We start from the raw sequence: 72,089 nt of genomic DNA, 5'->3' as shown, positions 1-72,089 counted from the left end.
ATTTTTAAATCGCTAAATTCTTTCTAGTCAGTTGACATGTTCAGGAAAAACTCCTGGCCATACCCATGAGACTAGAGTGTGACCCATTTTATGGTGATACTGACCTCATTACTGATACTGACCTGCCCTGACTTGGTAGGGTCAATGTTGCAGTCTGGGATGGTCTTTGAGAGCGTGACAATCCAGTTGTTGATCTTGTCCCTGCGTCTACGTTCAACTTGGAGACAAATTACACAATAACACATTTGAGTAGGCAAGCAGGGCAACATATGATTCTGAGCTCAACGTGACATGCAAACCCAACTAGCATTTAATAGACATTTCATATGAAGTATTGTATGAGTAATTTATGATGGCTATCTAGGTCTCACCCTCGTTGTGCTGGGCTCGCCTTTTGTCATCTCTAGAAGTGCGTGGGACCTCTGATTTTCTGCAAGACACAATCAGTATAGACATGAATAAACAGATATTACCATGTAAACCATTGTCATACACAGTATACATACCTATGTGCAGCTAAAACAGTAACAAGGCTAAGTAATTAAGACCCAACACAAAAAGAAACATGAATGTGCACGGGACAGTGTGACTAACTAGTATGGTAACTGTGATGATTCTCCTGGCTTCTGCAGTCCAGTACCCACTGTACTGATCAAAATGGCAGCTTACGTGTTATAAGGTTGTGTGCGAGGTGCAATGGACCGCTGGTTGGCTCCCGTCAGCACTTCCTGGGGGGACATCATCACATACAACTGCCCTGAAACAAAGAACAAAGAAGTCCCTTGCTTCCTTCAATCCAAATTGTCCATATAAATGTATCAATATCAAATGTCAATCAAAATGGAAAGCCAATTGGAAATAAATGCATAACCTGGTGGAGCATAGAAATGGGATCTATTCATTCTATGTGATTGAGTCTCCTTAATCTCCTCACCAGTGGGAGTGCTCTGACTTAGATGTGTATCAGATGCCTGCACCACGCTGGTTACCATGGTGCCTGGTGAAGTATCAGCGATGGTGGCAGGGTAGTAGGTGTAATGCGTCTCAGTGCCGTCCCCTTCCAACCCCTCGGACTGAGAGAACACAGCCTACAGTAAGAGGACACCTTTGTCAGTGTTGAATAACAATCAGAACTGTATACAGTAAGGAGTAGAAGTAGAGGAATAGAGTAGATCATCTGTATTATCCTAGATGAAAAACAATGCTGTTTGATTTACAGAATCTGATTGAATACTACTAGCCTGGTGGACAAAACTGGTTAAAATGTATGTAATTACAACCAGAAACAGGTTGAAATTACTAATTTTGGCATAATTTCAAACCAGTGTTTCCCGCTGGGAGAGCCCCAAGTCCTGCTCGTATAAATTCTCACCTGGGTCATAGGCTGTGTGGCTGCAGGGAATCCAGTGAGCACACTGACCGCTGTGGCTCCATCACTTTGAGCCTCCAACTGTCCATCAGACACCTGGATGACTCTGTATGTCACCTTCAGCAAAAGAAAACACACAGGTTTGCTGGGCGAAACATCAAATCGGTCATTAGTAATGACAGAAGACTGAGCCTCAGAAAACTGTGGATGGGCATTGGCTGGGCTCAGAGCTCTAGCTCAGAGGCTTCAGCTAGATCTAGTGAGCCCTGTAGAGTATGCTCTCCCTAACTGTACCTGCCCAGCGGGAGGGTAGTACAGCTCCCCTACCTGCCCCCCAGCTCCCTCCGTCTTGAATAGATACTTTATGGGATGCTCTGAGGAGAAGGTGGAGGCAGACTGAATGGTGGCGATGGCAGCTGATGGGTCATCAGCTGTAGCCACTGCACCTGAAAGAGCAAAAAAAAAACGCTATAATATAAGCAAGAAAATACCATGGGTGTCTTCTGATGTTTTGAGGGGCATTATTTCCTTTCCACATGACATTCGTTACCTTCTTCAATGACATGTGCACTTTCATCCGGGTCTGGACTTTTCTGTTGACTACATAACAAAATGAGAAGAACAATGATAATACACAGTAACACACCGCTCTTTCAACTTGTACTAGAATATGATCTTTACGTACATATTCTTTATCCCTTTACACTTGTGTGTATAAGGTAGTAGTTGTGGAATTGTTAGGTTAGATTACTCGTTGGTTACTACTGCATTGTCAGAACTAGAAGCACAAGCATTTCACTACACTCGCATTAACATCTGCTAACCATGTGTATGTGACAAATAAAATTGATTTGATCATCCAGCCCAACACTCAAATGTATTACAACAAATCATGTGGAAGTAGCTTTGGTTAAAAAATGATGATGGTTAAATAAATGTATTTTTAGCTCACCCCTTCATTTTCACAGTGTCAACTGGAAAGAGAATCTCCTTCATTCACCCGGGAGATAAACAGGCTTGAGGAAAATGGACAAGTTGGTTATTTTTTGGGGGAAACAAACTAGGCTACAGAAACCCAATCACAAACCTAAAACCTCTGACATCCAAACATTGATACAGGCTCTGTGTGTATTCAACTAGAATCTAGAAAGCCTTCAAGGAAATATACTGTGTGTTTAATTGAAGTGATAACAGTACTCTTTAGGCCCCTTCAGTAGTTAGTCAACGTTACACACTACAATGTAGCCGCGAGCGTAGTACCTCATTCAACAAATAACTAGCGAACATTACCCGGTAACTTTAGCAGATGCATTATATTGCTGAAGACGTCATGCAAACAGCTGCAACGAAATATACAAATTATAAATGCCGAATCTAGCTTTCTAAAGAAGTAAGTTAACTAACCAACACACATACCGATGTTTACTTGTATAAATGACGAATATGTAGCTAGCATTAGCATAAAGCTGCATTATTCCAGCGGTTCCTTCAAGCTGCGACGGGTCACAAAGCATCTTTGCTATAGCTAATGTTATGATTTAACGTAAGCTAGCTATTTAGCCAGTAATAAAGCCAAGCAAATGTCCAATATTTGGTTTTTGTACAACACTGCTTAAAACATCGAAGAAAATAGCTACATACAAGAACGGAAAATTGTAGCTACTTACCGTGCAATTGGCCCCTCCCCAGTTGTTTGTCAACATTACTGGCTGTCTGCGCCAATGACTGAATGGTCTGCGCATGTACCAACTTTTCGGTGCGCTTCATTTACACCGTCTGGCGCGCTCAATAGCAGATTAGGTCTGTGTATCATTCCACTGCTCCGCGAAATTGCGCCGGGTAAGAAATCAAGCGGATCTAGATTTGTGGCCATCTTTACCGGGCTTCATCAACTGTGCAGATCTAGGATTAGCAGTTTAACCACACCACTGGTATTTTATTTTTATTTTATTTCACCTTTATTTAACCAGGTAGGCAAGTTGAGAACAAGTTCTCATTTACAATTGCGACCTGGCCAAGATAAAGCAAAGCAGTTCGACACATACAACGACACAGAGTTACACATGGAGTAAAACAAACATACAGTCAATAATACAGTATAAACAAGTCTATATACGATGTGAGCAAATGAGGTGAGATAAGGGAGGTAAAGGCAAAAAAAAGGCCATGGTGGCAAAGTAAATACAATATAGCAAGTATAACACTGGAATGGTAGATTTGCAATGGAAGAATGTGCAAAGTAGAAATAAAAATAATGGGGTGCAAAGGAGCAAAATAAATAAATTAATAAAATACAGTAGGGAAAGAGGTAGTTGTTTGGGCTAAATTATAGGTGGGCTATGTACAGGTGCAGTAATCTGTGAGCTGCTCTGACAGTTGGTGCTTAAAGCTAGTGAGGGAGATAAGTGTTTCCAGTTTCAGAGATTTTTGTAGTTCGTTCCAGTCATTGGCAGCAGAGAACTGGAAGGAGAGGCGGCCAAAGAAAGAATTGGTTTTGGGGGTGACGAGAGAGATATACCTGCTGGAGCGTGTGCTACAGGTGGGAGACTTTATGGTGACCAGCGAGCTGAGATAAGGGGGGACTTTACCGAGCAGGGTCTTGTAATTGACATGGAGCCAGTGGGTTTGGCGACGAGTATGAAGCGAGGGCCAGCCAACGAGAGCATACAGGTTGCAATGGTGGGTAGTATATGGGGCTTTGGTGACAAAACGGATTGCACTGTGATAGACTGCATCCAATTTGTTGAGTAAGGTATTGGAGGCTATTTTGTAAATGACATCGCCAAAGTCGAGGATTGGTAGGATGGTCAGTTTTACAAGGGTATGTTTGGCAGCATGAGTGAAGGATGCTTTGTTGTGAAATAGGAAGCCAATTCTAGATTTAACTTTGGATTGGAGATGTTTGATATGGGTCTGGAAGGAGAGTTTACAGTCTAACCAGACACCTAAGTATTTGTAGTTGTCCACATATTCTAAGTCAGAGCCGTCCAGAGTAGTGATGTTGGACAGACGGGCAGGTGCAGGTAGCGATCGGTTGAAGAGCATGCATTTAGTTTTACTTGTATTTAAGAGCAATTGGAGGCCACGGAAGGAGAGTTGTATGGCATTGAAGCTTGCCTGGAGGGTTGTTAACACAGTGTCCAAAGAAGGGCCAGAAGTATACAGAATGGTGTCGTCTGCGTAGAGGTGGATCAGAGACTCACCAGCAGCAAGAGCGACCTCATTGATGTATACAGAGAAGAGAGTCGGTCCAAGAATTGAACCCTGTGGCACCCTCATAGAGACTTCCAGAGGTCTGGACAGCAGACCCTCCGATTTGACACACTGAACTCTATCAGAGAAGTAGTTGGTGAACCAGGCGAGGCAATCATTTGAGAAACCAAGGCTGTCGAGTCTGCCAATGAGGATGTGGTGATTGACAGAGTCGAAAGCCTTGGCCAGATCAATGAATACGGCTGCACAGTAATGTTTCTTATCAATGGCGGTTAAGATATCATTTAGGACCTTGAGCGTGGCTGAGGTGCACCCATGACCAGCTCTGAAACCAGATTGCATAGCAGAGAAGGTATGGTGAGATTCGAAATGGTCGGTAATCTGTTTGTTGACTTGGCTTTCGAAGACCTTAGAAGGGCATGGTAGGATAGATATAGGTCTATAGCAGTTTGGGTCAAGAGTGTCCCCCCCTTTGAAGAGGGGGATGAACGCAGCTGCTTTCCAATCTTTGGGAATCTCAGAAGACACGGAAGAGAGGTTGAACAGGCTAGTAATAGGGGTGGCAACAATTTCGGCAGATCATTTTAGAAAGAAAGGGTCCAGATTGTAGGGGTCCAGATTTTGAAGCTCTTTCAGAACATCAGCTGAACGGATTTGGGAGAAGGAGAAATGGGGAAGGCTTGGGCGAGTTGCTGTGGGGGGTGCAGTGCTGTTGACCGGGGTAGGAGTAGCCAGGTGGAAAGCATGGCCAGCCGTAGAAAAATGTTTATTGAAATCCTCATTTATGGTGGATTTATCAGTGGTGACAGTGTTTCCTATCTTCAGTGCAGTGGGCAGCTGGGAGGAGGTGTTCTTATTCTCAATGGACTTTACAGTGTCCCGGAACTTTTTTGAGTTAGTGTTGCAGGAAGCAAATTTCTGCTTGAAAAAGTTAGCCTTAGCTTTTCTAACTGCCTGTGTATAATGGTTTCTAGCTTCCCTGAACAGCTGCATATCACGGGGGCTGTTCGATGCTAATGCAGAACGCCATAGGATGTTTTTGTGTTGGTTAAGGGCAGTCAGGTCTGGGGAGAACCAAGGGCTATATCTGTTCCTGGTTCTAAATTTCTTGAATGGGGCATGTTTATTTAAGATGGTTAGGAAGGCATTTAAAAAAGATATCCAGGCATCCTCTACTGACGGGATGAGATCAATATCCTTCCAGGATAACCCGGCCAGGTCGATTAGAAAGGCCTGCTCGCTGAAGTGTTTCAGGGAGCGTTTGACAGTGATGAGTGGAGGTTGTTTGACCGCTGACCCATTACGGATGCAGGCAATGAGGCAGTGATCGCTGAGATCTTGGTTGAAGACAGCAGAGGTGTATTTAGAGGGCAAGTTGGTTAGGATGATATCTATGAGGGTGCCCGTGTTTAAGGCTTTGGGGAGGTACCTGGTAGGTTCATTGATAATTTGTGTGAGATTGAGGGCATCAAGTTTAGATTGTAGGATGGCTGCGGTGTTAAGCATGTTACAGTTTAGGTCGGCTAGCAGCACGAGCTCTGAAGATAGATGGGGGGCAATCAGTTCACATATGGTGTCCAGAGCACAGCTGGGGGCAGAGGGTGGTCTATAGCAGGCGGCAACGGTGAGCGACTTGTTTTTAGAGAGGTGGATTTTTAAAAGTAGAAGTTCAAATTGTTTGGGTACAGACCTGGATACTAGGACAGAACTCTGCAGGCTATCTTTGCAGTAGATTGCAACACCGTCCCCTTTGGCAGTTCTATCTTGTCTGAAAATGTTGTAGATTGGGATTAAAATTTCAGAATTTTTGGTGGTCTTCCTAAACCAGGATTCAGACACAGCTAGAACATCCAGGTTGGCAGAGTGTGCTAAAGCAGAGAATAGAACAAACTTAGGGAGGAGGCTTCTAATGTTAACATGCATGAAACCAAGGCTATTACGGTTACAGAAGTCGTCAAAAGAGAGCGCCTGGGGAATAGGAGTAGAGCTAGGCACTGCAGGGCCTGGATTCACCTCTACATCGCCAGAGGAACAGAGGAGGAGTAAAATAAGGGTACGGCTAAAAGCAATAAGAATTGGTTGTCTAGAACGTCTGGAACAGAGAGTAAAAGGATGTTTCTGGGGGCAATAAAATAGCATCAAGGTATAATGTACAGACAAAGGTATGGTAGGATGTGAATACAGTGGAGGTAAACCTAGGTATTGAGTGATGAAGAGAGAGATATTGTCTCTAGAAACATCATTGAAACCAGGAGATGTCACTGCATGTGTGGGTGGTGGAACTAATAGGTTGGATAAGGTATAGTGAGCAGGACTAGAGGCTCTACAGTGAAATAAGACAATAAACACTAACCAGAACAGCAATGGACAAGGCATATTGACATTAAGGAGAGGCATGCTTAGTCGAGTGATCAAAAGGGTCCAGTGAGTAGAAAGGTTGGTTGGGGGTCACCGCGATTTAGACAGCTAGCCAGGCCATCGGTAGCAAGCTAGCATAGGATGGAGGTCTGTTATTAGCCACCTCTTGCGTTCCATCAGTAGATTAGTGGGGTTCCGTGTGGTAGGGGGATTAATCCAAATCACACAACAACAAAAAAACAATAGATATAGTTATAGAGGCCCAAGAAGAAAAATAAAATAAAATAATAATATAAATAAATAAATAAATTGTCTATTCAGATAGCAGCCGATAAGACAGCTAACGGTTAGCGGGCCGCAGATGGGCGTTCAGGTAACGTCGCGACGGAGGAGCCAGCCGGATAACTCCTTCGGGTAGACAACGTCGGCAGTCCAGTTGTGAAGGCCCGTGGGGCTCCGTGTAGGCAGTAAAACGGGTCCAGATAGGTGATTGTAGCCCAGGAGTGATTATTGGAACTCTTCAGCTGGCTAGCTCCGGAATTGACGAAAGCCGATAGTCACACGGATAGCAGCTCGCTAGCTGTGAGATCCAGGTATGAATGTCCAGATTTTGCGGTTGAAATCCAGGGACATGGAGAGAAAAATTGGTCCGGTATGTTCCGTTCCGAGCCGCGCTGCCCCGTACAAAACTGGCGATAGATTTTCGAGCTAAAGGATAGCTGATGACCACAAACCGTGGTTAGCTGAATACTAACGATTAGCCAGTAAGGAAGCTAACTAGCTTCTGATTAGCTTCTGGATTAGCTTCTGGCTAGTTTCTGGCTAGCTTCTTGGAGGATTACAGATTTGAGGTAAATAATACTTTTTTTATAAATATAAATTGGTGAGGCGGGTTGCAGGAGAGTGTTTTGAAGATGAGTTTATGGAAAATTAAAAAATATATATAAAAAGGTATGTGAAAAAAGTTGTAAATATGTATATATATACTGGACACAACAAGACGAGGACAAAAGACGTCTGAACTGCTATGCCATCTTATAAATAAATCAAGAGATACAATATTTAACCGATCCTGAATCTGGGACCGTGGGCAAGTACATTAAAAGTTATTTTGGCCTGAAGGGGTTCACTGTTTCACTACTTTGTATGTCTATCAGGCAGAAAGTTACGTGAAAGTTAATCTAAATTCCCAAATGAATGATGCCTGCATGCACCATAACTCTGCCTTGTTTCGTTGTAGTCTCTATTTTCACGCTCAATACCCAACGAATTTCTACAGTGAGGAAAAAGTGACTGGCTGTACAACCCGACGTTCCAACCCATTTAGATAGTTATGGAAGATGGAACGCCTTTTTGGTCTTTACGTGTCAAACAAGATACACGTCAAATAACACTATTCTATAATAGAATGTCGTGTGTGATGAATTTGCATATGCAAGCCAAGCGCCACCACTACTATCAGTAGCACTGTCAAAGCTGTACAACAAAAGTCTGCAAACAAGCACACACTGGCCACGAACGATGTGTTTACAATACCGCATTAGTAATAAAGGCATTACTTGTTCGACCGCAACTTCTGGGGTAGCTAGCTTTAGCTTGGTGCTGTTGCATCCTGTGTTCTACATTATAGCCATTAGTATATATATGATTAAATATCATCTGATGTTGGTTGTGTGAGGTGTCTGCATTTTTGCACTGGAGCATCTTTATGAGATTAAACAACTGCTTGCTGCTTACCTGTTTGTGTGTGACAAGAACTGAGTAACATGGTGTGACCTGGATGTTGCAAAACTGTAGATAACAGCCCAGCAGATGCTTTGTCCTTGTGTTTGTATGTAACAATATTGAGCACATGGTGTGACTTGCTGTATCTTACAAAAGTTGTGATGGGGAGGGGTGGTCATCACGAGGTTTAACTGAGATGGAAAAATACTGAACAACACAATAGCAGGAACTGAGCAACTGTTCTAACTAGGCTGCGATACCAGAACAGTAAGGATCTATACATCGAGGAGGGAGAACTCCAAGAAGCGCCAAGAGGCGGGGACCCGCCTGAGCGCCTGCAATAGGCTGAGCAAGTTTAAACCACGCCCAGTCTCTACTGTGATAGGCCAACAGACATGTTGGAACTATGTCTATCACAGTATAAAGAATACTGTTTACATACATCCTGTCAGTTCTCTGTTCTGCCCTGCGTGGTATTACAGTGAGCCCGTATATACAAAAGTTGCATTTGCCATTTATTACTTAGCTAATAAAAAATACATAGTATACAATCAGTGACTCATTGTTATATTTATCCTGATACCAGATTTGAATTTACGCAACTCTAACATGGTGACCCCGACGTGATCTGGTAGAATGTCCGGCTGATTGGCCAGTACTGTCATCGGACCCTGACCGGTCAACTAAAAGAGGTAAGCAGACACCTGTTGTGAAAAACTAAAGTTCTGCACATCGGAGTTATCCACATTTAGTTTTGTGAGACACCTGTTTGATGTTAGTTACTAAATTTAAACTATTGTGACATGTGATATTGGAATATAGTTGAGAAAGTAATATCTTCATTGGCAACTGCAATTTTATTATTGATCAACAGTACTTAATGATGCATTGTGCATGGGATGTACTAGTATGCCTGGCCGGTAGGTGGTAACAGAGAACACTTACTACATGTATGAATGGTGGGTAACGGTGACCACCAAAATGTGAATGGATAGTCTGGGACTACATGTATGATTCATTCTAGCTGATTATAAAAGTGTGACTGGATAGTCTGGGACTACATGTATGAGTGGTGGGTAACGAGTGACCACCATAGTGTGACTGGATTGTCTGGGACTACATGTATGAGTGGTGGGTAACGAGTGACCACCAAAGTGCGAATGGAAAGCCATATGATGCGAATGTGATGTACTAGGCAGGGCCAAGTGTGAATGACGGATAATTAAATTGACTAATTGGACTTGAGACAGATTTAGCCCTATGGAGAGGGTTTCTCTAAGGTCCTAACAAAGCATAGGTGTGTGTGAAGTACATCGGGGAGTAAAGTCGTCGCACTGACTACCAAGTTTGAATGAGACATTAGGTTGTTCTAGAAACGTGATCCGGTCGACACGTTAGTCATATGGAGTGATTGTATTTTTTATTTTGTACATTTGGTATTGAAGTAAAGGTGATAATCCGGGGGACACTAGACTACTTAATACCCTAGGGACCCACAGTGCATAATTGAGTTCTTACTTTAGACCTAATTGGGGGCTGATTTTAGCCGTATGGAAAGGGTACCACTTGGGTTTGAGTAAAGGCATAGGTTGTTGACAGTATTGTAGTGTACATAAAATGTCGTTGGAAATAGAAAAGGTATTGAAAACGCTGAAGTCCACTCTAGAATTGAATGAAGGCAGAGAGGGTAAGGAGTGGAAGAGACGGGGGGAGAAGCTGTACAGAGAATGGACAGAAGGCGGGGCCATTGCGTCTCCCACTGGTCTGCTTGCTGGAGTGAATGAAGATTTGTGTGTGTATGGTGTAAGTTGAAGCTTACTGGCGTAAATGAAGATTTGTGAGACTCAAATCGTGTGCATGAAATACGCTTGATATTCAGTCGGGGACTAATATCGGTATGAATGAGGTCGGGGACCAAGTGAGTGTGGTACATTAGGTATTTCAGTTGGAGCTGGTACCGGTGAGAATGTTGAAAAAGTCGCAGGCTTGCTGATGTGATGTTTGCACAGAGTTATATCATAGAATATTGAGGGGGTGTGCATGACTGTTGGAAAAAGTGTTAAACCCTATTAACGTAAAATTCTGTGTGTAGATTTATATTATGAGGTTCGAACTATACTAATATTGTAGAATTACATAATCAACATCTGAACATACTTACGTTAAACATTAATTGAGCCACTGAGTAATAGATAAGATATACACTAGGTACGGGGCGACGGGTGTGGTCGATGAAAGACGGGAGTGGTGTTCTAACCAAGTGCTGAGAAATAAGGTAGATTTATTTTGTTCTTTTAATTAATTTACACAAGTACTTCCCGGTTATTGATTTTGGTTTGATTGTTCAGATAACACCATTGAAATTAAACAGGAGTTTAAGGTATACTAACATTAGAATCTGTTTTCATTATGGGGAACAATGAAAGGCCCGCAGATTGGATTGCAGGCTGAGTTTTTTATGTTAAAGGGACAGTATACGTTTATCACAGTTGGGTGTGTGTCTAATGGCTGGGTATTTAAGAAGTATTTTGGAGAGACAATTTGGAGAAACACGAATAAAACATGAAACATCGAGACAAATTATTTGAGTTTGAGGGGATTATCATAATTAGTAGGTTTTGTTTTTGTAGTAAACGTTTGGGTTAAGGGGATTTCCATGTTCCCAGAGACAAGATATCTTAAAGGGGTACACTCATATATGGATTATTTAGGAGTTTTAATTAGACAAGGGAATAACGTATTGGGAATAGAGTCGTAATTAAAATGCTAAGTCAAAGACGAGACAGTTATCTAAATCAAAATGAATTCTAAAAAATAACGAAGAGACAATTACGATTTATGCCCATCGAAATGTTTCATGAGCTTTTCCCCTGATACGTAGACATCTGTAACAGGGACAAGTTGTTTTTTTTTTTTTTGTTTTTTTTTCTCTTGAGGAACTAGCAGATGTAAACGTGATGGTCAATTTTGGGATTTGATTTAATTTAGGTAAACATTGTATTCTGGCGTGTTTAAGTAGGATTCTTTATTCCGGGACGGATGGAAGTTATCTAAAATAAGTAAGTTGAAGGAGCCATGGGAGAATGCGACTGCATTTTTATTAAATATCTGGGATTAAATTACGGATTTCTTACACTGAGAAATGTACGACATTTGCGGAAGAGGGAAAAAGTAATACATTGGATAATAATGTTATCGGGTTAATTGTATCTAAGGGAAGCATGTTCATTTAAGTAAACATATACGTAGACGATGTTTAAAACTTATGATTAATGATTTGAGTCAAAGGGGAATTATCATTAGGTTTAGTTATAGTTCACTTTTGAGTTTCTGAATCGAAGTAGCATAGTGAATGTTAGTTTGGCGTGTTGTGTCTCACTTTCAGAAATTTCCTGGGATTATAATCTTGGGGAGAATGGGGGAGATAGCGGCCATAAATGACCAAATTGAAAAAGGTCTGGAAGTCTTGATTATCCATTAAGTTTGCAAATATATACACATAAAACAATTGTTAGAACTATTTGTTTTAGTGCAAAGGTATTTTAAAGAGGCACGCTCACATATGGTACCTTATGAGTTTTTATTTTATGGGTTTTAATTACACAGGTGATTATTTTTATTTTAAGGATAAAGGGTTCTTTAATATGTCTAATATGGGATGGAACACGAATGTAAGGGGATGGTGTAACCTTTGACCTGCTTTCATGGCTCTCCTGGGTGGTCTGATCAGCCACAAGGGGGTGCCATTTGAATAATTAATTTGTGGTCATGGGTAATACTGTTTAAAAAAATACATTTAATTTATTTATTTTTTTAAGGTAAATTAATTATAGTGGAGTTTAATTAACCTATATAAGGACTTGTGCCACCATAGACATGTTTTTCAAAAAAAAATCCATGAGTTTAGATAAAGCCAAACAGTGAGACATTTAGTTCAAATTTGGAAACATGAGAAAAAGAGCTACAGACAAAAAGGGAGAAAAGGCAGACAGAACAGCCCTCCCCCGCACTGCAGAGACCTTGAAGGTTGGAGAGCAGAGAGGAGAAGTTTTAGAAGGGGCGCTCCTACATGATAATGTCAGAACAGAAGGATAATATACTAATCTTACCTAAGTCATTATTTAGAGTAGGTAAGGTTGTTACCTGGGCAGAGCCAGGTATCAAAAGGGGATGGGTAAATTGTGATATAGGATAGGATGGGGCCTATTGGATAAGAAACTAAAGATATAATCAGATAAAACATATGAGAAACTGTTTGTTAACCAAGCCTGTATGTCCAGGATTTTATGCATTACAGGTGAACTACAGGTGAAGTCACTCAATCCAGTCCCAGAGGCTTGTTGGGGGGACCATACCAAGGACTCCTGGTGACAGCTAGCTGAAAGAGCTACCCGGATTCATATCGCACGGCGGGAGGGTAAGACACAATGACACTGTCGAACAATAAACAGTGTTCGAGAGGAGAACTGTACTTAACATAATTCCGGGGGCCATCTCTCGAATGAAGAAAATCCTTCCTGTCTTCTCACCCCTGTTTTTGTTCACAGAAGTGAAGATGTGTCTGGCTCTTGCTAAGTGATGTGTTCTCGGGGAAATTGTGGGGCTTCACATGGAAGCTGTTCGTCTGAGCTGTCTTATCGTGGGTGACATTCCTGATACAGCACGTCCTACTTGAGTATGCAGAGAGTGGTAATTTGACCCAGGGTTTAGACGATGAGGATTTTGTTCCAAAAAGAGCATAAGAGATCCCTAGATCTGGGTAGACCGGAAGTTAGAGTAGAGGTTGGGAAGGATCTCTCAATGGAGTTTTATGTAGACCAAAATGGAGTCTCTAACTACATGGCAGTCTAGGACTCTGATCGGTGCAGGTTCGGTCCAGTCTAGGACTGGCATCGGTGCAGGTTCCCATATTGATCGTGGACACAGATCATAGCTCATTTGGAGAGAGATGGCTATATGAATCCACTCACCCAGTGTGGAAGAAGGTAGAGTAGAGTGAAGGTGGGAGTTTTTGATTGTAATCAGGAGAGAGGGATGCATTGCATAAAGATACGCCTAACCCTTTAAACAGAAATGAAGGAGAATCTAGGGTTGTGGTACGATGGATATGACCAGGTCTTGGTCGACAGCCTAGTACGGTTCTGAGTAGAGGAGTTTAGGCCGGTATGGTAAAGCTCTTCACGAAAGCAGGAATGCCAGATAATTACAGTTGCATTGACTTGCACGATTTATATCCACAGGTTCCTCCCTTTACAGTGACCTGAGGAGATTATTACCGTTTGGCCCGGTACAGTACACTTGAGAAATGATGTCAGGGCAAGGTTTTACCGACAGATTTGACAGGATTATGCTCCCTTGTACATTTGGGAATGCCTTTCACACTCATTCAACACCAAGACATGAAGTTTAGCCAAATGGGAGAAAAGAGCTATTCCATCCGGGTCTCTTATTGACAAAGTATACATTGATAACATTGGGGTTCCAGGGGGGTGCCAGATGAGTCAAAGCAAGAAATCAGATCCTAGCAGTATTAGAATTAAGCATGTCTGGGGGTCTACTCTCAATAAGAACGTGGACTGGATTAATTATATTTATGATAATCAACAGCGCTTTAACAAGTATACCAGAGATTATATTAAAGGTTTTGCAGAACAGACTGAATCAACCAGCCTGATGGCTTGGCAGAATATAATTGCATTAGATATGTTATTGGCTGAAAAGGGAGAAGTATGCGTGATTATCGGGACCATGTTTGTGCTTACATCCCAAATAACACAGCTCCGGACGAATCAGTGCCCGAAGTCTCAGCTGGTTTGACCACCCTGGCTCACGGGTTGACAGAAAACTCTGGGGTCGATACTTCTCTGACTATTATAATTTGATAGTATGTTGGGAAAATGGGGAAAAAATAATAATAATAATATTATGATCACTGTATTATGGGCTACATTCACCTGTGTGACAGTTTAGTTTTATGAGGCTGTTGTCTAATTCCCTGTGTATGAGGCCTTATTTCCAGGACTCTGGAGAAATCGATGGCAATAGATGGTGAGGTACCAGCGGATTCCAGGTTCTGACCCGTGGAGTGCTGAATGCATGTCTACAGAACAAGTGGACGAAAATTATAAATTAAATTATATTAAATTGAGAGGGTGTCCGTATGGGGATTACATGATAACCGACTTGGGACAGTTCTGGGATTGGAGAAGAGGGTATCCTTATAGCATAGGGGATCCCACAAAGGTGGATAGGTTTTCCATGATATGGGGAAAACCTGGGAGCACTGTTGAACTTTGTAAAGGTGATGAAATCCTACTAACCATCAAAACTATTAAAGCTCTCTGATGCAGGCACTTACACCCTCGGACTACAAAGGACCGGGACAGACACGATGGGTGTGTTTTCTATTAAGGTGCTGCCAAAACCAAAGGTCCCAGACAAACTCCTCTACCACCCCTGGACCGAACCTGCCACCTACCACCACTGTGTCAAATCTCATTCAGGTAATTAACGTTAGAGACTATTCAGTTATTGATCAATTAGGCACTGAGACTGGTTTTGATGGTAGGGACAATTTGTGGCTGTCTTATATGAGGTATACAGCTAAGACCCTGAAAAGAAAGGACTGCATGAGTTACATGAAAAATTGGTCATGCTAGACCTGTTCTGGCTACACACCCATTTGCTATAGGAGAAGGAGAGGGGTGGTTGTGTATTCTAAGAGGTTTTTACCAGGTTCAGCCCAATTCAACTCTCTGTTCCTCTTTGAGCCTTGTGTTTCCTACAGTACCTCCTCATCGGGCCCCTTGGGGTGTTAAGGCATATGGGGGCAATTACAGTTGCATCACGGGTACAGGTAATGGCATTGATTATGGGAGATTGCCTGAAGCTGATTGCAGTAGTAACATAACCATTAATGCCACTTGGCCAGTTACAGGCCTAAACCAAACTATTGGTCTGGCTGATGTGTGGTGGATCTGTGCACCCAAAAGAGTGCTGAGACCCATTCTTAGAGGAGACTGGCAAGGTACGTGTGCTCTGACCAGTTTGATAATTCCACTGACCATTGTTGATGTTACTGCTGAGCAGCTGTTGGGTTCTGTATCCAGGGGACCTGAAAACATTCCATCCCATGGGAGACATAGACGTAGTGCTCCATGGACAGAGGATGTAGTTGACATAGACACTAACCTGTTGGGAGTGCCAGTGGGGGTTCCTCATGAGTTTCAGGCCTTGGGTAGGAATGATGGACTCTGGCACTTACTACCTATTATGGGTCCAGCCATAGTGGATGCTAGACAGACTGCATGGATTGATTATATCTACTATAATCAACAGCGGTTTGTGAATTACTCCTGTGATGCACTCACTGGTATGTCTGAACAGCTTGAGGCCACATCTAGGGTTGCCAGACAGAATAGACTTGCTTTGGATATGCTTCTTGCCAGTCAGGAGGGTGTCTGCAAGATGTTCGGTGAACAATGTTGCACATATATTCCTAATAACACCAGTCCAGATGGTAGTATATCTACGGCCCTTAGTGGGCTTGGTGCACTATCTACTGAGATGAGGACCATGGCGGGGGTGGAGGAGTCTGGACTGTTCTCTTGGTTGGGAGCCTGTTTTGGTAAGTGCACTGGTATGGTGGTTACTGGATTTCTGACCCTAATTCTTGTATTTTTGTTATTGATGTGTTGTGCTGCTTGCATCATACCGTGTTTTAAGAAGTCTGTTACAGATGTGGTGAAGGCTTCAGGCATGATGATGCCTTTGCTTGATGCTCCAGTTGGAGATGCCTGGGCGGCAGGGTAGCCTAGTGGTTTGTATCTAAGTCAATTGTTTAGCCTAGAGCGATTTTCTAGGTTAGCTACATCGCAGCCACTACCAGCTAGCCTACTCCAGCAGTACTGTATCATTTCAATCATTTTAGTCTATAAGATTCTTGCTACGTAAGCTTAACTTTCTGAACATTCGAGACGTGTAGTCCACTTGTCATTCCAATCTCCTTTGCATTAGCGTAGCCTCTTCTGTACCCTGTCAACTATGTGTCTATCTATCCCTGTTCTCTCCTCTCTGCACAGACCATACAAACGCTCCACACCGCGTGGCCGCGGCCACCCTAATCTGGTGGTCCCAGCGCGCACGACCCACGTGGAGTTCCTGGTCTCCGGTAGCCTCTGGAACTGCCGATCTGCGGCCAACAAGGCAGAGTTCATCTCAGCCTATGCCTCCCTCCAGTCCCTCGACTTCCTGGCACTGACGGAAACATGGATCACCACAGATAACACTGCTACTCCTACTGCTCTCTCTTCGTCCGCCCACGTGTTCTCGCACACCCCGAGAGCTTCTGGTCAGCGGGGTGGTGGCACCGGGATCCTCATCTCTCCCAAGTGGTCATTCTCTCTCTCTCCCCTTACCCATCTATCCATCGCCTCCTTTGAATTCCATGCTGTCACAGTTACCAGCCCTTTCAAGCTTAACATCCTTATCATTTATCGCCCTCCAGGTTCCCTCGGAGAGTTCATCAATGAGCTTGATGCCTTGATAAGCTCCTTTCCTGAGGACGGCTCACCTCTCACAGTCCTGGGCGACTTTAACCTCCCCACGTCTACCTTTGACTCATTCCTCTCTGCCTCCTTCTTTCCACTCCTCTCCTCTTTTGACCTCACCCTCTCACCTTCCCCCTACTCACAAGGCAGGCAATACGCTCGACCTCATCTTTACTAGATGCTGTTCTTCCACTAACCTCATTGCAACTCCCCTCCAAGTCTCCGACCACTACCTTGTATCCTTTTCCCTCTCGCTCTCATCCAACACTTCCCACACTGCCCCTACTCGGATGGTATCGCGCCGTCCCAACCTTCGCTCTCTCTCCCCCGCTACTCTCTCCTCTTCCATCCTATCATCTCTTCCCTCTGCTCATACCTTCTCCAACCTTTCTCCTGAGTCTGCCTCCTCAACCCTCCTCTCTTCCCTTTCTGCATCCTTTGACTCTCTATGTCCCCTATCCTCCAGGCCGGCTCGGTCCTCCCCTCCCGCTCCGTGGCTCGATGACTCATTGCGAGCTCACAGAACAGAGCTCCGGGCAGCCGAGCGGAAATGGAGGAAAACTCGCCTCCCTGCGGACCTGGCATCCTTTCACTCCCTCCTCTCTACATTTTCCTCCTCTGTCTCTGCTGCTAAAGCCACTTTCTACCACTCTAAATTCCAAGCATCTGCCTCTAACCCTAGGAAGCTCTTTGCCACCTTCTCCTCCCTCCTGAATCCTCCTCCCCCTCCCCCCCTCCTCCCTCTCTGCAGATGACTTCGTCAACCATTTTGAAAAGAAGGTCGACGACATCCGATCCTCGTTTGCTAAGTCAAACGACACCGCTGGTTCTGCTCACACTGCCCTACCCTGTGCTCTGACCTCTTTCTCCCCTCTCTCTCCAGATGAAATCTCGCTTCTTGTGACGGCCGGCCGCCCAACAACCTGCCCGCTTGACCCTATGCCCTCCTCTCTTCTCCAGACCATTTCCGGGGACCTTCTCCCTTACCTCACCTCGCTCATCAACTCATCCCTGACCGCTGGCTACGTCCCTTCCGTCTTCAAGAGAGCGAGAGTTGCACCCCTTCTGAAAAAACCTACACTCGATCCCTCCGATGTCAACAACTACAGACCAGTATCCCTTCTTTCTTTTCTCTCCAAAACTCTTGAACGTGCCGTCCTTGGCCAGCTCTCCCACTATCTCTCTCAGAATGACCTTCTTGATCCAAATCAGTCAGGTTTCAAGACTAGTCATTCAACTGAGACTGCTCTTCTCTGTATCACGGAGGCGCTCCGCACTGCTAAAGCTAACTCTCTCTCCTCTGCTCTCATCCTTCTAGACCTATCGGCTGCCTTCGATACTGTGAACCATCAGATCCTCCTCTCCACCCTCTCCGAGTTGGGCATCTCCGGCGCGGCCCACGCTTGGATTGCGTCCTACCTGACAGGTCGCTCCTACCAGGTGGCGTGGCGAGAATCTGTCTCCTCGCCACGCGCTCTCACCACTGGTGTCCCCCAGGGCTCTGTTCTAGGCCCTCTCCTATTCTCGCTATACACCAAGTCACTTGGCTCTGTCATAACCTCACATGGTCTCTCCTATCATTGCTATGCAGACGACACACAATTAATCTTCTCCTTTCCCCCTTCTGATGACCAGGTGGCGAATCGCATCTCTGCATGTCTGGCAGACATATCAGTGTGGATGACGGATCACCACCTCAAGCTGAACCTCGGCAAGACGGAGCTGCTCTTCCTCCCGGGGAAGGACTGCCCGTTCCATGATCTCGCCATCACGGTTGACAACTCCATTGTGTCCTCCTCCCAGAGCGCTAAGAACCTTGGCGTGATCCTGGACAACACCCTGTCGTTCTCAACCAACATCATGGCGGTGGCCCGTTCCTGTAGGTTCATGCTCTACAACATCCGCAGAGTACGACCCTGCCTCACACAGGAAGCGGCGCAGGTCCTAATCCAGGCACTTGTCATCTCCCGTCTGGATTACTGCAACTCGCTGTTGGCTGGGCTCCCTGCCTGTGCCATTAAACCCCTACAACTCATCCAGAACGCCGCAGCCCGTCTGGTGTTCAACCTTCCCAAGTTCTCTCACGTCACCCCGCTCCTCCGCTCTCTCCACTGGCTTCCAGTTGAAGCTCGCATCCGCTACAAGACCATGGTGCTTGCCTACGGAGCTGTGAGGGGAACGGCACCGCAGTACCTCCAGGCTCTGATCAGGCCCTACACCCAAGCAAGGGCACTGCGTTCATCCACCTCTGGCCTGCTCGCCTCCCTACCATTGAGGAAGTACAGTTCCCGCTCAGCCCAGTCAAAACTGTTCGCTGCTCTGGCCCCCAATGGTGGAACAAACTCCCTCACGACGCCAGGACAGCGGAGTCAATCACCACCTTCCGGAGACACCTGAAACCCCACCTCTTCAAGGAATACCTAGGATAAGATAAGTAATCCTTCTCACCACCCCCACCCCCCTTAATGATTTAGATACACTATTGTAAAGTGGCTGTTCCACTGGATGTCAGAAGGTGAATTCACCAATTTGTAAGTCGCTCTGGATAAGAGCGTCTGCTAAATGACTTAAATGTAAATGTAATGTAAATGGTTAGAGCATTGGACTAGTACCGAAAGGTTGCAAGTTCAGATCCCCGAGCTGACAAGGTACAAAATCTGTCGTTCTGCCCCCGAACAGGCAGTTAACCCACTGTTCCTAGACTGTCATTGAAAATAAGAATTTGTTCTTAACTAACTTGCCTAGTAAAATAAAGCTAAAAAAATAAAAATAAAATACTGAAGCATGCTTTCAGGGGAGGATGAGACTGACTGAGGATGACCCATGGTATGCTGTGGGTGAGGTAGTAGAATAAATATTACACCACCACAGTTCCTTGTTTTGCTTTTTTTTATGATAGGTTTTCTTTCCAGTATGCTTGTTCTCCCTGTTGCGAAAGTTCGGAGTTCCTGGGTGGCATGGTGCCCACCTGGTGCAGGATAGGAGTAGCTGAGAGGACCAGATGGTTTATAATAATGCTTTACTCTGTTTTCCATGACCAAAGTTTTATCCTACATCTTACATGTCAATAAACAATAAAGTCTTATCCTGTTTTTGTCAAAAGGGGGAGACATAAGCATAGATCACTTGATTTTTATTTTTTGTTGGTTGATTTTTATTTTCAGTTTTTCTGTAAAAATAAAATAATAAAAATAATAATTATTATGTTTTATTAATAATAAACGTTTTGTTATTTTCATGAAATGCTATTAACACATTACTATGCTGGGACCGCTGAAATAAGGATAATGAGTGACACCCTGGCGGGTGTCAACAGGGGGATTGTTGGATCCTGTGTTTTACATTATAGCTATTAGTGTATATATATGATTAAATATCATCTGATGTTGGTTGTGTGAGGTGTCTGCATTTGTGCACTGGAGCATCATTATGAGATTAAACAACTGCTTGCTACTTGCCTGTTTGTGTGTGACAAGAACTGAGTAACATGGTGTGACCTGGATTTTGCAAAACTGTAGATAACAGCCCAGCAGATGCTTTGTCCTTGTGTTTGTATGTAACAATATTGAGCACATGGTGTGACTTGCTGTATCTTACAAAAGTTGTGATGGGGAGGGGTGGTCATCACGAGGTTTAACTGAGATGGAAAAATACTGAACAACACAATAGCAGGAACTGAACAACTGTTCTAACTAGGCTGCGATACCAGAACAGTAAGAATCTATACATCGAGGAGGGAGAACTCCAAGAAGCGCCAAGAGGCGGGGACCCGCCTGAGCGCCTGCAATAGGCTGAGCAAGTGTAAACCACGCCCAGTCTCTACTGTGATAGGCCAACAGACGTGTTGGAACTATGTCTATCACAGTATAAAGAATACTGTTTACATACATCCTGTCAGTTCTCTGTTCTGCCCTGCGTGGTATTACAGTGAGCCCGTATATATGAAAGTTGCATTTGCCATTTATTACTTAGCTAATAAAAAATACATAGTATACAATCGGTGACTCATTGTTATATTTATCCTGATACCAGATTTGAATTTACGCAACTCTAACAGTGCCTAGCTAGCACTAGCCTGAAAACAATGACCAGTAGAAACTGCAGTCATTTTCATTATTCTTAACAATTATTTAGGAATCCAAGGCAGCCACTTGTTATTCGCCTATTGAAACTGAGCATCAGTTCATGAAAATAAATAGCTAGCCAGCTACTTAACCATATTGCACAAAGCTAACGCTACAAGCAGCCAGTTAGTTTTACCCTTGCTAGTGAGGCTCGACCGGACCTGGTCATGTGTCGAGAAGCTAGAAACAATACGGATTAGTCACAACAGTGGAATTTGCGGTTGCCATATTTAGTTAGACTAGACGTTAAACAAGGTTGGAATACAGTGAATTAAGTGTGCCCCCAATGCAATTCTAAGGTTTTAACACATCCAGTATGATTTCAACAGATTTGTCAAATTAACAAATTATTGTCTTTTTGTTGATTTTATATAACAACATTCCAACCTCGTTTAGAATGATCTATTCAATTACGGCATAATTCTACAATTTGTATGCATTACTGTCAATGTCATACTTTTATTTTGAAGGTTAACCGCAAAGTCCATTATTGTGTCTAATCCTTATTATGGCTAGCTTCACATAGATGGGTTTTGGGGTTATGTTAGATGATGACACCAAGCTATATAGTTAGCTAGCTAACTATAGCTACTGAAACAGATTATGTCGTTTTGCTATGTTTTTTGGGAAGAACATTGTTTGCATCCATCAGCTAGCTAGCTTTTTTTTAAATGACCACCACTGTAGGTGCGCTAGACAACTGTACCAGCATCATTGCATACCTATCGACGAATCGTTGTGACATATTAAATACTAGTGATAGTGTAATCAATGTGTAATAACTAAGGAAAAAAATGAATGAACGCGTTAAATTATTATGTGACTGCAGTCATATTGGTCAACAAGCTTATTTGACAGGTCAAATAGTGATGTTTGATTACAAATAGTGGAATCATGCCATAATGGAATAAATCATGCTAAACGAGGTTGGAATGTTCTTATATGAATTCAACAAAAAACCATTTGTTATTTTGACAAAAATCTTTTGAAATCACTCTGGATGTATTAGACTTTTGAATTGCATTGGGGGCATACTTATTTCACTATACAGCCTTACCTATGGATTGTGGATCAATGACATGGGGTATCAGTCTACACACAGAGAACATTAGTTTCGTAGCTCTTATTGCGGGACTCTGACACCACTGTTAATTGAGCCACATTTATTGTACCAGTCAACCTACTATGTGTATTGAACATTTTTCCAGAGGAAAAACAATACTGCGTGTATGTTTTGGAGCCTGATAACGTTGAGGACTTTGGGTAAGGCTGACTGGGAGGTGATTTCCCACAGCCAAAGTCCAGCAATAACGGCTAAGACGCCTATATTTGCATAAACTCTTCACAGTTGTGTTCTGTAGGTGTCACCGAGTAGACTGATACACCACTTCATTGCTCCACATTCCAACCTTGTTTAACATGATCTAGTCTAAGTATGGCATGATTGTAACCAATTGTAACCTTCTGCATCCCGTTCAAACAAGGACTTTTATTATAGGCGAAACGCAAATTCCACTATTGTGGTTAGTCCTTATAGTGGCTAACTTCACAACACATAACCTCTTTCTGGTCAAGCGATACTAGCCAGATGAAGCTAGCTGGTTGCTTATAACGTTAGTTTTGGGCAACAGGGTTACGTAGCTGGCAAGCTAGTTATTTCAATAGGAGAACAACAAATGGCTACCTAGCTAATACTTACTCGCATGGATTCCTAAATCATTGCTAAAAATATTGAAAATGACTGCAGTTTTCACTGGTTATTGTTTTCAGGCTGGTTGCATTGGTGCTAGCTAGATATCCCAGAAGATGCTAATAACATATTTGCAAACATTTTATACGCAGATCTCATTTCAAATGCTCACACAGACGTTCCATAGAACGTGTCGAAAGTAACCACTGAGCTATGCCGCCGCAGTATTTGTGTGGGAAATTCGTTTATTATCCAAATAAGCATATTATACAGTGGGGCAAAAAAGTATTTAGTCAGCCACCAATTGTGCAAGTTCTCCCACTTAAAAAGATGAGAGAGGCCTGTAATTTTCACCATAGGTACACTTCAACTATGACTTTTGTTATTGAGCAAATACTTAATTTCCACCATAATTTGCAAATAAATTCATAAAAAATCCTACAATGTGATTTTCTGGATTTTTTTTTCTCATTTTGTCTGTCATAGTTGAAGTGTACCTATGATGAAAATTACAGGCCTCTCTCATCTTTTTAAGTGGGAGAACTTGCACAATTGGTGGTTGACTAAATACTTTTTTGCCCCACTGTATGCCCCAGGCGGTCAGCTGAACTGTTTGTTGGGGTAGGTAGTGCATTCAGGAGAGGATCTTCCATAGTGACATGAATACCACAGGCCGTAGCAGGGTGGGAGCTTGATGCAACATCAATCCCATGGTAGAGCAAGCTTTGATGTGTTCTCGTGAGAGGGAGGTCATTGTGTTCATTAACATGTACAAAGTCATCCACTTGAGGAATATTGTCAGAATGAGTTCTCTGCAGCAGTGGGCCTAATCTTTGTTCCTTTTACAATGACGATTTTAGCATGTACATCTTGGTGGGGCAAAAAACATTATAATTGCATGCCAGCAAAGCCACTACACAACACTAAACAGTACATTATTTGGACTATAACGTTGACAAATGGTGCCCAGAAACTGTTAGAGCCTAAATAAAGCTGTCCCAACAGTTGAGTCCCAATAGTAGTCCCAACATCTTAGCACTGCTACACCTGGCTATCAGCGGAGCCTTTTCTGGCAGATAAACAGTTAATTTAGCCTCATTTACTGCTTCAAAAACAGCTGATATGGCTGACTTGCTTTAAGAAATATGATTTATACTGACAATTACACACTATGGCATAAAGGGACGATGAGTGAATAAGAGACCATCCTGTAATTTCGATTAAAACCATAATGAGCGAGCTAGGATGGACATAGTCAATATAACTACTTGTTTAGCACTTTTGAAATGTACAGCGATAGATTTCAGAACATGGGCCGTTCTTACAGTATTCTCCCTGTACACCAAATCAGAATTGTAGGATAAATAAAGGCAGACAATGAAAGCTCTTACAATATTTAATGATGACTTTTTTCTGAATCAGACTATAGGCTACATGTGCACCACCAAGTCAGAACAGTAGGCTAAGTTAAGAGGGGAAAAGGGACTAAATCTGTAGGGTGAGGCACATGGGTTACTAACAGCTTACTACACAACATACACCAAGTATTACTTTCTTTGCCACAGTATACATATCTCCCTGGCATATTGGAAAACTTGGAAAAAATATGGTTGAACCATGACGTTAGTGTAACGGCGTTCGTCTGTTGAAGGAGAAGCGGACCAAAATGCAGCGTGGTATTTTTGAGACATGTTTAATGAGGAATGAAAAAACGAACTATACAAAAACAACAAACGGAACGTGAAAACCTATACAGCCTATCTGGTGACAACAAACACAGAGACAGGAACAATCACCCACGAAATACTCAAAGAATATGGCTGCCTAAATATGGTTCCCAATCAGAGACAACGATAATCACCTGACTCTGATTGAGAACCGCCTCAGGCAGCCATAGACTATGCTATACACCCCCAAGACAAAACACACCACAAAAACCCATGTCACACCCTGGCCTGACCAACTAAATGCAGACAAACACAATATACTTCAACCAGGGCGTGACAGTTAGTGATCTTCAGGTCGGAGCTTTAGATAGAGGCCCAAGTTCCCGACTTGGCATTCTGAGTTGGATGACAGTTCAAAATGTATTTTCCCAGTCAGAGTGCATGTTTTGCAGAGTTCACATTTGTCTTGAACTTACTGAAGTTGGACATTTCCCAGTTCCGAGTTTCCAGTTATTTTGAAAGCGGCAGAAGTCATGCTAGATTGACGGCATTGCCAATGTTGAATGTTTAGCCTTTTAAACTTGGAAAAGAGACCCTTAAACCCAGACTTGGACCACACATTCACTCCACTGAATAGCAACAAAAAAAATCCTCTACATTCCAATCTGACCTATATGAGTGGAAAACACTGTGACTTGTGGTGAATGTTTGAGGACCTTGAAATCCACCCACGCAGACATGTACAGTATGTTTGCTCTGAGTGATGTGTCTCAACTGTTTGTGTAGCCTTATCATACACAGGCTACACAAACAGGCTAACTTTGCCCAATAGTTGTTCGAAACATTTCCCATTTCCAAAGCCTTATTGTTCATGAAGTACAAATGAGATGTTTATGACATGTGTTAGCTAGTTTAAAATACGATTTTACCGTATACCGTATATTGTACATAATAATCCTTGTCCTTGTCTATGGGGCAGGAGCTCATCTCCTGTTTCTGTAGCTTGAGGCAGCCTGGACAGGACGCTAGTCTATCGCAGGGCATTAACCCCAACCCGTCACAGTATTATGATGTTGTGATCCTTGTGATTCCTCTGTATCTGTCTTTTCGTTTGAAATAGTGGAGAAACCGTTCTAAAGGAAGACCAAATAAGTCATTGTTTTCGATATTCAATGTTTCACATTTTCAACACTCACCAGCTGATTGACAGGGCTAAAACTGGTATCCAAGGTGATGACTCTAAACTGCACTGTAAAAAGACAAAGAAAAGTCAAAGACAAGCACTCAATGAGAGCTTTAGAAGCATCATTTTGAAGGATTTCCAGATACCAGGAATTGTTCAACTGGGATTTCTGGAAAAGCAGGGATTTTTAGGGAAAGTTAACAGAATTGTGGAGGACAAACATTTGATAGCTACTCTGGATAATATTTTACACTGTTGGTACTAAGGCCCAATGATAATGTCCAGGAGAGGAACACTTTACAACATGTGGTATGTTGGTTCAATCTCCAGTGTACATATCCTCAGTGAACCACAGTGGAATTTATCTTTATGATGGTGCTGTTGCAGGTGTCTCTTAGGAGCAACATGTGATGAAAGAGAAAACCATCATAGAAACATGATACCACCTGATTGTCCTGTTTCTTAGCAAGCAGACTAATTGTGTACTGGCTCTGTGTAAAATTACTTGTGTGCCCTGGGTTGTAGATTGGTTTATCTGTTTGGATGAATGTCATCAGACTGTAGGATTTAATCATGACCATTCTCTCCTCTGTCAATAGAAATGTTTCACCTCAAACCTTCACCTTAAAGTTTTGTACTTCATCTCTCTCCACACGAGGGGCTTATCAGCAAGACAATGAAGCAATAACACATGGTCCCGTGCGGCTCAGTTGGTAAGAACTAAAAAATGAAGAGATGCATCACAAAGCAGAGAACTACAGTACACTCTTATTGAATGGTTCTGGATGTCGACCAGTGCTGAGCTGACCTGAAACTGAAAGCAGCGGTGAAACTCTTGGTCAGAACTCTCCTGGAGAAGTGTTTTGTTCAGTTCATTGGCGATCTGACATATACATGGTCATGACCAGGGTCTCGTTGGGCTGCAGAAGGCTGGCACAAAGTTTGACCTCTGAGTCTGCACGGATCACTGCAGAAATGGCTACCATGTAAACCCTACAGAGAACATATATACACACACACACACACACACACACCAACAAACACACAGGAAACAGGATTTGAACGTTTAGTCCATAATGTTGCTTGAGTAGTGGGTTTCCTTACGGGGAAATAAAAACACATTACAATTCATGTGATAAAATAAATAAATATTTTAATTTGAAAGGCACAATTGACATTAATTCAATTTAACAGTCGTTGTCACCTGGAGGATTTGTGTTGTTCCTCTTTGTCCAGAGATGTCCCCAAGATACTTATTTAGGACATTCATTGAACGTTGTGTCATTGTCCCCTGGAGGGTTTAGTATAGTTATGGTGAAAATACAGTAAATCTACAAGTTTCTCTATTTTTACAGCGAAATGAAGGTTCTAATGTTAAAGAAAAGTATGCTGCTGTACGCTGAGTACTTGGTACTCAACCTGCCTTGTAATTTTAACTCACAACCTCTTGGTTGCTAGCTACCTAAAGTTCCTGCTGCGCAACCAGGTCAGAAGACCTAACTGTTGTTGGCTGTACACATTGCCAAGCATTTATTTTTGCACTTTGCCTAAAGTATACACAACAACTTGAAGGTGTAATTTCAATAAAATGACAGTATGCTACTCTATTTGGATTTAAATGAATGTAAAGAATCTTGTCTCATTTCATACTGTGACCAGACATGGGATTCAGCCTTAACTGTGATTTGAACTTATAACCTTTTGGTTGCTAGTAACCTACATGTCCTGCTACACCACCAGGTCTTTGACAATAAAACATAAAAACTACCAGTCAAAAGTTTTAGAACACCTACTCATTCAATGGTTTTTATTTATTTTACTATTTTCTACATTGTAGAATAATAGTGAAGACATCAAATCTATGAAATGACACATATGGAATCATGTAGCAACCAAAAAAGTGTTAAACAAATATTTTCTATTTGAGATTCTTCAAATAGCCACCCTTTGCCTAATGGCAGCTTTGCACACTCTTGGCATTCTCTCAACCAGCTTCACCTGGAATGCTTTCCAACAGACTTGACGGAGTTCCCACATATGCTGAGCACTTGTTGGCTGCTTCTCCTCACTCTGCGGTCCGACTCATCCCAAACCGTCTCAATTGGGTTGATATCGGGTGATTGTGGAGGCCAGGTCATCTGATACAGCACTCCAGCACTCTCCTTCTTAGGAAAATAGCCCAAACAGTGACAGTGTCACCAGCAAAGCACCCCCACACCATAACACCTCCTCCCCCATGCTTTACGGTGGGAACTACACATGCTGAGATCATCCATTTAGCCACAAAGTCACGGCTGGTTGGAACCAAAAATCTCCAATTAGGACTCCAGACCAAAGAACAGATATCCACTGGTCTAATGTCCATTGCTCGTGTTTCTTGGCCCAAGTATCCTTTTCTTATTGGTGTCATTTAGTAGCAGTTTCTTTGCAGCTATTTGACCATGAATGCCTGATTCACACAGTCTCCACTGAACAGTTCATGTTGAGATGTGTCTGTTAATTGAACTCTGTGAAGCATTTATTTGGGCTGCAATTTCTGAGGCTGGTAACTCTAATGAACTTATCCTATGCAACAGAGAAAACTCTGGGTCTTCCATTCCTGTTGTGGTCCTCATGAGAGCCAGTTTCATCATATCTATTGATGGTTTTTGCAACTGCACTTTAAGAAACATTCAAAGTTCTTGAAATAATATGGACTTGGTCTTTAACCAAATAGGGCTATCGTCTGTAGATCCCCCCCACGTACCAAATTAACTTTTAACAAGGCACACTGTCACACCCTGATCTGTTTCACCTGTCTTTGTGCTTGTCTCCACCCCCCTCCAGGTGTCTCTCATCTCCCCTCATAATCCCCTGTGTATTTATACCTGTGTTCTCTGCTTATCTGTTGCCAGTTTGTTTTGTTCGTCAAACCTACCAGCGGTTTTAGCCTTGTGTCTGTCTTTTCTATAGTTCCCGTTTTCACGGGGTTGACCATTCTACCTGCCCTGACCCTGCCTGCCGTCCTGAACCTTGCCCCACCACACTGGATTATTGACCTCTGCTTGCCATGACCCTGAGACTGCCTGCTGTTCTGTACCTTTTGGACTCTGATCTGGATTACTGACCTCTGCCTGCCCCTGACCTGTCATTTTGCCTGCCCCCTGTTCTAGTAATAAACTTTTGTTACGTCGACACTGTCTGCATCTGTGTCTTCCGTAAAACGTAATACACACCTGTTAATCGAAATGCATTCCAGGTGACTACTTTATGAAGCTGGTTGAGAGAATGGCAAGAGTGTGCAATGCTGTCACGAGGCAAAGGGTGGCTATTTGAGGAATCTCAAATATAAAATATATTTTAATTTGTTTAACACTTTTTTGGCTACCTCATGATTCCATATGTGTTATATCGTAGTTTTGATGTCTTCACAAATATTGTACAACATAGAAAATAGTAAAAATAATGAAAAACCCTTGAATGAGTAGGTGTTCTAAATTTTTTACCGGTAGTGTATAGTCACAGACTTGTTGACAACAATGCAATTCTGCACTTTGCTAAAAGCTGCCCAGAATCAAGTAATTGTCCAATTATCACCACCAATGTAGAACTAGCAGTGTGCAAGGACATACAATATACATAAATGCTTTGCAGATTTGAACTTGGTCAGGGTACAGTCAGGCTTGGCTCCAGGACGACATGTAGTGGTGTCGAGGTGCCTGAAGAAGTGGGTATTCTCTAATATGGCCCTCCCGGCAAAGGAAGGGGCCCTATGGGGAAAATGGTTTTCCTATAGTTTTTTTGAGGTTTCAGGTTATCACTCTCAAATCACACTTTATATATAGAAAAACGACCACAATTGTATGTTCTCAGTCCACAACAATGCTTTACCCACATCAGAAAAAAACATTTAAGTCTGGAAAAAAACATTTTAACACATTTTTAGAGGATGTAGTTTAATTCAATTGCCACCCAGTAAAAGGCCTGGTTATCAGTATTTCTGTACTGTACAATGTCCTACGTGTGACGGCAGAGTTTGCAAAACAAATGCCCTCCTGATTGACAGAAATCATCATGATATCATTCTGCCAGGTAGGCTTACTTTGCAGTCAGCATTTTAATTGGGAAGTTTAGAAATGTTTCTTCAAACCGCACCACTGGCTTATCAAAATTTCTTACAGGCTTCATAGTTTAAACTTCCAGGTGCACAATATTTTCTGTGGGGGAGTTTCAGAAAAGCAAACTAAATCAAACGAAGTGCATATTCTATAGTCATAGCTGATGTGAAATGTCGTTATCACCACAAGGGGAGGGTGCTATAGATTTTTTGTATTCATTGTTAAACAAAATATCTTACTCTGAACAATTGTATTAGTATGAAATAATCTTATTGTTAATTTTTGTCGAGCATTGTAACGGCTTTCTTCTACCTCCTTCTCTGATGAAGAGGTGGAATAAGGATCGGACCAAAATGCAACGTGGTTCGTTCGATACATCTTTAATTATGACGAAACACGAACAATACAAAACAACAAACGTCGAAAACCGAAACAGCCCTGACTGGTGCAACAAACACAGAGACAGGAACAATCACCCACAAACACACCGTGAAACCCAGGCTACCTAAATATGGTTCCCAATCAGAGACAACGATAATCACCTGACTCTGATTGAGAACCGCCTCAGGCAGCCATAGACTAATCTATACACCCCACACAACCCCAAGACGAAACACACTACAAATAAACCCATGTCACACCCTGGCCTGACTCAATAAATGAAGATAACATAATAAATATAGACCAGGGCGTGACAGAACCCCCCCCTAAGGTGCGGACTCCCGGACGCACATCAAAACAATAGGGAGGGTCCGGGTGGGCGCCTGTCCATGGCGGCGGCTCCGGCTCGGGACGTGGAACCCACTCTATGAAGGTCTTAGTCCCCCCTCCTCGCGTCCTAAGATTGTCCACCCTCGCCGCCGACCATGGCCTAGTAGTCCTCACCCAGAACCCCACTGGACTGAGGGGCAGCTCGGGACAGAGGGGCAGCTCGGGACAGAGGGTCAGCTCGGGACAGAGGAAGCCCAGCACTGAGAGGAAGCCCAGCACTGAGAGGAAGCCCAGCACTGAGAGGAAGCCCAGCCAGGCAGTTGAATCCGGCAGATCTTAGCTGGCTGGCAGTTCTGGCAGATCCTGGCTGACTGGCGGATCTGGAAGAGTCTGGTTGACTAGCGGATCTGGAAGAGTCTGGTTGACTAGCAGATCTGGAAGAGTCTGGTTGACTAGCAGATCTGGAAGAGTCTGGTTGACTGGCAGATCTGGAAGAGTCTGGCTGACTGGCAGATCTGGAAGAGTCTGGCTGACTGGCAGATCTGGAAGAGTCTGGTTGACTGGCAGATCTGGAAGAGTCTGGCTGACTGGCAGATCTGGAAGAGTCTGGCTGACTGGCGGATCCTGGCTGCTTCATGCTGACTGACGGCTCTGGCTGCTCCATGCTGACTGGCGGCTCTGGCTGCTCCATGCAGATTGACAGCTCTGGCGGCTTCTTGCAGACTGACAGCTCTGGCTGCTCCATGCAGACTAACAGCTCTGGCAGCTCCTTGCAGACTGGCAGCTCCTTGCAGACTGGCAGCTCCTTGCAGACTGGCAGCTCCTTGCAGACTGGCAGCTCCATGCAGACTGGCAGCTCCTTGCAGACTGGCAGCTCCTTGCAGACTGGCAGCTCCATGCAGACTGGCAGCTCCATGCAGACTGGCAGCTCTGGCTGCTCCATGCAGACTGGCAGTTCTGGCTGCACTAAACGGGCAGGAGACTCCGGCAACGCTGTAGAGGCGGAAGGCTCTGGCAGCGCAAAACAGGCGGGAGGCTCCGGCAGCACAGGAGAGGCGAGGCGCACTGTAGGCCTGATGCGTGGATCTGGCACAGATGGTACTGGGCCGAGGACACGCACAGGAAGCCTGGTGCGGGGAGCTGCCACCGGAGGGCTGGTGTGTGGAGGTGGCACAGGATGGGCTAGACCGTGAAAGCGTACTGGAGATCTTGAGAGCAGTGTTGGCACAGGACGTGCAAGGCTAGGGATGTGCACAGGAGGCCTGGTGCGTGAGGCTGGCACCAACTTCACCAGCCGACTAACACGCACCTCAGGACGAGTATGGAGCGCTGACCCAGGTGCCATCAAATCCCTGACACGTTCCGTCGGGCGAATTCCATGCAAAAAGCACCAACACAGCAACTCACTCATTTCTCTCTCCTCCAATTTCCCCATTAACTCCTTCACAGTCTCTGCTTCGCTCACCTCCAACACCGGTTCTGGTCTCCTCCTTGGCTCCTCACGATAAACAGGGAGAGTGGGCTCAGGTCTGACTCCTGACTCTGCCACACTCTCCCTGAGCCCCCCCCCAATAAATTTTTGGGGCTGACTCTCGGGCTTCCATCCGCGTCGCCGCGCTGCCTCCTCATACCGGCGCCTCTCAGCTCTCCCCGCCTCCAGTTCTTCTTTGGGGCGGCGATATTCTCCAGGCTGATTCCAGGGTCCTTCTCCGAACAATTTCTCCTCCCAATTCCAGAAGTCCTGTGATTGCTGTTGCTGCCTTTGTTGCTTCTCCTGTGGCTCCTGCCAGTTGACACGTTGCTTGGTCCGTTTGTGGTGGGTGATTCTGTAACGGCTTTCTTCCACCTCCTTCTCTGACGAAGAGGTGGAATAAGGATCGGACCAAAATGCAACGTGGTTCGTTCGATACATCTTTAATTATGACGAAACACGAACAATACAAAACAACACACGTCGAAAACCGAAACAGCCCTGACTGGTGCAACAAACACAGAGACAGGAACAATCACCCACAAACACACAGTGAAACCCAGGCTACCTAAATATGGTTCCCAATCAGAGACAACGATAATCACCTGACTCTGATTGAGAACCGCCTCAGGCAGCCATAGACTAATCTATACACCCCACACAACCCCAAGACGAAACACACTACAAATAAACCCATGTCACACCCTGGCCTGACTCAATAAATGAAGATAACATAATAAATATAGACCAGGGCGTGACAAGCATACCATACAGCTCAATATTTCTATAAATTATTTTATAGTATTTTTTTGCTCATCAATAATTTTGGACCCAACTGTATATTATGAACAAAAAAAAAACAGGCATTGCATGCAATCTATTGAGATGTAATAAGGTTATAATGCATGCCAATGCCATGCACAATGTACTGTATACATATTAATGTTGCATCAAGAGAATCAGCCAATCACACCACTGAAAATCACTGTTATTGACACAAATTAGTCAAACATTCACAATGCTTTTACTTCAATCATTTGCTAGACCAGTTCATTTGCTTGTCCTCTACTCAGTGCAGTAGGGAAATCTTGCCAGTAGGAATACTGGGACATAGGCTGACTTGGTGTTTTTTTATTTCTCTCCTTGAGTCATGGTTCTTTCTGGGCTTCAGGTTTGGAGATGGATCCTCTTTGCCTGCTTTCACTGGCTTTGTGTCTGTCAAGAGACTCCAAGGCCGTAAGTAAATCTGCACAGTCAGTGAGAATTGAGTAATCAGATGTGGCGTCTCATCCTGGTGTAATATTCTCTCTGTGAGAGACCAAATTTAGAACTGCTTTTGATCTATCCTTTCTACAGATATTTTGTTCTGTGTATTTCAGCTACACCTACACCTTAGTATTCTTTATCTTTTGATCTATCCTTTCTACAGATATTTTGTTCTGTGTATTTCAGCTACACCTACACCTTAGTATTCTTTATCTTTTGATCTATCCTTTCTACAGATATTTTGTTCTGTGTATTTCAGCTACACCTACACCTTAGTATTCTTTATCTTTTGATCTATCCTTTCTACAGATATTTTGTTCTGTGTATTTCAGCTACACCTACACCTTAGTATTCTTTATCTTTTGATCTATCCTTTCTACAGATATTTTGTTCTGTGTATTTCAGCTACACCTTAGTATTCTTTATCTTTTTATCTTATTATGATTTTTGTTCCATTTTTTTAATTAATAAATTCACTGAAAACCTTAACAAAACGTTAAAATCCTGTTGCTGCAGGATTATTTTGACATTACTGGTCCAATTAAGATCCTAGTTTCTTGTTTAGAGATGCCCTCTCATTTTGTATTGATTTTCCTGTCTGTTTGTTGGTTTGTGCATGTGTGTGTGTGTGTGTGTGTGTGTGTGTGTGTGTGTGTGTGTGTGTGTGTGCGTGTGCGTGTTCTCTGTAGGGTTTACATGGTAGCCATACCTGCAGTAATCCAGGCAGGCTCAGAGGCCAAGCTTTGTGCCAGCCTTCTGCAGCCCAACGAGACCCTGGTCATGACCATATCTCTGATCGCCAATGAGCAGATCAAAATACTTCTCCAGGAGAGTTCTGACCAAGAGTTTCACCGCTGCTTCCAGTTTCAGGTCAGCTCAGCACTGGTCGACATCCAGAACCATTCAATAAGAGTGTACAGTATTTCTCTGCTTTGTGATGCATCTCTTAATTTTCTATTTAATACCAGGTTATTTCATGGGAAATATCAATGTGGTGGCTTACAATAATTTTTCTGGCTGAAAGATGACATCAGCTACTATAGTAAAATCACTTTTAAAACACACTGATGAAAGAAAACGTGATTAAATCGGCACAACCTTGGCGTTGTTAGCAGCACTTTCTTACCAACTGTGCCTCACAGGATCATATGTTTTTTGCACATCGTCTCCCTTTCAGGCCCCTCATGTGGAGAGTGACGAAGTGCAACATTTTAAGGTGAAGGTTCAAGGTGAAACGTTTCAATCGACAGAGGAGAGAATGGTCATGATTAAACCCTACAAACCGATGACATTTGTCCAAACAGATAAACCAATCTACAACCCGGGACACACAGGTAATTTTACACAGAGCCAATACTCAATTAGTCTACTTGCTAAGAAACAGGACAATTAGGTGGTATCATGATAGTTGATGGTTTTCTCTTTCATCACATGTTGCTCCTAAGGGACACCTGCAACAGCACCATCAAAAAGATAAATTCCACTGTGGTTCACTGAGGATATGTACACTGGAGTTTGAACCAACATACCACATGTTGTAAAGTGTTCCTCTCCTGGACATTATCATTGGATTACATTTAGCTCATTCATCCCCCATCCTCTCCCATGTAACTATTCCCCAGGTCATTGCTGTAAATGAGAATCTGTTCTCAGTCAACTTACCTGGTAAAATTAGAGAAAAAAAAGACGTGATCTCGATAGCTTAACGTGATATCGCAGTGCAGTTCTCATTTATCTGCGGTTGATTGACTTTAGTACCAACAGTGTACAATATTATCCAGAGTAGATGTCAAAAGTTTGTCTTGCAAAATTCTGGTAACTATCCTGAAAATCCCTGGTTTTCCATAAATCCTGGTTGAACAATTCCTGGAATCTGGGAATCCTTCGACAGGGATTTCTGGAAAACATGGGAAAGTTAGCAAAAGTATGCTTCAAAGATTCTCATTGAGTGCCCGTCTTTGTCTTGTCTATGTCTTTTTACAGTGCAGTTTAGAGTCATCACCTTGGATACCAGTTTTAGCCCTGTCAATCAGCTGGTGAGTGTTGAAAATGTGAAACATTGAATATTGAAAACAATGACCAATCTCCACTATTTCAAACAAAAAGACAGATACAAAAGAAGGATCACAATGTCACATTACTGTCTGATAGACATAGCAATCAGGTTGTTTTTTTTAACCCTTATTTAACTAGGTAAGTCAGTTAAGAACAAATTCTTATTTTCAATGATGGCCTAGGAACAGTGGGCTAACTGTCTGTTCAGGGGCAGAACAACAGATTTGTACCTTGTCAGCTTGGGGATTTGAACTGCAACCTTCCGGTTGCTAGTCCAACGCTCTAACCACTAACACTCTAACACTATGTATGATATTGTCCTACCAACTCAACTCTGCAATCCTGGTTAGAGTGAGAATGGAAGGTTGGGGGGGTTGAGACATACCAAAGACTCTAAAAATTGGACCCGATGCTTCTCTGCTTAGCACTCAATATTAAGGAGATGGATTGGGGGTAAGGTCCAGCAATAGATTAGTATCCTGTCCAGGCTACTTCACGCTACAGAAAGAGAACAGAGGCACCTGCCCTATAGGACGAGGATTATTATGTACAATATACTGTATTTATACTATATTTTAATTGAGCAATCAACTAGCCACGGCATGTCATACATATCTTGTTAGCACTCCACGAACAATAGGACTTTGGAAATGGGAAATGTTTTGAACAACTATTGGGCAAAATCCCAAATCCAACTCTTTAACCAATCTTATCTGTTTGATAAGGCTATACAAACAGTTGAGACACATAGCACTCAGGGCAAACATACGGTACATGTCTGCAGAGGTTCTCTAAGTAAACCTGCGTGGGTGGATTTCAAGGTCCTCAAACATTCACGGCAAGACATGGTGTTTTCCACTCAAAGGAATGCGTAGGAGTTTTTTACCGTTGGAGTCCCAATGCAAAAGCAACATGTTATGTTTAATTGAAGAGACAAAGCCAAGCATCTGCCTAGTTTCTATAGTTGTTGACAGCTTTGCTCCTCTTTTAATTTGGGGGGAATTTGAGAGTTATTCATAAAACATTAACCAGTCTTTTGTCTTGCCTTTCACAGTACAACATTGTGGAACTGCAGGTAAGACCCATATTAGTCTATCAATGTATGATGACTCACTGTAAATGCTAGTACATTATAAGACAATGACTCCACCAGCTAGGTACTGTAGGTCATCATTCATTTCTACATGGCAGTTACCAGAAGACTCCCTATCAGCTTTATGTGATCACATCTGGGCCACCTTCAGCAAGCAAACCTCAGAACGTTGCGGATAGAAATGTTATGAATAGAGCTGATGTGACTCTTTACTCTTCATGTCAGACAGGCATGTTTGGCCTACATAGCATCATTTGTATGTGAATGTTCCACAATGTTGCACCCTGCTAAATGTGTCCCTTGTTCTATGAATCAACAGGATGCTCATCAGAACAGGATTGGACAGTGGGTCAATACTACATCCAATGGCAACATTCTGCAGCTTTCTTACCCCCTGAACTCTGAAGCACCCGTAGGAACCTATGCTATTGTAGTGTGGATTGGTGAAAACAAAATATACCATCACTTCAAGGTAGAAAAGTATGGTAAGTAGAGCTTCTTTCTTTGACCTTTCATGCTAGGAAATATTATGGATTTGGAAGTTGAATCAATTAATCACATTTCTGGAACATTCATGAGTTGCCTGCGGTTCTCTCATCTCTAGTTTTGCCAAAGTTTGAGATCAAAATGAACCTCACCGGTGAGATCAGCGTTGTTCAAGAGGAGTATAAAGTAGAAGTGTGTGCAACGTGAGTCAACAGTATCACTGTTTTGTAATGCACTGTAGTTGTGCAAATGTCACTGTCTAATTAATCGCATTTCGCTAATGCAGTCCTTGATTCAAATTCAAATATTTGAATACTTCATGTATTTCAACCCAGGTCTGGTTGGTCCTGGGGGTATTTGAAATAGTGTATTTAGAAACAAGTATTTGAAAATAATCTAGGAAATAGAAGTTCTTGATTGGGAAAAGATATTTCATAAATCCTGGCATTTACATGAACAGCCGGGCTTATATTCATAAATCCTCTCAGAGTGGGATTGCTGACCTACGATCAGGTCTCTCCTGACCTTGTTCATTCTGATACAGAAGTTTACACTGATCCTAGATCAGCACTCATACACTGAGAGACTTTATGAGTACGGGTCCAGATGCATTGGCAATGTTGAAAACACTTGACTTCAAGAAAGCCTGCAGGTATAATGCATTGTAACTCGTTGTAAGGATGCATGTATGAGCCTTTGTAATGTCTCATATAAGGTTTATAATATACTACGTCTCTCTAAGTAGGAAATGTATGATGTTTTTTATGTGTTTTATTATGAAATACAATCAGATACACTTATGGGCAACCTGTACCTGGTAAAGCAGAGGTAGAGTTGTGCCGACCCTTAGGGCACAATATATTGATACCAATAAGAATTGATGAGAAAAATCCAGAAGGAGTTCCTGATTATACACCCCCCTGCCATAAAGAGTCAATAGAGGTCTGTATGCTTTCCTGAAGAAACTATATACTTGTTTTTACCATCATATTACATTTGAAAATTATCTGGTTACATTTATTTAAATCATTTCTTAATGTGTGTGGTTTTCCTTGCTTTTCCCAGATGGACCAAACTGGCTGTGCTTCTCATGTCTTCAACATGTCAATTTTCACAAAGGATGCTGGCCAGAAAATGCTCATAGACAGGCTTATTTTTAATGCAAAAGTAGAGGAGGAGGGGACAGGCAAGTCATTTATCTTAACAATTTGGAGACGGTAGAAGTGATGACAACATTTGCCTGAAGTCAAATGAAAAGTGTTTTCTTTTCTTGAGAGTGAATTACATAATGTCAAGATTGCATGTTTAATTAGATTATGAAGATTGGCAAGACCTGTGTATTTGACCTTTGGTGCTCCATCCTCATATTATGCTGTTTTTATTCATGTCTTCGTTTGTAATCATGTTTTTACTACGTTGAATAAGCTGCACTGGAATTCAGCTCCTGCATTGTGAACTGCCATTATGCATCATGGTGGCGTGTGTCGTTGTGAAATAAACCATCCTATTTTCATTTGTTTTCCTTTGACAGGTATTACACAGTCAAAGGAAAAACACATTGAGCTCTCCTATGTGATTGGAAAACTCACATTTGTCGACACACCCAAAATCTATGAGCGTGGATCAACTATCGAGGGCAAAGTGCGTCCAAATACAGTGATATTGTTTCTTAGACTTAGTTGAATTGTAGATGCCATTTGTCTTTGACAATCCTGTTTACTTAACTACCATTGGTCAGTAACAGTGACACATGTAGCATCACTACTTACAACTTCCCCCCCTTTTCCCTCAGATTAGCGTTGTTCACTTCAACAACACACCTATCGCAGACATGCTAGTCTACCTTTTGGAGGAGAAAGCCTGGTCCTCACATCTTCTACAGAATCTAACCACGGACAGTCATGGTACTGCCAGTTTCTCCCTCAACACAACCAGTATGGCCAAAGATAATTTTAACCTCATAGTAAGTATGAGGTTTTGAAAGTCCGTCTAGGTTTAGAAAGACTCTGAGACTCTGAAGACTCTTTATGCTCAACCCCAAATCTTGCACTTGTCATGCTCTTGTGGAGATCTTAGAAAATTCCATTGGTATAATAAGCAATATGGTGAAACCTCCACCTAGCCTATCGGAATGCAGGGTGGAAATGTTAGTTACCATATATACAACTGTGTAATCCTCTCAGATCTCCACAAGTATATTGTACAGGGTCTAAGGGTTGATTTGGGATTGTGCCTTTAGTTATACTCTCTATTCTCTCTGTTGCTTTCCAGGTAAGCAACACACCTCAAGTGGAGAACAGTAGATACAGGGACCCCTATTTCCAAAGAGGGCACCACATACTCTCACTGATCCAGCCCATTGCCCCTCACAGTAAAACATCCAGCTCTCTGGCTATTCAGAAGATGCCGAAACCACTGGCATGTGGGGAGGAAGTGTCAATCACCATACAGTACGCCATCGTAGGGGAGACTGTCCCAAAGGGCTCCGTGGATGTCATCTACCTGGTGAGTAGAACAAGGAACAAGTTGTGGACAACCTGCAAACCCAGGTTGGCACCCTATTCTCTAGTGTGCTACTTTTGACCAGGGCTCCGTGGAGGAAGGATGTCTCTATTCAACACCAGTACTTCTCATTATATCCTTCTTGCTGACTTGATGGGATAACCGGGATAACTGTTTTTCCTTTCCCTCCTCCAGGCCTTATCCAGAGGGACGATAGTTCAGCATGGACATATCAAGGTTACCGTGCAACAGGGGAGTCCTGGTGAGGGAGTTTCATTAAGTAATTATGAACGTACATGAAGGTGCTTGATGACAATGACAATGAGGATGGTTACATGCACACAATAATGCGATTATTGTGGATGCTCAGAATAAGATAATACTTTGATTAAAACGCTTTGTAAGAAGAACAATTTCCCTAATAATACTGCTAACATGGATGTCTGAAATCATGTTACTGATGGCAGTCTGATGAATGCAGAAGTCATCAATCAAAACACATTTTCTACCTCAGTGGACATGCTATTTTTGGGAAGCATTGTTGATTCTGAGGTCAGACATATAAAGTTTGCATGTGAAAACGACTTCTAACTACTTCTAAGACTTTTTCCACATTTTGTTAAGTTACAGCCTAAAATGGATTAAAAAAACAATCCTCAGCAATCTACACACAATACCCAATTATGACAAAGCAAAACAGGTTATTAGACATTTTTGTATATGTATTAACAATAATTAACAGAAATAGACCATCGAAATTGAGCTCAGGTGCATCCTGTTTCCATTGATCATCCTTGAGATATTTATACAACTTGATTGGAGTCCACCTGTGGTAATTTCAATTGATTGGACATGATTTTGAATGGCACACACCTGTCTATATAAGGTCCCACAGTGATTGTCAGAACAAAACCTTCCTAGAGCTGGCCACCTGGGCAAACTGAGAAATTGGAGGAGAAGGGCCTTGGTCAGGGAGGTGACCAAGAACACGATGGTCACTCTGTCAGAGTGAGTTCCTCTGTGGAGATGGGAGATCCTTCCAGAAGGACAACCATCTCTGCAGCTATCCACCAATCAGGCCTTTATGGTTGAGTGGCACACAGCCAAGACAACGCAGGAGTGGCTTCGGGACAAGTCTCTGAATGTCCTTAAGTAGCTCAGCTAGAGCCCAGACTTGAACCCGATCGAACATCTCTGGAGGGACCTGAAAATAATTGTGCAGCGATGCTCCCCATCTAATCTGACAGAGTGTGAGAGGACCTGCAGAGAAGAACTGGAGAAACTCCCCAAATACAGGTATGCCAAGCTTGTATCATCATACCCAAGAAGACACAAGGCTGTAATCACTGCCAAAGGTGCTTCAAGAAAGTACTAAGTGAAGGGTCAGAATACTTATGTAAATGTCATATTTCATTTTTATTTTATACATTTGCAAAAAAAAATTTAAACCTGTTTTTGACATTATGGGGTATTGTGTGTAGATTGATGAGGGGGGAAAACATTTTTACAACATTTTACAACATGACAAAATTGCAAAAAGTCAAGGGGTCTTTCTGAACTAAAGAGGGCAGATCGCTGGGAATGTGAAAGCACATGTGCAGATCAAATGCACTGCTCGAACACCGATTGAGGTGTTTACATGTCCTAATAATGTGAAAGATTGCTCAGAAAACCAGGGGCCTCATTCACAACCTTTGCTTAAATGTATCACTAAATATCCACGTGCGCCATTTAAGAAAAGACAGCACACACATAAATATTGAGATACATAAACTAGGTGCACACCCATTATTTGTTAAACTGTGCGTGCGTGAATGAGCATTATAACTCCGCCTAAATAAATGTTCGGTCTTCTCACTAATGGCAAGAGATAGCATCTTGTTATATGTAGCTACCTGTTTTTTGTTATGAATATGAGCGTCATTTATTCCTGCACAAGGCTATAAGCTACTTTTGCCTTCTTGCAATGCAACACTTTAACCACTAGAAACGATGCATTCGCATGGTCTGGAGTTTGCAGGAGGATAATAAGCACATTCTCACTTCAAGATCAGTTTTTATAAATACCAAGTTTTGTGTGAAAACTGGCACATGCATGTTTTGGGGCATATTTTGTGCATACCTAACGTTTCTATGTCTTGTATTTTAATAGGTTAATAATAATAATCGATTTTGACCATGCATCGATTAAAATAAACAGAGTAAAGTGACTATTGCATAATCTGCGTACTGCTGTCACGCCCTGGTCGAAATATATTATGTTTATTCCTCATTTATTCGGTCAGGCCAGGGTGTGACATGGGTTATTGTGGTGTGTTTTTGTCTTGGGGTTTTGTGGGATGTCTAGCGTTAGTCTATGGCTGCCTGAGGCGGTTCTCAATCAGAGTCAGGTGATTATCGTTGTCTCTGATTGGGAACCATATTTAGGCAGCCATATTCTTTGTGTGTTTCGTGGGTGATTGTCCTTAGTGTCCTTGTTCCTGATTCTGTGTTAGTTTACACTAGTATAGGCTGTTTCGGTTTTCGTTACGTTCTTTGTTTTGTAGTGTTTGTATTTAGATTCGTGTTACGTTTTGTTCATTAAACATGGATCGCAATCTACACGCTGCATTTTGGCCGACTCTCTTTCACCGCATGAAAACCGTTACAACTGCCATAATCAGTTTACTATCGAATTATTACTGTACATGTAAACGTACTCAGTGTGACATGCTCTTGTGTTACAGCAACTGAGGGTGAAGTCACTTTGAAGTTGGCAGTGGTTCCAGAGATGGCGCCAGTGGTACAGGTCCTTGTGTACAGTATGCTACCCAGTGAGACTGTCATCGCCCACAGCATGAACTTCCCCACTGAGAAATGCTTCAGGCACAAGGTGTGTGTATATGTGGGCATGCTTCTTCGTGTGTTATACCCTCTGACTTCTGCACATCACAAACATACTATGTTCATTTTATGGAAGGTATGAAAAGTGTCAAGTATTTCCATGCACATAGATATCATTCCGTGTATAAAGGTGTATAATGTACACTTATGTATGTCATGTGCACTAGGTGTCGGTGGAGTTCTCACCCTCACAAGCAGTTCCAGGGGAGGAGAACACCCTGCATCTCTCGGCCCAGCCCGGCTCCCTCTGTGGCCTCAGTGCTGTGGACCAGAGTGTTCACATCATGGAGCCAGGGAAGAGGCTGAATGCTGACAAGGTAACAGAGCTCGGTGTAGTGAATATCAACGGTCATACAGTACCACCATCTAAACAGCTTTTGTGGTGCTGGCAATACAAGCAGCTTCAGGGGACTAAAAAGTGACAACAGCAGACTTGGAGTGGTTCTGTTCAATGTTGGCCATTTGGAGTACCTTCATCAACTGAAAAGAACCTCTCTATTGGTTCATATTCTGTTCAGGGCACAGAAAGCATTAAAACGTTTAGCAATGGAAAACGAAACTGAGCATTTCCTATTTGACTAGTCGAAGTCGTCCCTGCCTTCTGTTTGTTGCCCAATGAACAACGTCATTTTACATCTCACTGTTATCCCATTCCAGATATTTGATTTGTTACCAGTCAAGGAGACAACACACATGCCCTATCAGCTTGAAGATCCAATAGCATGTTTACATGTAAGACCAAGGAGAAATGTAATGCTATACCCAGGACAAACTGAGGAGAAAAATGAACCTTATGAAGTTTTTAAGGTAATCAATTTCTAAAATAGCCAGTTTGAATTGAAAAACCCACATTTAGAATAGAAAAAATAAAACTGAGACATTCATTAATATTGCGCTCTCTTATTTGTGATTTCTAGAAACTGGGACTGAAGCTGGCAACTAATCTGGTTCTAAGAGTACCTTCCTGCCTAAGTTTTAAGGGAATCCAGTACCATCGCGGCCATGGTGAGATGTCCTTCTAACCATTTCTTACACTTGTCATTGCCAGATGTCTTTGGTGAATCTTGGGAAATGTTATTCTAACATGAGGTCACCAGTGACCTCAGCATTCTGTCTGGTTTGACCAGGCTCATTCTAACACGAGAATAATTATTATGTTTTGTTTTAATAGGACGCTATATAAGCTACTCTCACCATCGAACCATGGACAGACTTCTGGTGGCTCAATCTGGAACAGCTGGTGGACTTGCACCTCCGCCACCCATACAGACGGTCCGTACGTTCTTCCCTGAGACGTGGATATGGGATCTTGTGGAAGTTGGGTAAGAGCACTGCACAGTGAGGCTGTTGCCTTATAAACATCAATAAAATAATGCGCGCACATCGATGAGGCAGAAGGTGATGTTTCTGAACGGTCAGATAGTTAGCAACAACAACAAGAGGCTGCCATGTGGGGAATAGTAGGTGTCTCGTTTCAGCTCGTTGTATCTTCTTATTGATACCATGTCTTGTTTTGAGGTGTTTTGACTCATGTCATGTCTATGCTAATATGGCAAAACATTTGCTAGCTTGCTACCAACAACTGTAACGATGTATTTGAGAGACAACAAGTGCTCATTGTGCAAATAAATTTATGTTTTCAATAGACATTTGAAGGCAAAATATAGTTTAGATGTTGTCAACAATCTAAGCCAACCCCGTCTGTTTTGCTCCATATTTCCGCACGTGTCAGTTTTGTTGCTAGACAACCAGTCTATCACAGTGCCATTAGTTTTGTCACCAAAGCCCCATATACTACCCACCACTTCGACCTGTATGCTCTCGCTGGCTCGCCCTTGCTTCATATTCGTCGCCAAACCCACTGGCTTCAGGTCATCTATAAGTCTTTGCTAGGTTAGGTAAAGTCCCGCCTTATCTCAGCTCACTGGTCACCATAGCAGCACCCACTCGTAGCACGCGTTCCAGCAGGTATATTTCACTGGTCACCCCCAAAGCCAATTCATATTTGGCCGCCTTTCCTTCCAGTTCTCTGCTGCCAATGACTGGAATGAATTGCAAAAATCACTGAAGCTCATATCTCCCTCAACTTTAAGCACCAGCTGTCAGAGCAGCTCACAGGTCACTGCACCTGTACATTGCCGATCTGTAAATAGCCCACCCAACTACATCATCCCCATACTGTTTTTTTCTTCTCCTTTGCACCCCTGTATCTCCACTTGCACATTCATCTTCTGAACATCAAATCAAATTTATTTATATAGCCCTTCGTACATCAGCTGATACCTCAAGGTGCTGTACAGAAACCCAGCCTAAAACCCCAAACAGCAAGCAATGCAGGTGTAGAAGCATGGTGGCTAGGAAAAACTCCCTAGAAAGGCCAAAACCTAGGAAGAAACCTAGAGAGGAACCAGGCTATGTGGGGTGGCCAGTCCTCTTCTGGCTGTACCGGGTAGAGATTATAACAGAACATGGCCAAGATGTTCAAATGTTCATAAAGGACCAGCATGGTCCAATAATAATAAGGCAGAACAGTTGAAACTGGAGCAGCAGCACGGCCCGGTGGACTGGGGACAGCAAGGAGTCATCATGTCAGGTAGTCCTGAGGCATGGTCCTAGGGCTCAGGTCCTCCGAGAGAGAGAAATAAAGAGAGAAAGAGAGAATTAGAGAGAGCACACTTAAATTCACACAGGACACCGAATAGGACAGGAGAAGTACTCCAGATATAACAAACTGACCCTAGCCCCCCGACACATAAACTACTGCAGCATAAATACTGGAGGCTGAGACAGGAGGGGTCAGGAGACACTGTGGCCCCATCCGAGGACACCCCCGGACAGGGCCAAACAGGAAGGATATAACATCTATCACTCTAGTGTTTAAATTGCTACATTTGAATTATTTCGCCACCATGGCCTATTTATTGCCTTACCTCATTTACATACACTGTACATATACTTTTTTCCTATTGTGTTATTGACTGTATGTTTGTTTATTCCATGTGTAACCCAGTTGTAAATGAGAACATGTTCTCAGCCAGCCTACCTGGGTTAAATAAATTCTTATTTTCCTACCAGAGATGTGTTTCCATTTAAATGTACTTGTTGCGGGTTAAAGACTGGGCGTGATGTAGTGCACGTAAAAAATACATTTTGCGGTTAAATTTCCATGTTCCGAATAAAAAATACAAGTTAAATGGGTTTCCATTGCATTTTCAAAATGTGTCTTTTAGCGAGTCTGCCCACTCTGGTATTGACACGTGCGCTCGCAGATACAGTGTGGGTATAGCCTACATGATGAGATTGATGATGAGAAAAGGTGATAGTTGGTGATTAAACTGGAGAATAAAGACAAGAATGCCATCCAGCCTGTCTTTGTCATTGATTCTCTGGCCAGACCGTTGCTGGGGCTGCCAGCAATTGAAGCATTGCAACTCATTTAGAGAGTGAGCGAACTGGAGGACCCAGGGGAGGTTTTCAAAAAGACATTCCCAAAAGTGTTTTTGGCCTTGGAAGGCTAGAAGGTGACTACAAAATCCACCGAAAGATGATGCGGTCCCCTATGGCCTTACCACCCCGCCGGGTGCCAATCCCTTTATTGGCAAAAGTAAAGGAAAAGTTGGGGAGGATGGAAGAAATTGGGGCTGTGTCTAAAATAGAGAGTCCCATTGACTGGTGTGCAGGGATGGTGGTGGTCCCAAAAGCCCACGAGGGAAGGCACTGATCACAGCAGACACACTCTCCAAATAAACATCCATTAACGGAGGAGGAGCAGTGTCTAGTGGGTGAGGTACAGGTGTCCATTAATGCAGTAAGAGACAGTCTACCTGCATCTCAGACCAAACTGAGGCAGATTGCAGAGGAGCAACAGTGATAGTACAGCAGTGCAAAAAGGGATGGCCCAGGCAGGAGGACCTGTCTCAGCTGCTGAAGCCCTATTGGGAGCACCAAAGTGACTTCCACTGTAATGGAGACCTTCTCATGAAAGGACAACGGAGAGTTATCCCAGAGACTCTACAACTAGAAATGCTAGACAGAGTGCATGAGGGACACATGGGGATAACCTAATGCAGACTGAGGGCTCAACAGTCGGTGTGGTGTCTTGGTCTGAGTACTCAGATTGCCAAGATGGTGGCCCAGTGTAAAGAGAGGGGGGGAAAATGTCAACCATGTCATCCTGAACCAATGATGGCAACAGAGCTGCTATAATGGCCATGGCAAAATGTAGGGACAGATATGTTCTATTGGAAAAATGACACTTAACTGCTAGTGGTAGATTACTATTCAAGATGCATTGAAATAGCAAAGACACCCATAACTACATCAGCTGGTTTTATCAATGGATTAAAGTCCATTTTCTTTCCAGGTAAGGGGTTGCTGAGGTCCTGGTTACAGATAACGCTCCCCAGTACTCTGCCAGCTCTTTTTCTGCTTTTTCCGCAGAATATGACTTCACACATGTGACCAGTAGCCCGTACCATGCAAAGAGCAATGGGAAGGCAAAAAGAGCTGTGAAAACAGTCAAAGGACTGCTGAAAAAGAACAAGGATCCGTACAGGGCTCTTTCAGCTTACATAGTTATACCACTGCATCATGGGCTGTCGCCTGCCGAGCTCCTGGTGGGCAAGAGGCTGCTTTCCCCATTTGCCTGTCGCCCCAGCACAGCTTAAACCCCAATGGCTTAACAGAAAGGCCTTCGCTGAGACGGACAAACAGCTGAAACAAACACAAACTGGAGACTTTAATCAGAGACACAGTGTGTAGATTACAAACTCAAAGACACCAGCAAAAGTGCTGAGGAATGCGGATGTCCCCCCTCCTATTATGTGGTTGACACAGTCTCAGAGGAGGTTCAGAGGAAAAAAACACACCCCAGAGCTCTTCCAGATCTATCAGCCAAACAGGCTGAGGAGGCCACAGACAACACACAAAAAATCAAATCAAAATCAAATCAAATTTTATTTGTCACATACACATGGTTAGCAGATGTTAATGCGAGTGTAGCGAAATGCTTGTGCTTCTAGTTCCGACAATGCAGTAATAACCAACGAGTAATCTAGCTAACAATTCCAAAACTACTACCTTATACACACAAGTGTAAAGGGATAAAGAATATGTACATAAAGATATATGAATGAGTGATGGTACAGAGCGGCATAGGCAAGATGTAGTAGATGGTATTGAGTACAGTATATACATATGAGATGAGTATGTAAACAAAGTGGCATAGTTTAAAGTGGCTAGTGATACATGTATTACATAAAGATGCAGTAGATGACATAGAGTACAGTATATACGTATACATATGTAAACATTATATTAAGTAGCATTGTTTAAAGTGGCTAGTGATGTATTTTACATCAATTCCCATCAATTCCCATTATTAAAGTGGCTGGAGTTGAGTCAGTGTGTTGTCACTCAATGTTAGTGGTTGCTGTTTAACAGTCTGATGGCCTTGAGATAGAAGCTGTTTTTCTGTCTCTCGGTCCCAGCTTTGATGCACCTGTACTGACCTCGCCTTCTGGATGATAGCGGGGTGAACAGGCAGTGGCTCGGGTGGTTGTTGTCCTTGATGATCTTTATGGCCTTCCTGTGACATCGGGTGGTGTAGGTGTCCTGGAGGGCAGGTAGTTTGCCCCCAGTGATGCGTTGTGCAGACCTCACTACCCTCTGGAGAGCCTTATGGTTGTGGGCGGAGCAGTTGCCGTACCAGGCAGTGATACAGCCCGACAGGATCCTCTCGATTGTGCATCTGTAGAAGTTTGTGAGTGCTTTTGGTGACAAGCCGAATTTCTTCAGCCTCCTGAGGTTGAAGAGGCGCTGCTGCGCCTTCTTCACGATGCCGTCTGTGTGGGTGGACCAATTCAGTTTGTCTGTGATGTGTATGCTGAGGAACTTAAAACTTACTACCCTCTCCACTACTGTTCCATTGATGTGGATAGGGGGGTGTTCCCTCGGCTGTTTCCTGAAGTCCACAATCATCTCCTTAGATTTGTTGACGTTGAGTGTGAGGTTATTTTCCTGACACCACACTCCGAGGGCCCTCACCTCCTCCCTGTAGGCCATCTCGTCGTTGTTGATAATCAAGCCTACCACTGTTGTGTTGTCCGCAAACTTGATGATTGAGTTGGAGGCGTGCGTGGTTACGCAGTCGTGGGAGTACAGGAGAGGGCTCAGAACGCACCCTTGTGGGGCCCCAGTGTTGAGGATCAGTGGGGTGGAGATGTTGTTACCTACCCTCACCACCTGGGGGCAGCCCGTCAGGAAGTCCAGTACCCAGTTGCACAGGGCGGGGTCGAGACCCAGGGTCTCGAGCTTGATGACGAGTTTGGAGGGTACTATGGTGTTAAATGCTGAGCTGTAGTCAATGAACAGCATTCTCACATAGCTATTCCTCTTGTCCAGATGGGTTAGGGCAGTGTGCAGTGTGGTTGAGATTGCATCGTCTGTGGACCTATTTGGGCGGTAAGCAAATTGGAGTGGGTCTAGGATGTCAGGTAGGGTGGAGGTGATACGGTCCTTGACTAGTCTCTCAAAGCACTTCACGATGACGGAAGTGAGTGCTTGTCGTTTAGCTCAGTTACCTTAGCTTTCTTGGGAACAGGAACAATGGTGGCCCTCTTGAAGCATGTGGGAACAGCAGACTGGGATAAGGATTGATTGAATATGTCCATAAACACACCAGCCAGCTGGTCTGCGCATGCTCTGAAGGCGCGACTGGGGATGCCGTCGGGCCTGCAGCCCTTCGAGGGTTAACACGTTTAAATGTTTTACTCACCTCGGCTGCAGTGAAGGAGAGTCTGCATGTTTTGGTTGCGGGCCATGTCAGTGGCACTGTATTGTCCTCAAAGCGGGCAAAAAAGTTATTTAGTCTGCCTGGGAGCAAGACATCCTGGTCCGTGACTGGGCTGGTGTCTTTTTGTAATCTGTGATTGACTGTAGACCCTGCCACATACCTCTTGTGTCTGAGCCGTTGAATTGCGATTCTACTTTGTCTCTATACTGATGCTTAGCTTGTTTTATTGCCTTGCGGAGGGAATAGCTAAACTGTTTGTATTCGGTCATGTTTCCACCTTGCCTTGATTAAAAGCAGTGGTTCGCGCTTTCAGTTTCACGCGAATGCTGCCATCAATCCACAGTTTTTGGTTTGGGAATGTTTTAATCGTTGCTATGGGAACGACATCTTCAACGCACGTTCTAATGAACTCGCTCACTGAATCAGCGTATTCGTCAAATTTGTTGTTTGACGCAATACGAAACATATCCCAGTCCACGTGATGGAAGCAGTCTTGGAGCGTGGAATCAGATTGGTCGGACCAGCGTTGAACAGACCTCAGCATGGGAGATTCTCACTACTTCTGGCGCCGACAGAGATGGCCGCCTCGCTTCGCGTTCCTAGGAAACTATGCATAGGGGGAAGGAGAGAGAATGCTCATAGATCCACAAGCTCACCCAAAAAGGGATGTGAAGCCACCAGAGTGGCTAAAAGACTGTGTCGCGTGAATACAATACATACTGTTGGGGACCATACCCAGCAGGTGGAGACCGTACCTAAGTTAATGCATTGGAGGTCAGACTGTGTAATGTAAAGCTTTCATAATGTTTCAGGATATGAAGTAGCATGTTAAAGAGAATAATATTATTGTTAATTTGAGAGGGGAAGATGTAGTAGGATGGCCCTTGTGGGTATCTGTACCTATGTATGACTTGCGCAGGCTAGACTAGTAAACATGCTGAAGCTAGAACCTCGTTGTCGTGCCTCCTTATTTTAGATTAATACTACACTCATCATCTTGCGCTTTTATCACCCTGTGAAGTTCATCATTACTTATTTCATCCGTAGCCTAATAAACTGCATGCTTTCCTGACGAATGGTTGTGGGAGGACCACAACATGTCATCACGTGACTCCAAGTTTACTTTGATATGATGGTTATTATATCAATATTTGGTCATAAAAGCGTTTCCACCCCCATTTCTCGCATAAATAATTTTCCTGACACAAAAACATCCCACCTTGTCTAGCGTATTTTGTTATGTCGACGTTTTGAAAGTTTACAGACAAATGTTGTTTCCCTGAACAAGGCAGTTAACTCACTGTTCCACAGTAGGCTGTCAGTGTAAATAAGATTTTGTTCTTAACTGACTGGCCTAGTTAAATAATGGTTAATTTTTTTAAACGTATCTGCTAAAATGGTATGATTCAAGAACCAGTGATGCATTTGGGGTTTGACAACTAGGCAATTGTTGTTAATATTTTACTATCAAAATAATTTTACAGAATAATCAGATGTTTTTGTTCAATAAAGATTTATTTGTCTACATTTTTGCCACTAATATCACATAGGCTAATTCAGTTGGGGCTAATTCACCACCTGAGGAAGTGGTTAGGAGATCGCTAACTCTAATTGTTGTTATTTTTTGACAATAGCCTATTACAAATAGTTAGCCTTCTTACTGATATCTAACAGTATATTTAATGTATATGGCTATGCACCCACCTTGTCAGACCTATGCAACCACCTTTTTAATATTGCCCTTTGTTCAATATTAAATACAATTCAGACTAGAAACCCGGGCCCATTATCTCTTGAACAGCAACAATAGTGTTTGCGTTCAATTGAACCTTTATTTAACTAGGAAAGTCAGTTAAGAACAAATTCTCATTTACAATGACGACCTACAATACTGTGTCTTTCCCGCCATTAGACCTACATTTAGAAATATTGTGCAATCAGAAAGCATGTCACAAAGGAGAGAGCGAGAGAAACTGCACTGCTTCAAAGCAGCAAGCAGGAACTCTATAGTCCAGACGACTGCTTGATTGACCAGTGGGCCAGGTGTAAATGTTTGGTAGCCTTACCTTCAACAAGAGAAGTCATCCACCCTTGATGGGCAATCAGCAGAACAATAGAATCTCCGAGAACATGTTCAAAGTCTTGATGATGAGCTAAATGAAAGCCTTGAGTTTTATCAAATGTTCCAATTGATACTAGATGAAGTCATCCTGAAAGTAATCAGCTGTTTTTAAGAATGTAACATAAAATGTTAATTATTGTAATTGGATTACATAATCCCTGTTAATCTTTTACTACCCAACCGTTTGCCTGGGAAGAAAACACTTCAACTAGAGCTTGTAGTCCTAAAACCCAGAAAGGAGTTCGTTCAGCCATTCATATGAGGACAATGAATGGGGAAAGAATAGGGTTTTGGGATAAAAGCCGAATATTAAAGTCTGAGATTAACACAGGTTTAGGAGATCTTTTACGTTTTGTTCGGTGACATAATATCAGTCAGTTAACATGACCTTTATGAAATATGTATCATTTATGTCATTTATGCGCTTTTATTATTACATTACAAAATTCACAAGAGAGGCGTTAGCTGATGAAGGTTATCTCAAAAAGCAAATCATACAGTAAAAGATCTCCTAAACCTGTCTTTACCTCAGACCTTATTTTCTGCATTTATCCAAAACCCCTCCAAAAACTCAATTAATTTTCCCATAGGCTTTGTCTAACGTACCATGGAGAAGTTTGTGCCTTCAAATATACGCCGTTACTATTGCTCTCTATTGACAAAACCATTAGCTCAATTTACCCCAAGACAAACATTTAGACTACATTAGCCCACACAGCTACAAGGAGGCACTCATGCTAGGTTTAGGACCTCATATTGTAGCTTATAGAACCCCCAAATGATGTATAGGACAATCTTAATTATCTGCTTTGGTTTAGATACAACAATCATGAAACCTCTAACACAACAAATTCATTTGACTTGGTGAAAATCTGTTTTTTGGACCTAACTTGCTTACCACTTTTTCTGGTTTCTTCCTTTATCGACTCCATGAAATGTCCTCTTCCTAAATATGTAGTCTAATTATACATTTTGTGTATAGTTTCCTAGAAACAAGGGTGGCTCAATTTACCCCTTTTGCTCAATTTTTCTCAATGGAACACTTAATGGCTTTCTGTTTGAACTCTGACCTCTGTATGACAGGGAATCTGGAACAGCAGACATGCCCCTCACAGTTCCAGACACCATCACCACCTGGGAGACAGAAGCATTCTGCCTGGCTCCTGGTGGCTTCGGCCTGGCTCCTCCAGTGGAGCTCACTGTCTTCCAGCCCTTCTTCCTGGAACTCACCCTGCCGTACTCCATCATCCGTGGAGAGCACTTTGAGCTGAAGGCCACTGTGTTTAACTACCTGTCCAAGTGCATCATGGTACGGCACCGCATCATGATCGTTTCTTGAGTTGTTTCATGAGTTTCTTGAGTTGTTTTTGAACTCTTGTATTTGGTTTTGTTACAGTTGATCTAGTCAATGTTTATTTTTTTATTATTTTTTTTACACCCAATGTATCAGTCTTGGGTTTTCCATGTTATCTTACAAGTGTTCCTATTTGGCAGGTTTCTGTGACTCCAGCTCACTCCTTAGACTACACTCTCACACCCTTGAAGGATGTCCAATACTCATCATGCTTGTGTGCCAATGGACGAAAGACCTTCAGTTGGACGATGGCACCCTCTATCCTGGGTAAATCACCAGTCTTCATTCAACCGTTCTAATACTGTAGAACTTTGTTCTAAAGCTGTATCCGTACCCATTGGATGCAGTGATCACAATATAGTGGCTTTATCCAGGAAAGCCAAAGTTCCAACAGCTGGGCTTAAAATAGAGATCATACAAAATATTTTGCCCTGATTTATGTGGATGATGTTAAAAATATTTGTTGGTGTGATGTGATTAATGAGGAGCATCCAGACGCTGCACTTGATTAATTTATGAAATTGCTTCTTCCAATTATTGATAAACACGCACCTGTTAAGAAACTGACTGTGAGAACTGTTAAGGCTCCATGGATTGATGAGGAATTGTAAAACTGTATGGTTGAAAGAGATGGGGCAAAAGGAGTGGCTAATAAGTCTGGCTGCTCATCTGACTGGCTGACCTACTGCAAATTGAGAAATTATGTGACTAAACTCAACAAAAAGAAGAAGAAACTGTATTATGAAGCCAAGGTCAATGATATAAAGAATGATGGAAAAAAACTTTGGAGCACTTTAAATGGAATTATGGGCCGAAAGACAAATTCAACTCCATCTTTCATTGAATCAGATGGCTTATTCATCACAAAACCATTTGATGTTGCCAATTATTTTAATGATTATTTCATTGCCAAAGTGGGCAAACTTAAGCAGGAAATGCCAACAACGAACAGTGAGCAATTGTATTCATGCACTGCAAGTTTGAATTTTGTAAAATTACTGTGGGAGATGTGGGAAAGTTATTGTTATTGATCCGTAATAGCAAACCTGCTGGCATTGACAACTTAGATGGAAAGCTACTGAGGATGGTAGCTGTCCTCTATAGCCCCTCCTCTCTTTCATATTTTTAATCAGAGCCTATGGGAAAGTCTTTGTCCTCAGGTCTGGAGGGAAGCCAAGGTAATTCCGCCACCCAAGAGTGGTAAAGCGGCCTTTACTGGTTCTAACCGCAGACCTATCAGCTTGCTGTCAGCTCTTAGCCAACTGTTGGAAAAGATTGTGTTTGAACAAATTCAATGCTATTTCTCTGTAAACAAATTAACAACAGACTTTCAGCATGCTTATAGAGAAGGGCACTCAACATGTACTACACTGACACAAATGACCGATGATTGGTTGAAAGAAATTGATAATAATAAGATTGTGGGAGCTGTACTGTTAGATTTCAGTGCAGCCTTTGATATTATTGACCATAACCTGTTGTTGAAAAAACTTATGTGTTATGGCGTTTCCAACTCTGCCATATCATGGATTCAGAGCTATCTATCTAATAGAACTCAAAGGGTTTTCTTGAATGGAAGCTTCTCTAATATCAAACATGTAAAGTGTGGTGTACCACAGGGCAGCTCTCTAGAACCTCTACTCTTTTCTATGTTTACCAATGACCTGACACTGGCATTAAACTAAGCATGTGTGTCCATGTATGCTGATGATTCAAACATATACGCATCAGCAACCACAGCTAATGAAGTCACTGACACCCTTAACAAAGAGTTGCAGTCTATTTTGGAATGGGTGGCCAGTAATAAACTGGTCCGGAACATCACTAAGACTAAGAGCATTGTATTTGGTACAAATCATTGCTTAAGTTCAAGACCTCAGCTGAATCTGGCAATGAATGGTTTGGCTGTTGAACAAGTTGAGGAGACTAAATTACTTGGCGTTACTTCAGATAGTAAACTGTTGTGGTGAAAACATATAGATTCAATGGTTGTAAAGATGGGGAGAAGTCTGGCCGTAATAAAGAGATGCTTTGCTTTGACACACACTCCAAAAAGCAAGTTCTGCTCTAGTTTAGTCTTATCTTGATTATTGTCCGGTCGTGTTGTCCAGTGCTGCAAGGAAAGACCTAGCTAAGCTGCAGCTGGCCCAGAACAGAGCGGCACATTTTGCTCTTAATTGTAATCAGAGGGCTGATATAAATACTATGCATGCCAGTCTCTCTTGGCTAAGAGTTGAGGAGAGACTGACTGCATCACTTCTTCTTTTTATAAGAAACATTAATGTGTTGAAAATCCTAAATTGTTTGCATAGTCAACTTACACACAGCTCTGACACACACACTAGACATGCCACCAGGGGTCTTTTCACAGTCCCCAAATCCAGAGCAAATTCAAGAAAGTGTACAGTATTATATAGAGCCCTAATTGCATGGAACTTCCTTCCATCTCATATTGCTCAAATAAACAGCACATCTGGTTTAAAAAAACAGATAAAGCAACACTTTGCGGCACAAAGCCTCTCCCCTATTTGACCGAGATAGTTTGTGTGTATGCATTGATATGTAGGCTACGTGTGCCTTTTCCGTTTTTTATATGTTGTTCTGTCTTTGAGCTGTTCTTGTCTATTGATGTTTTGTATTATGTCATTCTGTATTATATCATGTTTTGTGTGGACCCCAGGAAGAGTAGCTGCTGCTTTTGCAACAGCTGTTGGGGATCCAGGCAAATACTAAAAACAGCAGAATGGATGTCAGCCTGAGTTGTGCACTCTCAGTCACCATATTGGATCTTGTGTAACTTGTGGTGTATTCTGTCTGTCAATGTGTGTGTAGGGGTTATGAATGTGTCCGTTAGTGCAGAGGCTGTCCAGTCCCACGCTGCGTGTGACAATGAGATTGTGAACGTACCGGAGAGAGGACGCATAGACACAGTCACACGGAGCCTGCTGGTGAAGGTATGCAGCCTACTGTTGTGATGGAACATACCGTTGTACAGATACCTAGTGTAACTGCCTCTGACTGAAAATAATATCCTCTCCTCTCAGGCTGAGGGAACAGAGAAGACCGACACCTACAACTGGTTGCTGTGTCCAACTGGTCAGTAATACATGAACGTTGAATGTTCACTTTGGTTGAACTGATTATCTCCATTCATCTTATCATCTGTGTGTCCACAGGAGTAACTATGACAGAGGAGGTGGAACTGCAACTCCCAAAGAATGTGGTGGATGGATCTGATCGAATTTCTCTCTCAGTCCTGGGTAAAATAAACCATTGTATTATTTAGAGAGGCTTGGTGAGTTTAGATAGGAGTTTTGGTGAGAAAAGCAACCCTTATCCAGTGATAATGCTGGTGTTTGCTAAAGAGGACAGTATCACAGAAGTCCCATGTTTACCTGTAGGTGACATCCTGGGTCGGGCCCTCAAGAACCTGGATGGACTGTTGCAGATGCCGTATGGGTGTGGAGAGCAGAATATGGCCCTCCTCGCCCCCAATATCTACATCCTGGAGTACCTGAGGAACACAGAGCAGCTCACTCCAGCCATCCGAGACAAGGCCATCAAGTTCCTCACTAGTGGTAAGAGAGTCCCTCAAAATATGGGTCGTATTGATTAGGCACCAAACGGAAGAAAACCGACTGAAACAGAGCTGGATTTGTCCAATAAGAGCCCCTTTTTTTCCGTTGAAGAACATTTTTAAACATTTCACCACAGTGTGCCCTAGTGACTACGACCCTGCTATCATGTAAATTATAGAGCTACAGCACAGATGATATTACAGTGTTATCAACAGAGCATCACTGACCCAACACATGTTGGGACTTCCAGATGTTTTGCTAAAGTCATTTGATTATAGAATATAGATTTCTTTTAAATCCCAAATATCACCCTACTCCCTACATAGTGCACTACTTTTTTCCTGGCAAAAAGAGTACGCTAGGGAATAGGGTGCCATTTGGGGCGCACCCTCAGTGAATATAAAACACACTTGGTTACTGTTGTTTGTTTTAAAAACTCACCGGCAGGTTACCAAAGGCAGCTGAACTACAAGCATGTTGATGGTGCATACAGCACATTTGGACAAGGTTCAGGGAACACTTGGTAAGTATTGTGTTTCACCTACTGGTAAACACATTATAACTGTCTGTTTCAATTAAGTATTGACCAATCAAATGACATTGTCTCTGACAGGGAGACCATGGATGTGACATAAATTAAAATAATCTTTTGTTGCATGTAATGTCAAGCTCTGTCATGTTTATAACAACCTTATGTGGCTATTATGACTGGACATTCAAATCAAGTTCTCTTTTCTCAGGCTGACTGCTTTTGTTTTGAGGTCCTTTGGCAAAGCAAAGTCTTTCATTTATATTGATCCCGCAAAAATTGAGCAAACCAAGACTTGGTTGGAACGTCAACAAGGCGAACATGGCTGTTTCATCAGATTGGGGAAACTCTTTAACAACAGAATGAAGGTATTTATATTGATAATAAACTGATAGAAGATGGTAGAAGATGTCGTTTTACGTCTCGTCGGACCAGCCATAAAGAATGATGATTTCAACAGACTTGTATCAGGCTACAGTTTACACATGTTTTAGTATTTAGCATATTGTTTTGTAGGGTGGGGTGACAGATGAAGTCACACTGACGGCCTACATCACTGCTTCAATGCTGGAGCTCAACATGTCAGTGTCGGTACGTAGCATCTCCACATAACTATTGTTTCTCACTTCAACAACGTCCATTACAGGAAACTGATTTAGCCTCCTGTATGAAGTCTATTGTATACATTTTATGTCAACTGTCTTTTAGATATTCTAAAATGTAGTGAGTTCTGTGTTAAAATTGATCTGAAAGTAGCATATGGAATAGAAATAAGAATAGCTGTTACCATAAGCAGTCCTGAATGACAGTGTGCTGTTAACATAAAAAGTACAGACATAGTTATAATAATGTAAACTGAAAAACTAAAAGTGCTCCAGCATGAATGTGTCTAGCCTGGTCCCAGATCTGTTTGTATTACCTTGGCATTACAAACAGATCTTGGACCAGGCTAACATGTCTCTTAATGTGCTGCTCTGTTATTTTGTGCTCCAGGATCCTGTTGTGTACCGCAGCTTGTCTTGCCTGAGGAACTCCACCAGTGATTTGTCCAACACTTACACTACTGCTCTGCTGGCCTACACCTTTACCCTGGCAGGGGACATGGAGACCCGGGCCCAGCTTCTGCAGCACCTGGACACGATCTCATTACAAGAAGGTGAGACATATCCTGGTCCAAGATCTGTTTGTGGTGTCTTGCCTTGATTGAGCTTACCTGGGCAATGGAGCCAGTGAAGTGATCAGAAAAGTGCAAACCCTCCTCCTGTCTGGCACTCCAGGTCGTCTCAATTCAATGCCCAGAGTATTTCAAAGAACTCAGGTGTCTGTCATAAAATTCATTAGGGAGGTCAGAGATGAACTTTGTATTCTGTTTAATGATGAATAAGCTAGTCCTCTGTCTCTCTCTCTCTCTCTCTCTGTGTTCCTCATCCCTAAGGGGGTGTCCTGCACTGGACTCAGACCTCCTCAGAGACCTCAGCCTCCCTGGCGGTGGAAATCAGCTCCTATGTTCTGCTGGCTTCCCTCAGTGCCTCCCCTCTGTCTACCACTGACCTTGGCTACGCCTCCCGCATCGTCAGGTGGCTGGTGAGACAGCAGAACGCCTACGGAGGCTTCTCTTCCACACAGGTATATTTCCAAAACACCTCCGTTCTGAAGCGGCACCCTGTGCTGTGCACTAGTAGTGAGGCATTATTACCTTGACTTCACAACAGGCATGTATGTGCTTCTTGTCATGTCAAGCCTGGCGAGGATAACTTGCACTGAAATGGAGCCAATAAATCATAATGGATGGAAATGGGAAATAGTCACTCTAGGAACTGACCAATGTAAAAATCTACCCTTTCTGTCAATGGGTGTTTTCATTCATTTTGAACATATTTGTCTGTGGTCTGTTGGTGTGTGTGTTTAGGACACAGTGGTGGCCCTCCAGGCCCTGGCTCTCTACTCCACCAGGGTGTACAGTAGAGAGGGTGCCAGCACAGTCACAGTACATTCTCCCAGTGGGGCACAGCACCTCTTCGAAGTGAACCAAAACAACAAGCTTCTCTACCAGGAGAGGGCGCTGCAGGACACAGAAGGGAAGTACAGCGTGGAAGTGAAGGGCAGTGCTTGTGCCTCAGTGCAGGTCAGTGAATACACTCCTCCCAATACTAAAGTGCAAGATATGGATTTGTATATTACTGTGAATTTCAAACATTTAATAAGTGTTGGCTGGCTTGATAGTTTTAAATGGTATATTTCTGGACAGGTTGGTTTCCCTGACTTGTTCTTCCCTCTTTCCCAGGTGGTGCTCCACTACAACATCCCTACTCCTACTGACAGCACAACGCTCAGCATCCAGGTGAAGCCAGAGGTGGACTGCAACAGTAACTCTTTGAGACCCAGAGTCACGCTGAAACTCCAGTCTCAGTAAGAATGAATGACTTATTTGCATTCACAGAAGCATTCTTTCAATCAGTTTATTATTTGAATCAGGTCAATGATGACACTCCAGTGTTGTTTTGGAGCATGTCTTACAGACTGTATCTGACCCAATTGAATTGGTGTTATTATACCTATAGTGCCCTCTGTTATTATGGGGACAAAGAAGCTTTTTTTTTCTTCATTTGGCTCTGTACTCCAAAAGTGTGGATTTCAAATAAAACAATGGCTATGAGGTTAAAGTGTGGTATTAACATCCATATTTGGTGAACCGTTTAGAAGTTACAGTGCGTTTTGTACATAGTCCCCCCATTTTAGGACAAATTCACGTATATGTTTATTAATGTCGTAAAAAGTTAAGTACTTGGTCCCATTTTCACGCTACAAATTTGTTGGATGCATTTCCTTTTTATTTCAGATTATTTTCTGCCCAATAGAAATGTATGGTAAATAATGTCTTGCGCCATTTTGGAGTCCATTTTATTGTAAATAAGAATAGAATATGTTTCTAAACGCTTCTATATTAATGTCTATGCTACCATGATCACAAATAATCATGAATGAATTGTGAATAATGATGAGTGAGAAAGTTACATACTCACAAACAGCAGATCCCCAAGAGATGCTAACCTCTCACCATAACAATAACAGGGGATGTCAGATGAATAATCTGCAACACAACCAAAACAAACAGCAAATGCATCCAACTAATTTATAGAGTCACAAGCTTGATGTAGTCATTGTGTGCTCTGAATATGGGACCAAACACTTTTTACTACTTTAATACACATATAAGTGAATTTTTCCCAATCGCCTACTTTGGTCCCCTAAAATGGGGAGGCCATGTACAAAAAGTGCTGTAATTTCTAAAGCTGAAAGTCTGCACTTAATCCTCATAGTCATTGTTTGATTTACAGAAATGCTTCTCTGTCCCAATAATTACAGAGGGCACTGTATGTATGGGTCATTTCACTTCTAGTGTGTACATAGGCTTGGATCGGTAACAGTAAGAAAGCATATCAGGCAACCATGTCTTTTTATGTTTTATGGGTAAATAGTCAAAGTATCCAATCATTTGATTATCACAAGCACTTGTCAACATCAAACTTTGATATGACAGGCAACTCTTTGTTTTCACAGATATCATGGAAAGGAGCTGACCACCAATATGATTATAGTCGATTTGAAAATGCTGTCTGGGTTTGTCCCAGACCCAGAGTCTTTGAGGAGGGTGAGTTTTTGTCATAACATACGTTTGCTTATGGTGTTACCTGTTGTCACGCGGGACTAGGTGGGTGCAGGAATCCGACGCAGAGAGAGTTCCACTGAGGTTAAGTGCTTTACTCAGGCACAACAAAATAATAAGCCCAACAAATACAGGGCACGGGACACACAACGAGACAACCCAAAAACCACAGCGTGCCAAGTTAAAGAAAATAAAATCCACCACTACCTAACATGCACACACGTAACATAAAGACAATCCACCACTACCTAACATGCACACACATAACATAAAGACAATCCACCACTACCTAACATGCACACACGTAACATAAAGACAATCCACCACTACCTAACATGCACACACGTAACATAAAGACAATCCACCACTACCTAACATGCACACACGTAACATAAAGACAATCCACCACTACCTAACATGCACACACGTAACATAAAGACAAACCCGCACAAAACAAGGGCGGGTCTACCTACTAAATATAGGGAAGCTAATTAAACCAAACAACAGAAACACAGGTGAAACTAATAAGACAAAACAAACAGACAAACGAAAAAGGGATCGGTGGCGGCTAGTAGGACGGTGACGATGACCGCCGAGCACCGCCCGAAGTCGTGACACCTGTGACCTTTTTCTATGTATAGTAACTCTTGCCTCTTTCACCTGTGAATCTTTCTGAAACTGAACATTGTTGTCAATGCAATATGAATAACATGTATGGCTTGTCTTCACAGCTGAGGAGGTCACTTTTTGTGGATCGTGTTGATGCTAAAGATGACCATGTGTTAATGTACTTGACAGAGGTGAGACCAAAACCAAATCGTCCATTCTATCAACTTTGCACAACTCTTAGGGCAACATATGCCCATTGTTTCTGTCAAAATTGCTTTGGTTGGGAATCATTGATGGAGAGCAATATTCAAATCTTGTCTCTGATTTTCACATTTTAGACCACTCAGGAACACGCTTAACACCTTTTGGTAAGCAATTCTGGTCTTTGGCATAAACATTTGTCTAATTGTCTCTCTGAACAACAGAACTCTATACCAGGGTTAGGTTTTCAGAAGATTGAGGGGGGCTTTCCTTTACCTGGGTTTTGGGCCTTTCATATTTCTTTTGATCCTGACAAACTCCCCAGTCCCTTCCAATGACAAGCATACTCATAACATGATGCTGCCACCACAATACTGGAGAATACAGAGGGTTTCTCTCTGTGTTGTATTGGATTTGACCCAAACCTGTAGTTTCTAATTTAGGCCACAACGTTAATGTCTTTGCCATGCTGTCTTGCAGTATTACTTAACTGCCTTAATTTAAACATAATGGGTGATTTGGAGTGGATTTTTTAAACACAGACTTTCTTTATTTCACTTTCTCATACAGGCCGGTAATGTGTCATGAAAGCAATGTTGTTGGTCCCTTTGTATTTTCTAGTATTGTTGTGGCAGCATCATGTTATGGTTATGCTTGTCACTGGCAGGGACCGGGTGTTTGTTAGGAGCCAAATAAATATGAAAGGAGCAAAGCCCAGGTAAAAAGTTATAGGAATCTACAATCTACACACAATACCCCATAATGACAAAGCAAATAAAAAAATAAAATATCACATTTACATAAGTATTCAGACCCTTTTCTCATTACTTTATTGAAGCACCTTTGGCAGCGATTACAGCCTCGAGTCTTCTTGGGTATGACTCTACAAGTTTGGCATACATGTATTTGGGGAATTTAAATGAAAGGAGCAAAGCCCAGGTAAAAAGTTATAGGAAATCAACCCCCCCTCAGTTTTCTGAAAACCTTACCCTGGGTTGGAGTTTTATTTTTCTGCGGGACAATTACACAATTTGTAATCCCAAAGACACAACAGAATGTCTTTCCAATAGGTGTTGTGTTCCTGAATGGTCAAGTCTCCATCCTGATTTAAATCTACATTAAAAAGTCAGAGACAAGATTTGAATATTGCTGTCCATCAATAATTACCAACCAAATTTACTGACCTTGAGACATTTTGACAAAAACAATGGATATGCAGTGCCTCCGGAAAGTACTGTCATAGCCAAAAGTTTTGAGAATGACACAAATATACATTTTCACAAAGTCTGCTGCCTCAGTTTGTATGATGGCAATTTGCATATACTCCAGAATGTTATGAAGAGTGATCAGATGAATTGCAATTATTTGCAAAGTCCCTCTTTGCCATGCAAATCAACTGAATCCCCAAAAAACATTTCCACTGCATTTCATCCCTGACACAAAAGGACCTGCTGACATCATGTCAGTGATTCTCTCGTTAACACAGGTGTGAGTGTTGACGAGTACAAGGCTGGAGATCACTCTGTCATGCTGATTGAGTTTGAATAACAGACCGGAAGCTTCAAAAGGAGGGTGGTGCTTAGAATCATTGTTCTTCCTCTGTCAATCATGGTTACCTGCAAGGAAATAGGTGCCGTCATCATTGCTTTGCACAAAAAGGGCTTCACAGGCAAGGATATTGCTGCCAGTAAGATTGCACCTAAATCAACAATTTATCGGATCATCAAGAACTTCAAGAAGAGCGGTTCAATTGTTGTGAAGGCTTCAGGGCGCCCAAGAACGTCCAGCAAGCACCAGAACTGTCTCCTAAAGTTGATTCCGCTGTGGGATCGGGGCACTACCAGTACATAGCTTGCTCAAGAATGGCAGCAGGCAGGTGTGATTGCATCTGAACGCACAGTGAGGCAAAGACTTTTGGTGGATGGCTTGGTTTCAAGAAGGGAAGCAAAGGAGCCACGTCTCTCCAGGAAAAACATCAGGGACAGACTGATATTCTGGAAAAGGTACAGGGATTGGACTGCTGAGGACTGGGGTAAAGTAAATTTCTCTGATGAATCCCCTTTCCGATTGTTTGGAGCATCCAGAAAAATGCTTGTCCAGAGAAGACAAGGTGAGCGCTACCATCAGTCCTGTGTCATGCCAAAAGCATCCTGTGACCATTAATGTGACGGGTTTGCTTCTCAGCCAAGGTAGTTGCTCACTCACAATTTTGTGACGAACAATGCCTTTTCCAGCATGATGGAGCACCTTGCCATAAGGCAAAGGTGATAACTAAGTGGCTCTGGTACAAAACATTGATATTTTGGGTCCATGGCCAGGAAACTCCCCAGACCTTAATCCCATTGAGAACTTGTGGTCAATCCGCAAGAGGCGGGTGGGCAAATAAAACCCCTCAAATTCCTTCAAACTGCAAGCATTGATTATGCAAGAATGGGCTGCCATCATGTGACCCATAAGTTAATTGACAGCATGCCAGGGCGGATTGCAGAGGTCTTGAAAAATAAGGGTCCACACTGCAAATATTGACTCTTTGATTCAACTTCTTGTAATTGTCAATAAAAGCCTTTGATACTTACGAAATGCTTGTAATTATACTTCTGACAAAAATATCTAAAGACACTGAAGCAGCAAACTTTGTGAAAATTAATATTTGTGTCATTCTCAAAACTTTTGGCCACGACCGTATTCAGACCCCTTGACTTTTTCCACATTTTGTTACATTACAGCCTTATTAAAATAGGGGGAAAAAACAATCTTTACACAATACCCCATAATGACAAAGCAAATAGAATAAAAAATATCACATTTACATAAGTTTTCAGGCCCTTTTCTCAGGTACTTTGTTGAAGCACCTTTGGCAGCGATTACAGATTCAAGTCTTCTTGAGTTTGACTCTACAAACTTGACATACATGTATTTGGGGAGTTTATCCCATTCTGCTCTGCTGATCCGCTCAAGCTCTGTCAGGTTGGATGGGGAGTGTTGCTGCACCGCTATTTTCAGGTCTCTCCGGAAATGTTCGATCGGGTTCGTCGATGCTCTGGTAGGGCCCCTCAAAGACATTCAGAGACTTGTCCCGAAGCAACTCCTGCATTGTCTTGGCTGTGTGCTCCAGGTCGTTGTTCTGTTGGAAGGTGATCCTTTGCCCCAGTCAGGTCCTGAGTGGTCTGAGGAAGGTTTTCATCAAAAATCTCTCTGTACTTTGCTCCGTTCATTTTTGCCTCGATCCGGACTAGTATTCCAGTCCCTGTCACTAATAAACATCAAAACAGCATGATTCTGCCACCACCATGCTTCACCTTCGGGATGGTGCCAGGTTTGTGACGCTTGACATTCAGGCCAAACAGTTCAATCTTGGTTTCATCTGACCAGAGAATCTTGTTTCTCATGGTCTGAGAGGAGTGACTTCTGTCTGGCCACTCTACCATAAAGGCCTGATTGGTGAAGTGCTGCAGAGATGGTTGTCCTTCTGGAAGGTTCTTCCATCCCCACAGAGGAACTCCGAAGCTCTGTCAGAGTGACCATTAGGTTCTTGATCACCTCCCTGACCAAGGCCCTTCCCGGATTGCTCAGTTTGGCTGGGAGGCCAGCTCTAGGAAGAGTCTTGGTGATTCCAAACTTCTTACATTTAAGAATGATGGAGGCCACTGTGTTCTTGGAGACTTTCAATGCTGCAGAAATATTTTGGTACCCTTCCCCAGATTGTGTTGTGCCTCAACACAATCCTGTCTCGAAGCTCTGCAGACAATTCCTTCATCCTCTTGGCTTGGTTTTTGTTCTGACAATCATTGTTCTGACCTTATCTAGACAGGTGTGTGCCTTTCCAAATCATGTCCTGTTAATTGAATTTACCACAGGTGGACTCCAATCAAGTTGTAGAAACATCTCAAGGATGATCAGATGCACCTGAGCACCTTAAACTTGACCTCAAAAAACCATCTGGGTCAGATTGTTTAGACCCTTTCTTCTTTAAAGTTGCTGCCTCTATCGTCGCTAAGCCTATCTACAACATTTTTAAGATATCCTTTCTGGGAAGGTTGCCATTGCTTTTAAGGCAGCCACATTTCATCCTTTATTTAAAGGGAGAGATCAAGCTGATCCTAACTGTTATAGGCCTATTTCTATTTTGCCCTTTTCTATCAAATGTTTTGGAAAAACTTGTCAATAATCAACTGACTGGCTTTCTTGGTGTCTATAGTATTCTATCGGGTATGCAATCTGGTTTCCGCTGGCTAAGGAGTATTGGTGTCTCTGAGGTGTCTTTGGCCTGGTTTGCTAACTATCTCTCTCAAAGAGTGCAGTGTATAAAGTCTGCTGTCTCAGCCACTGCCTGTTACCAAGGGAGTACCCCAAGGCTTAATCCTAGGCTCCACGCTCTTCTCAATTTACATCAACAACATAGCTCAGGCAGCAGGAAGCTCTCTCATCCATTTCTATGCAGATTATACAGTCTTATACTCAGTTGGCCCCTCCCTGGATTTTGTGCTAAATGCTCTAAATGCTCTTAGTGTCCAACAAGCTTTCTCTGCCCTTAACCTTGTTCTGAACACCTCCAAAACAAAGGTAATGTGGTTTGGTAGGAAGAATGCCCCTCTTCTAAAAGGTGTTATTACTACCTCTGAAGGTTTAGAGCTTGAGGTAGTCACCTCATACAAGTACTTGGGAGTATGGCTAGACGTTGCACTGTCCTTCTCTCAGCACATATCAATGCTGCAGGCTAAAGTTAAATCTAGACTTGGTTTCTTCTATCGTAATCGCTCCTCTTTCACCCCAGCTGCCAAACTAACCCTAATTCAGATGACCATCCAACCCATGCTAGATTACGAAGACATAATTTATAGATCGGAAGGTAAGTGTGCTCTTGTGAGGTTCCCACAGTACACACATCCCTGTCTTATTTCTCTTTTCAGTTCGCTGCAACTAGCGACTGGTAAGGGCTGCAACAAACACTCAAACTGGACAGTTTTATCTCAGTTTCTTCATTCTAAACACTCAGTCATGGACACTCTTACTGACAGTTGTGGCTGCTTTGTGTGATGCATTGTTGTCTCTACCTTCTTGACCTTTGTGCTGTTGACCGTGCCCAATAATGTTTGTACCATGTTTTGTGCTGCTACCATGTTGTGTTGCTACAATGCTGTGTTGTCATGTGTTGCTGCCTTGCTATGTTGTTGTCTTATGTCTCTCTTTATGTAGTGTTGTGTTGTCTCTCTTGTTGTGATGTGTGTTTTGTCCTGTATTTATATTGTATTTACTTATTTATTTTTAATCCCAGGCCACCATCCCCGCAGGAGGCCTTTTGCCTTTTCGCAGGCTGTCATTGTAAATAAGAATGTGTTCTTAACTGACTTGCCTCGTTAAATAAAGGTTAAATAACATTGAAATAAAATAAGTTGGGTGTCAAGTAGAATGTTACCGAAACTGAAACTTCTGCTTATATAATTTAAATAATTGTGACCCATATGTTTATTTCATGTTTGTTTTATCTCCGAACAGTTATCATCACATTTTCCATTCAACCACACCCTGGACATCATACAGGAGCTTCCAGTACAGAATCTAAAGCCAGCGGTGGTCCGGATCTACGACTACTACCAGCCAAGTAGGTTTATATCTAACTCTCCCCAAAACATATTTTTCCCTCTTCTTACATTTGGTTAACTTGTGTTAATTTACTGAGACTTACCTGTCTTGTGATTTTATTCAGGTGACCAGGCAGAGACAGAATATGTCTTCCCTTGCAAGTAGGGGTTACAAACTGGTGAGCTGCTTTAAATATGGAATTATTGATGTTGAATTATTAGATTTACTATACATGTATACTCTATACTTTTACTCTAAATTATTTTGTTTAACTGTGTTGATATTCCTTCATTCCTTTTACCTAAATGCTGGTAAGTTTGTTAAAGCATTCATTCCTTACATGTACACTACTGTATGCATTTACTCCTTTGCAGATGTAAGAAGAAAATGACATTCACACAGAGGTCACACCTGCAACCCTTGAGACAGCTTTCTCTAAAGTAAAATATGTAACTGGAATTAAAGTTTTCCATTATAACCCTATTCTTGAGCATTTTTCCCAGAATGTTTTATCACATTGTGGCAAGCAATGAGTTCCAAGGTGTAGGCTCAGGAGACAAGGTGAGTATTGAAAGGCTTTATATAAGACAGTGGGTCTCACCCCGGGGTACGAGTACCCATGGGGGTACCTGGCCCATCCACAGGGGGTACTTGGGAAGACTCATGGGCAGCTCAATATGTGAATGGGGTACAGTAAGCAAAAATGGTCTAGAACCACTGTAGTAGTAAGTAGTAACAGAAGATCTACATGCAAGAAAGATTTATGAGCATGGTTTATGACCTAAATGTCAAAGGTCACAGACACGTACATCTATGTGTGTAAAGTAGGCCAGGTGGTTTAGACACTGCAGGGATTTTGTTCACTTAAGAATGTGGGAGTCGGGCGCTAGAGACAGTGCTATGGTGTAGACGTGCTTTGCTAGAGCTATGCTCTATTTTGAAACAGATTAGTATTTATCTTAACCTCTCACAACCTATAACTTAAAAAAATATGACAAAGGGAAAAGGCACCAAAAAAGGGAGTGCTAAACAAGATCATTTGAATGAGATAGACAACGAACCAATTTCAACGTCGCCAACCCACGAGGAGTTAGCTGAAGAGGCCTGCTTCCAAGAGTCCCCCACAGAGCCTACTCAAAGTGACATACTGGCTGCCATAAACTTACTAAGCAAGAAGGTGGACACAAGGTTGGCTGATATCTCAAAGAGTATTGGGACTTTGGCCGAAAACTGTGAAGGCAACTAAGGGAAGGGTGCATGAGGTTGAGCAGACGACAGTCGATCACGAGGCCAGGCTACAGGACATAGAGAAACAGTGCGCAACGTTCAAAAATGACAACAAAACCCTGAAAGCCCGACTGGAAATGCTCGAGTCGCATTCAAGAAGCCAGAACATTCGAATATGTGGCATCCAGGAGGACACTGAGAAAGGGAAACCCACGGAATTTGTCTCGGAGCTGATACTGGCATTGCTGGGGAGTGAACACTTCAAAATGGCCATCCTGATCGACCGCGCACACAGATCTCAGGCAACGAAGCCGGCCAAGGGTGAGCCACCAAGGCCATTCATTGTACGGCTGCACTATCCCCAGACCAGGGATCTCATCCTCAAGCTGGCAAGTCAAAAGTTCCTCCTTAACTTCAACGGAGCCAGGGTGTCTTTCTACCCAGATCTTACCTTGGAGGTGAGGAACCAACGGAAAGAGTATGATGAGGTACGCAACAAATGCAGGGCGGCCAACATCCGATATGGATTCCTCTTCCCAGCCCGGTTTAAGGTGACAGTCGAAGGATCAACACGTACGTTTGACAACCCAAAAGAGGCCGATCTGTTCTTGACAAGCAAGCTCCCTGGCTGAGGACACAGAACGGCTGTGTCAGCCAGCTAAATGGCCAAATACAGGCCAGGAATGTGTTTGAATTTCCGGCCTATGTCTTTTTGGTTAGAAGATCAGAAATTGGGACTTATATGATAGGTGAGATGTTGTGGCTAATATAGCGTTATAGCGTTAATATAGAGTTAAGTGTTATTTAATATTAGTTTATATGCGGAGCATCTATAAACGATGAGTTAGTTCAAGCTGTATGTCTAGACAACCTAAGGTTTGTGTGTTAGCCAAGGAGTGCTTCGTTTGGGGAAGTCACTCAGTAAAGGGACGGGAGGGGGGATGGGGTCTGTGTTTTATGTTCACGTTTATTATTAGTACAGGTGGCATGACAAGCTCCCGCACGGCGGGACGTTTTTCTTCTGGGTTTTGTATGACAGCAACAATTTGCTCTAAAATAAGAAATGCCACATAGTGACAGAGCACAGAGTAGACCAGGTGGAATAAAGATAGTCAGCTGGAACTGTAATGGCTTCGGGCATGTGGTGAAACGAGATAAGGTTTTTCTCATCTTATATCACTGGGTGCTGACATAGTGCTTCTTCAAGAAACTCATATTAAACGCTCCGCTCAGGCCAAGCTACGAGTCAGCTGGATCGGTCAGATATACCAGTCTAACTTTGATGCAAAAGCGAGAGGGGTAGCAATCCTGAAAAGGAATCCTTTTGTTTACTCATCCTCGATTTCCGATCCTAATGGTTGGTATATTATTGTGGCTGGAACACTGAATTCGAAACCAGTAACCTTGGTCAATTTATTTGGACCCAACTTCGATGAGCCATTATTTTTTCAAAGTGTATTTAAGGACATACCAAATATCTCAGATACAAGTGTTATTGTTGGAGGGGACTTTAACTGTACATTAGATCCTATTTTAGATAAACAACTATCAAGGTCACTTCAACAATCAAATGCCAGTGTCTGTCTAAATACATTGATGACAAACCTTAACATTGTCGATATTTGGAGACTGACGCACCCAACAGACAGGGATTATTCTTTCTTTTCATCAGTTCATAAATCATATTCCAGAATTGACTATTTTTTGTTGGACTCCAAACTAATTTCAGCAGCTGAGTCGGTTACCTATCACCCTATTCTAATTACGGACCACTCTCCTCTGTCCATGGTGCTGAAACTCGACAATATGTCGACAGGTCGGCGACCGTGGAGCTTAGACGCATACCTGCTGAAAGATGAGGCTTTTTGTCAGTATTTGAAGAAGCAGATTGCCTTTTTCCTCAGAACTAACGATGTTGACGACTCCACCCTTTGGGAATCTCTAAAGGCTGTGATTAGAGGTTACATTATTTCTTATACATCAAAGCAGAAGAAACGCGCCAATACTAGGCTGAGAGAAATTGAAATAGAGTTAGGGGAACAGGAGAACGTTTTTAGGATGAATTCCTCATATACAGTCCTTGAGAAGATCACAAAGTTAAAATATGAATACAATACCATCCTTTCGAAACGGGTGGGCTCTTTACTTGCTAGAACTGGGTGACAAACCACATAAATTATTAGCAAGACAGCTAAGGCATGTACAGGCATCTAGAGTTATTCACAAAATAAAAGAGAAGAAGGGTAAAATATTAACAGTTCCGCACGATATTAATAAATGCTTTGCTCACTTTTAGTCAGAGCTATACCAATCAAAATGCGATGCTACTGATCCACAAACTATGGAACGCTTTCTCGCTGAATGTGAACTTCCTAAACTAGACAGGGAGGCAGCTGCTGCACTCGATACAAGGATAACTTTAGAGGAAATTAACACAGCGATAGCACAATTTCCAAACAGCAAGGCCCCTGGGCCCGATGGATATGTAATAGAATTCTATAAGAAGTACTGCGCCAGTCTATCGCCACTTATGTTGCGAACGTTTAAACAATCGCAAAAATATGCCAAACTCCCGCAAACACTGTATGAGGCTACAATAGCACTGATCTTGAAATAATATAGAGATTCCATGGAGATGTCGTCTTATCGCCACGTGTCGTTACTCCCCATAAAAAACAAGGTGTTGACAAAGATATTGGCAAACCGATTGAAACCATATATTTCCGACATCATACACCCTGACCAGACAGGTTTTATCCCGGGCCGACATATATACTTCAATTTGAGACACCTTTTCAACGTAATGTATCACGATCATAAGGTTGAGGCAATAGCTGGCTATAGCTGGTAATAGCTCTTGATGCAGAGAAGGCGTTTGATCAGATTGAGTGGAAGTATATGATGTTGGTTCTGGAGCACTTTGGGTTTGCAAAGGAATTTATTAATTGGATAAGAATTATTTATGCACACCCAATGGCACCCGTGGTAACCAATCAAGAAATGTCGCAGTCATTCCGCTTGTTCAAGGGTTGCCGACAGGGGTGCCCTATTTCGCCTGCTCTCTTCGCTATAGCCATGGAACCCCTTGCTACTCGCATTCGAGCATGTGCCGATATAGCTTCTGTTAAAATAAAGGACACACAGCACACAATTTCCCTATATGCAGATGATGTCTTTTGTTTTTGTCCAAGCCGAAAACTTCTATTCCACCCTTACTTAACTTGATAAACACATTTGGCTCCTTCCCTGGCTACAAGATAAACTGGCAAAAAAGTGAGTTGATGCCAATATCACGGCCTGTGGATATGCAATTTCTGCAATCAACCCCATTTAGAACAGTGATGGACAAGTTCACAAGCCTCGGCATTGTCGTGACAAGAGACCTTGATCAGCTATTGAAAGCGAATTGGGACATGAAAATATATCAGCTTAAACAAAATATAGATTTTTGGAAAACTCTGCCTATCTCCTTGGTTGGTTGTATAAACGCTATTAAAATGGTTGTCCTACCCAGGTTTCTTTACCTCTTCCAATGTCTACCCAATTTCACACCACAAAGCTATTTTAAGAAACTGGATTCAATAGTAACTCCATTTTTATGGGATAACAAGGCAGCCAGAATTTCAAAGAAGCATTTATGCAAATACAAGATAGAGGGGGGCTTTGGCCTTCCTCACTTTAAACTGTATTATTAGGCTGCTAATCTGAACATTGTGTCTTTCTGGAGGGAAAGGTTACCTGTGACGAGACATGCCTTCATGGCTTTTGATTGAGCAGGACTCCTGTCAACGTTCCTCACTCCCTGCACTTGTTAATAGCCCATCATAGTGAAAAAATCGACTTATGACCCAGTCTTTTGTCATACGCTTAGGATCTGGAAACAGATTAGGTATTTTCTTAACATACCCACTGTTTACATAGACCACCCAATTTGCCTGAATCATGCTTTCCACCCTGCATGGGATGATGTGTGGTGTTTTCAGA

At 42.7% G+C, this 72,089-nt stretch overlaps 2 protein-coding genes across 6 annotated transcripts in view; one reads left to right on the top strand and one right to left on the bottom strand.

Annotated features, from left to right (window-relative positions):
- LOC135552781 (upstream stimulatory factor 1-like) overlaps window positions 1-3,109 on the bottom strand; it is a 4,639-nt gene extending 1,530 nt beyond the window's left edge. Inside the window, exons 1-9 of one of the 5 annotated variants that reach the window (XM_064984623.1) lie at window positions 3,037-3,109; window positions 2,322-2,385; window positions 1,920-1,969; window positions 1,664-1,815; window positions 1,373-1,486; window positions 935-1,088; window positions 670-757; window positions 372-430; window positions 105-217 (exon numbers count right to left, since the gene is read on the bottom strand). In XM_064984623.1, coding sequence (XP_064840695.1) covers window positions 105-217; window positions 372-430; window positions 670-757; window positions 935-1,088; window positions 1,373-1,486; window positions 1,664-1,815; window positions 1,920-1,969; window positions 2,322-2,365 — 774 coding nt within the window. In that variant the 5' untranslated portion in view covers window positions 2,366-2,385; window positions 3,037-3,109. Of the gene's footprint in view, window positions 1-104; window positions 218-371; window positions 431-669; window positions 758-934; window positions 1,089-1,372; window positions 1,487-1,663; window positions 1,816-1,919; window positions 1,970-2,321; window positions 2,386-2,785; window positions 3,016-3,036 lie in introns of those variants that run through there. The other 4 variants (XM_064984626.1, XM_064984627.1, XM_064984628.1 and 1 more) reach the window with 4 other exon arrangements.
- Window positions 3,110-33,210: 30,101 nt separating this feature from the next.
- LOC135552780 (alpha-2-macroglobulin-like) lies at window positions 33,211-67,361 on the top strand. Its single transcript, XM_064984622.1, has 36 exons — window positions 33,211-33,393; window positions 34,113-34,293; window positions 34,601-34,757; window positions 35,407-35,459; window positions 36,533-36,553; window positions 36,891-37,056; window positions 37,176-37,260; window positions 37,849-37,999; window positions 38,123-38,243; window positions 38,589-38,698; window positions 38,850-39,020; window positions 39,329-39,562; window positions 39,755-39,821; window positions 42,286-42,431; window positions 42,610-42,759; window positions 43,100-43,249; window positions 43,360-43,447; window positions 43,614-43,764; window positions 52,441-52,666; window positions 52,852-52,978; window positions 55,544-55,665; window positions 55,756-55,807; window positions 55,888-55,971; window positions 56,113-56,289; window positions 56,737-56,812; window positions 57,030-57,186; window positions 57,335-57,409; window positions 57,812-57,974; window positions 58,254-58,444; window positions 58,728-58,943; window positions 59,103-59,227; window positions 60,380-60,470; window positions 61,217-61,285; window positions 66,792-66,897; window positions 67,003-67,056; window positions 67,253-67,361. The coding sequence occupies exons 1-35, from the start codon at window positions 33,308-33,310 to the stop codon at window positions 67,041-67,043; spliced, it is 4,386 nt and encodes a 1,461-aa protein (XP_064840694.1). The 5' UTR covers window positions 33,211-33,307; the 3' UTR covers window positions 67,044-67,056; window positions 67,253-67,361.
- Window positions 67,362-72,089: the final 4,728 nt, after the last annotated feature.

Source organism: Oncorhynchus masou, chromosome 13 (genome assembly GCF_036934945.1).
Source record: "Oncorhynchus masou masou isolate Uvic2021 chromosome 13, UVic_Omas_1.1, whole genome shotgun sequence".
Classification (NCBI taxonomy): domain Eukaryota; kingdom Metazoa; phylum Chordata; class Actinopteri; order Salmoniformes; family Salmonidae; genus Oncorhynchus; species Oncorhynchus masou.
Note: the sequence above shows the minus strand (reverse complement) of the source record. Positions and strands in the feature narration are given on the sequence as shown.

What these genes read in the sequence shown, in the direction of transcription:
- LOC135552780 (XM_064984622.1), top strand. Translation starts at nt 33,308, where the DNA reads ATGGTTCTTTCTGGGCTTCAGGTTTGGAGATGGATCCTCTTTGCCTGC. An exon ending in CACGGAGCCTGCTGGTGAAG is followed by an intron (nt 55,666 to 55,755) that starts GTATGCAGCCTA and finishes CTCTCCTCTCAG; the next exon opens with GCTGAGGGAACAGAGAAGAC. An exon ending in CATCAAGTTCCTCACTAGTG is followed by an intron (nt 56,290 to 56,736) that starts GTAAGAGAGTCC and finishes ACTCACCGGCAG; the next exon opens with GTTACCAAAGGCAGCTGAAC.